We start from the raw sequence: 72089 nt of genomic DNA on the forward strand, positions 1-72089 counted from the left end.
TCTACTTTAAGGCTTGTCAGTGCTATTTAGAAGAGTTATTAGGAAACCTCCACTTCAGCTTTTCAGTAATGGAAGGCTTGCCCCTCAACCTCTGCTTTTCCATCTTTCCATCTCACCACTCTACTACAGGAACATCCTGCATAGAGCTAAATTTAAGTATAAAAGTAGTGCTTTGAATCAGAGCTTCTGCAGTATCTCTGCAATAGAAACATATTCTCACTCCTGAATCTAACAGATCTTTGGACCCAAAGAAGGATATTTCCCCTCTGACTTTTAGTGTTCAATTGAAGATGCTGAAATAGAATGAAGTCTCCTGAGATCTTGGAAAGACCCTGGGTTATCAACACATTGTAGGACATACTTACTGTTTATGTTTCTCATGGCCACAACGGTATTAATTTTTATTTACCCCAAGACAAGGGAAAGAAGGTCTTTCCAAACTTACCTTCAGTGGGATGCAATGGTACAGATTCAGTAAAGTTAAGAAACTAGCTCTGAAAAGAATTTGTTGGAGTCAAGAAACCTCACCTTTAGTTACTGGAGGGGTAATGGATTTATCATGTCTTTAGAGCCATTCTGCACTACAAGCCTCCCAGATGAGCTGGTCAAGACAAAAATTAAGCTCAAGACGTAGTGGTCAAGGGTCAATAGCTTGATTAGTAGTATTTAGCAGTAGAGTAACTGGATGACTTTGTTTACCAGGAAATATCTGCAACCTCTACTGCTAGTAGTGTTTGTGGTAAGGAAACTGACTTTGTTTCAATCTGGTGCTCCTCAGAATACTTAAAGTGAGTTGTAAAACCACACCATTAAACATCACAGCCAGATTTAAGGACAACAAAAGTTTTGTGGAAGTCTACTGCTGCAGTCAATGGAGAAAAATGGAGACTTCTAGGTAGCATTACGTTTTATCTCAAGCTAGTAGAAATCTAAATGATCATTTGGAGATGTCCACCTATTTCCATCTTCACTTCAGATACAGAGGCGTGACAGTTACAACCTTCTTTGTAAATGCAAAATTTAGATGAATTGGGTCCCAAGCTTTGTTCTCTCCCTGACTTAATATTCCTTACTCATCTTTCAGGTGACTTATCACTGAATTTTGTTATTGAGATGTCTGGAGCCATAATAATGCTTCCTATAGTAAGTGACAAACTATGAAAGCAATACTTTCTCTGACTCCATCCATGTTTCCTTTTATCACTCGATACATTTTGTTCTGTAATATCATGTAGTACTAGGGGTTATGACACTGAACCCCCCTGCCAGGTAATAAGCTGTGGATGGTTTTTGCTATGAATGGTTGTTTTTTCCTATTCAAGTCTACACTAGGATGAAATTGAGACAATTAGAAATGTGTTTTGACAAGACAGAGTAGGCCAGCAGAAGAGTAATGTGTAGGTTGAATATTAAAACCATTACCTGAGGGAAAGCCTCAAGTTCATTGTTTATTATGATTTACAAATGGAACATTTCAATGAGAAAAGACAGAAAATTAATGCTGATAACTTAGCTGTAAGGACAATTCTTTTCCAGGATGTAGAGAACACCAGTTCATATTCTTATTCTGAATCATGGATGTGCCATTCCTTTTCTTAAGCAAATACTTTAATCCCAAGGTTATTTGCTTTCTGTGACACATCTCATGTTTCAATGACAAATTCCTTCTAAGGTCAAGTTGGGAAAAAACATTTTCCTACAGAAACTCCAGCACATCAAGACATTCCTAACCAATTCCAGCTCTGATGACATTTCTTGACCTTTTATATCAATTGACTGGCTCCATTGTGACTCTGTAAAAGGTCTCTAGGATTCAACTAGGTCAACCAGCTCAAATGCCCTCTGTGAAGGGGAAACTTAGAATAGTACAAAGGCATTCCTGCAAAATTAGTCACCAATCCCTTTGCATATATTCCCAAAGTAACTAGTTTTAATACTGATTTTGGTGGGAAGGACACTTGTCCAATTTTCTCCAGAGTTAGCTCATTTCACAAAGAGCAATGAATAACAGTAGTTGAGGCTCACCTCTGCACTAGAGAAAGGAATCTGATCTTTTCACCAAGTGGACAGGAATTCACAGTTAACATGATCACTTCTCTTATACTACCAGTCAGATTTGTGACTTAAGGCAGTTTGGATAACCTAATAACTTTTGCAGGATATAGAGTAAACTTAAAGCATAGCTGCTACTTTCACAGGCAAGTTGTCTCTTTTCATGATGGGGAACAGCATACACACAGACCAAGAGTTCTGCAAGTTGACATATTAATGTATCTTTTTTTAATGCAGCATCCTTATAAAAAATATTTGCCTACTTCTTGGGCAGAAGGTCAAGCTGCAATGCTGTTACTTATTTCCCAGGAAAAGGAAAAAAACAAAACAGAAAGAAAGGAAAATCTTCCACTTTGGAACTGTTTAAAAAGTTATGTGGAAACAATTCATGGTTCTTGTTGTTGGATTTGCTGGGTTTTTTGGTTTGTTTTTTTAAAGCAGTTTGTCAGTGTTGCTCACCATTTACCCCTCTGAGCCTGGATCGTTCAACACTAAATCTTTCTATCAAAGTGATTTCAAGAATCAGACTAGCCATCTGCTGCTCTTATTTTCAGAAAAAAGAATGCCTCCTCACCTATCTCCCGTTCCCAAAGTGCTTTGTTACAGTCAGTTTTACCTACCAAAATATTATAAATTACATACCCCCAAGACTGTCTGAGAAGAGGAATCACCATCATGGAGTGACCTTCACTGAGCTGCCTGAACATATGGATTTGCTTCAGCCCAAACATCTTGCTAGGGGCAAAAAAAGATAAGATCTTTACCAGACAAACCAGAGCAACTTCTAGCACTTCACGACAAGACACAAACTTAATAGCCATAAAATGAGAGACCATGGATTCACTTAATGAAATTCATGAGAGGGTCAGGATATTGTAAGTAGTTCATGTGATGACTTAATAGATTAAAAAAAAATCAGACAGAAACCAGTTTCTTTCACAAAAGGGACCACTTCGTGTCTTTATCTAACCCTGCTACAAAGACTTAACTTGGCTTGAACATCTCTTTGAAATAAGGACATTTGGTTTCTGTGTTCTACTGATGCCACCCCTGGGACTCATTGTCACTTTGCTTTGTGCAGCAACCAAAGTACAGGACTAGTTGAAAGTGTTGTACACCATCTTGGTCTAGAAACTGACAATCCACTCTCTCTACTTGTTCCAATTGTACTGGAGGGTTTATCTTCCTTATAATTTCCAAGCAGACAATGGATCTTCATGTTGTCTTTTCAAATCAGAAAAAGTAAGGAAAGTCAAACATAACCAGTAAAGTGACACGATTTCTAAAGAATAACCCATCTTCAGCCTCTCAGGTTGTCCATCAGCAGGTTACAGTGTGATCAAAGCAAGCTGAGAAAAGCCTGAGGTTTCACTAAGATTTTTGTTAGGTGAGCCCATGCTACAGAGCTAAGAGAAAATAATTATCCTTGAAGATCTACCAGGGCTGAGAGTGATTTAAGCTAGAAACAAGATGCTTAATTCTTTTCCCATGCATCCAAACAGCAGAGGCCCATACAGCCTGCAACAAGGGATGTACAATCTTGGACACAGGAGGAATAAAAGGGAGAATCAGGCTTTTTCAGATAACTGTATCCAGCAACAAAACCCTACATGAAGTCATGAAACAGGAGGCAAAAAAAAGGAATAGGAAACAGAGTCAAGAGATTAGAAACTATACCCACTTGGCAGCTGACCTATTTCTTGGTCATGGTCAAATTGTTTGATGTTTCTATAGCTAATTTCCCTTTATCTCTTTCTGGTTTTGACCTGTCCTGATGAAGAGTAAGAGCTGGAAGAGAGACTGATTTATATTCAATATGTCTGAAGAGTAATTAGCATGCTATAACCTTGTGATCAGGCACATAACAGTAATGAAGGGTCCAGCTTTATTCTGTGATGAACTTGACTAAAAAGTTATTTCATTTCATATACTCATTGCTTTGTCCTTCGCTGTAACAGTGTTGTACATAGACATAAGCCTTAAAAGAGTCTTTGGCTGTTTATTTCAACTGAACCTTAATTCCAAAGGGTGGTACCAGAAGCTGAGGTTAAAGCCCAGCTCTGCTGTTATTCCTAAGATCACCCATTCTTCATAAACGATTTGAAACAAAAGTGCGTTTATGTTCTTGTATTAAAGGCTGATGTATCAAAATATTTGAGTTTCCTTTTTTATAGATTTAGTAGTAAAAACTGGTCTAAAAATAACATGTCCTATGAGACATATTATTAGTATATTATCAGTAAAATGTACTGCTTGCATTGCTAAAATGATAGGAAAATAATGAAAAAAAATATCTCCGACAACTTGCCAAAGTTTTAATTACAAGATTATAGGGCTAGAATTCTTCACTTTATTTTTTCCTAAATTTGGCAAGTAAGTGGCTATTTATGCTTCCTTTCCCAAGCTCTGTTATGCTGTGTAACATACAGCAAACACACTATCCTATGATTTCTTCTTCTTTCTGAGCTTACATCAACAGTCAGGAATATATAGAAACCCAAAGCTATGGAAGGATTTGTGCTGACTTCAGAAAGGAAGTATATAAATGAATAACTCCAGATGCAAATGCCAACATTAAAAGATAGCAAGAAATCTAAATCTAGGCTTTTGCTAGGAAATACTGAAATGAAGATTGCCTCCAAGACATTGGTTAAGTCTCTGAGTGGCACTAAGCAGGATACATTATGTAGTACAATCTTCAAACACACAGTTTTAATTTCAAGTAACTAGTCACAAGCCAATTACTCTCTGCACCTATTTAAGAGTAGATACAGCCTACAAAGAAGCAACCATAGTCTTCTTGAGGTTGTAGCACTGGTATCCTTGTGATTCAAAGGACACAGGATTGGATCTTTTCAAGAACATCTGGTATTTCATTGAAAGTTCTGAGACAAAAATTCCACTAAATAACTAATTTCACAGTCTGTTAAGGAGCCCCTTCATAGCACTTACCTTTACTTGCTGAAATAGAGATAATTGTTGCTCAGACTCCTCATCCATAAGCAATTAGTTCCCAGGTATTCTCTACTGACCACTACATAGCATCTAAATGTGAGAGCTCAACCACAGAAAGATTAAGTCTACAAGCACTTTTATGCTGTTTTGAATTCTGTGCAGCTGGTTTCAGGGAGCAGGGAATTGATTTAGGATTAAATTCACCTGCAGGATTTGGGATGAAATTCACCTGTAGCAGAAACACAGTCTGTTCAATATATAACAATTCCTAAACAGCATTTTGACTGGATCCCCAAATTTGTTTGGACCAAAAGAAAGAGGAAGTAAAGATTGAAAGAAAACAAATAGTGGTTACATTCACAACAAGTTCAAAATAGAAAAATAATTGATTAATAGAGTCTGCTCAGCTGAGTTGTACAGTGATAGGAAAAATCTGCAGGAAGACACAGAGATTTTGTGGTAAAACGTCTGAGCCAAACCCTGCCTTTGGTTTCAGCTGTATGAAAGACCCACTGTTCTGTAATGCTAAAAATGTAGAATAGGAGTATGTTTTTCTCACTTCATCCCATGTGAACTCAACACAAAAGATCTGAAGAGGTTCAGTAGAGAGCTCTCTAACATTGTTAAGTCAAAAGAAAGCACTGTTTTACGTTTATTTTCAAAGCAGCTTGTCAATGTGTATTGGTATTTCAAAACTGTTGGTGAACACTGTCCTTCCAAGTCCAAGGTATCTGACTTCTTACAATTGAGTGGATTTTTCTGGAAATCATAGGAGACCACCATCAATTCATTAATGTCTTGGGAAGCCCACTAGTGTTCTACAAAACTTGCTGGGTGAGTAGCAATATTCAAGGAAACTACACTTGGTTACTCAAACATTATAACAAGAAACAGATTTTCCAAACAGAAACAATAACATGGAAGATTGTGAAAGGGTGCCATGCTGACCCCTCCACTGGATACCAGGTCAGTGCCTGTAACGAGAAACTGCTTCATCACAAAGTGATACTGGGTTGTACCATGACCTCTGATCATTTTCTTTAACAGATTTAGCCATGTCTGCTGGATGCTTCATAGTATTCTAGGTACAAGTTGGGGAAAAAGCTAATGCAGAAACATATGTGGGAAACAGCTCTGTTATGTTCTGTAAGCTCTGAATCTGTGAAAAGTTTCACATCTGTATCAAAAGTCCTTAGCCATCCTTAGGTTAGGTTGAGTCAAGCTTATCTCATTAATACTGAAATTCAAAAAGTTAAAAAAAATATTGAATAACCAAAGTATACGTTTTGTAGTTATCCTCCTTCTTGCAAAGGAAGTTGTTCAGACGGCCTTCTGAGGTGAAATAAATAGAAAGTAGATTTGGAACATACAGCTCTTCCTGTTAATTCTTTAAAGAAAATTGATTTTTTTTTTCCATACAGAAGTTGCTTACAATATAAAGGTCTTGTTTATAGATTGTAAAATATTCATGCAAACATAACAATCTCAGAGTTACATTTTCAAACTTTTGATTCATTTACAACATGGGAAAAAAGAATATATGAAAGGTTTTGATTGGTCTTAGAATCCTCTTAATTCTCAAACACAGAAAAACATTAGCCCTGTTTTTTTTTGTATTCACTCTGCATTAAATCCCAGGAGTAGTATATTTCTATTATTTCTTCATAAGACAAACTTCAGTCTTGATTTCTAAGCACCATTCTATTATTATGCATATATTACACTTTAACACTTCCATAATTTTAATTCAATGCTCTGTGATCTGTAAACGTCCTCTGAACCTGACACAAATCCCACTGAAGACAGTGCAAAAAAGGTCTACTTATTTCAGTGGTCTTTGGAACAGCATTCCCCAAATAAATTTAAACTTACATGCCACTGTGCATTAGACCTGCTTTATTCTGCATCTTCAGAAATGCAGCAATTGAGCCTGAAAGATCCTATAAATCATGTAATTAAGAAACAGATGCACATAAAAAGAATTATGGCAAAATCTTTTTTTTTATAATATCCTGAGGCAATGCCCAGGATGGACAGCATTCAGAACTCCCTAGGTCATCATTATGGATCAAGAAAGGTTTGGGAAAAATTATTCTACTAGAGACAGAAAACAAGTATTGAGTAGAGCCATTAAAGTGGTTTATGTTTCAACCACAATAGAAAGTCACTAAGGAGAAAGAAATCGCTACCTAAACTCATGACCAGAATTCAGAATTACGGATGGTTTCACTTCAGTACCACCAATATATGTCTGGAGACAATCCACTGACTTCATGAGAGTTGCCCAAAATAAAGTGGCTTCTTGAAGGACTGTTTGAAGTAGTAAGTGCTATTTAACTGTTCAGGTTTTGGACCAATTTTTTATTTCAGTGGAATTGCTGTGCATTCACCCCAGCAAATCTAACCCTTCAGTTGAAGCTATACAGTTTTTGATGACTGATTTTCACATTATTACTGTGGGTTGAGCCTTTTCCTTAGTCCATAATCAAAGATTTTTCTTTCGACTTGAACCCTGGTGTTTGATTTCAATACTAGTTGACAAGCATAAGATAAAAAGGATACAGGATTCTGTATGCCCACTTTGTTATGGAAATGCATCTCCTAGTGAATGGATTACAAGTGAATTAAACTTAGATTTTCTACAGTCTCCTTACATAATTGTAAAATTCTCCTGCTGTTGTTCTGGGTTTTGTCCTTACAGCAGAAAAAATGGTGCTGATGACATTTGTGCTGCTGTTTTGGACTGAACTGGCAAAAATGTGTAGGAACTAAATTATTTTGAGAACTCAGCTCCTCTGCTACACTGAGGGTTAAAAGGGTTCAAAAGTCATTAGGCGACATAAAGAGTAATGTCTGAGCCTTGCTTTTATAAGGAGCAAGACTAAAATCAAACTTAAACTTCACAGTTGGCATGAACTGGTGTCTCTGTGGTCACAAAAAAGGGAAAGGACTGAGTGAGCTGGCTGTATCTATCACTTGGTAAAGTGATATGAAGAAAATAGCAGAATTCATACAGTTCTTGTACCACAGTGGTCTCCCAGTGACAAATTGTTCTACAGCTTGGAAAACCTCCATACAACTTAATATCCAAAAAGGAGGAACCTGTGAATGAACTATGTGTGTGTGCCTTTCCTGAAGTTCTGGGTAACACTGACATGGTTTACTACTGATTGTTGGCATACTGAAGCCTAACCCAGTGGTGGCACTGTTTGTCTGCACTACTGTCACTGAAATACGGGGAGATTTCTCAAAGTCTGACAAAAACAGGAGCCCCCCCTCTCCTGGGGGACCAGTGTTATCAACCTAGCAGTGATGTAAAACACTTGTCTGACACAGCAGTGAGTTGAGCTGGTGCCCTGGACAATGGTCTCCTCTTCCAGCAGATTCTTTTCATTCATCAAAAAGAAAATTAAGGGTTAAAAGGTGCCTTTGATAACTTTTTAGCTTGTCTGTGGTGAATGCTGCACAATCTTATCTTCAGAGTGACAATACTGATCATGATGACACCATGTCCGTGTGTGCCGGTGCATGGCACTGCAGGTTATGAAGTCAACGGGAGCTGACCCTAGAGAGGCAAGAATACAAATCTCAGCCCTTCCCAACCCATTCTCCAAAATTAAACCAGTTGAAACAGTGCCCCTTCAGACAGCAAGCGCATCACCGTTCAGATTTCGTGGACTACAGACCAGAAATTACTCTTCTCAGAAGTGATAGAAGATTACTGGAGTTCAAAAGAACAAACACTTGGATGGGCTGCTGTATTATTAAGGTTCCATTTTGTCTAAATAATGCATGCAAAAAACTCCACTGAGAAAATCAAAGCAACCAAAACTTACACATGCTTCAGGTCCTTCTACTGCTATAGAAAGAACGTTAGTTTTCCTTGCTTCCAGCCACTCTGTTTTCTCTCTCATAACCCTCTGTGTCTCTGGAAACATCCCTTATTCTCTGGATTCTCTGCTCGTTTTAGCTGCTTTGTGTGTATTGCAGCAAATGGCTCATGCAATCATAAAAGCACAGTGGCAACCCATTTGCCTTTTTTGTTGTCCATGACTGAAACTTCTCCTGCTAATTATAGGCTGATAGGAATTAAGGAAATCACTGTTTTCTATAGAGAAAGAGTGAGAGAAGAAAACCCTACAACCAGGTTAAAAAAAACTTTCAACTTCCACCATGATGCTGGCATATACTGCCTGTACACTTCATTGGGAATCCGGATATTCCATCAATGAGAGATCAGATGCAACAGCATAGCACACTATAAAGACATATTCTGTATATAAATAAAAAATAAAAGTAATACTGTACAGACACAGGTCTGGACTAAGTGTTTCCCAAAATCTGGGATCATTCAGACCTGGCTCAGACATTGCCTGTGACAGTCACAAAGCTCAGATCCAGAACTCCCAGCTCTAACCTGTTTAGACTCCAGGTTTTTCTCTGTCACTATTGTAGAAGTGTATTTTGCTGCTCTGGTTTCCCTCCTGTGCTTTGTGTGGGTTTGTTTTTTTTGTGTGTTTTTTTTTTTTGTTTTTTTTTTTATAGTGTTTATGAAATGACTCCTGCTCATAGGAAAAGTGTGACTGGTTTTGTTTATCCTACTTATTATATGAGAACAATTTTCAAGCTGTCATTTCATTATTAAATTTGAGAACAAAGCAAACACCAGATCACTACAAGACTGGATGAAATGAAAATAAGCCCATTTCTGCCTTACATGTTCAAGCAAACCTTAGTATGACTGATGGTAAGTAAAGCTTGTATCACCAAATACCAAAACTATTAAATGGCTAATCTTTGTTGCCAACAAGATCTGCTTTCAAAGTTAAGTCTACCTTGTCTACCTTCCAAAAATTGCACGGAAATTTATGATTCAACAATGAACTCTTAATTGCTTCCTCTTTATGTTGATCTGTTTTCCTGGAAAAACAATTAATTCTCTATGCTGAGCCTTTAAGAATGAAACAAATTGTAGCTCTTGCTCACTTTGGCAATGCAATCACTTTTAATCAGTGCATAATTATGATTTAAACAGTATCAACCTGTCCCTGTTGCAAGAAGGTAACTGCGCTTAAACTTCAATTACTCCTAAATTTAAAAATCAATTGCAAATAAAATGTCCTGCTGCTGATGCTAAAGAGATTAGAAAGACCAGAATACATTCACGCGAGAAGCTAGTCTGTCAACACAATTGCAACAAGCAGCTGCCATAATGTAGGTAATTCTGTTGTAATGCAATATTAAGGCCTTATCTAATCAAAGGCTGTGGACTAAGGCTGTCAAAAAATACAAGATGCTTCAAAAGGCAGATTGCTATTGTTTTCTACATGGATTTATCCTGCACAGGATAAAAGAGCTATTTTGCGTCAAGAAATTATTTTTAGTGTGAATGCTTGAAAATCCAGGTTTTTTCCTCACAAGCTATCTACAGCAAGATGACAGAAGTGTTGAAAAGCAGCCATCATTTGTGATGACTTCAAAGTTTGAAATAACAAGCTCTTTTTTTATATGTTTATTACAATGTTTTCTGGAGGCATCGGGGACAGTGGCCTGCAGCATGCTAAGAATTGCATAAACACAAAGTGAGGTGGTGGTCTTGCAGGGAGGCATGGCAGACACCTGGGAGGACCTATGGGGAAACCTGGTATTAAATTCAAATTTCTGGGCCTCAGTTTTATATTCTCACCCTTGCTAAGTGTGCAGGAGGAAGGGCTTACAACTGCACAGTATGTGGCTGAAAAAGCAAAGCTATCAGTGATCAGTGGAGAGAAAGATGCTCCTCCAGGATATTGTTTGAGTAGGATTGCAGGAGCACAGAAATGTTCAGTAGCAGGTCTGGACTGAAAACCTGTACTGCCGTCTGCAAGGAGGGAAGGTCTTCCTGCCTTAGGCACCATAATACCTAAGAAAAACTTGAAAAGCTTATTCATATCCTTGGGTGGAAACTGTCAAAAAAGGAAATTTCACCATGACCGCTTGGAAACAGTCGCTTTTTAAAGAATTCCTCCAAAACATCTATCTGACGATGAGACTTTCATGTCACCATGAGAAGAATCAGTAGTGAATTAATGGCAGCAACACACAGCTAAACTGTAGAGTGCTGAAAGGAGTGTCCAGACTAAATGTGTGAGCAGGTACTGTTCTGTAGGCCTGGCTGTCATGCCCCTGCCTGATAAACTACATCAATACCTTCACAGTCTGGTTCCTATCAAAATCATTGCAGGGGAAAGAAAAAAAAAGAGATACCTGTGAAGTGCTAAGGCTTGGACAACTGGCCCAAGCCAGAGTTGACCTATAGATGAATCCTGTATATTTTGTAACTGAAATCCATTGTGCTAGTAGGTATTGTACTAAGTTATAACAGTGCACTTATGCTGATGTAAAAAGTGCTAAAGCATTGAAGTACTGAAGCCTGAACAACAGGCCCCAAGCCGAAGCTGTTTAGTGTGTAATCATTAACAAAGTATGTGAACTCGCTAGGGAAAGAGGCAGCTTAGACAAAATACAATCAGGAGTGAGGAGAGAATGTATCCAACTTCCCTTGTCTGGCCTTGTTCAAGGCTGAGAACCCAAGTATCTGGCCTTGTTAGAAACTCCCTTGGTTTCCCCCCCTGAGCCCTGGCCAGGCTTTGGGTGGAATCCAACAGGAGAATGAAACCAGAAATTTTCTGCTCAAAACAAAGGTGCCGGCTGTTCTGGCCTGTCCATCTCTGGTATACAGGGCTGGGCCCGTCTGCAGCGACTCTGGCAGCCTCACCCACGGGTGGAGGCACCGCGTAGGATTTCTCACTTGCCGGGACAGGCTCTCCAAACCCTCGCTGTAACCGGGGCTCCCCAGCCACTGCGCGTCTGGATGATGATAATACATGCAAGTGGTGATGTATTTTTCTTAATCTCCATCCTCTCTCTCGTGTAGTAATGATTTAATGCATTACTATGTTTTTACTGTTGCTGCTTTAAGTGCACTGTTCTGCTTTTTCTTACTGCATGTTTTCTGTATTACACGGTTATCACTAGTAAAATACGCCTGCTCTTTTCACTCTGGTGTCTGAGTTTAATTGGTATCCTTAATCAGCAGAACAACCTGGCAAGAAAGTGGTCACATATGCTGTTCTGATCATTCTTTTACATTTAGCATTCTGGAAATTAGTCAAAATAAACACTAATGGTAGGATATATTATAATAAAAAGCATGGCAAATACCACATGGAGAATAACCTGCCTCCTCCACTATTGAAGGTGGAGGAGAAAACTTCTTTTCCATCCAAGGCATGCCTTTGGTTTGTCTTCTTCTCAGAAATCTCTTCATTTTCTTCAGACGCTGAAGGAACAGGCACATGGCCACTCCACCAATAGCATTCAATAAAGCAATGCTAGTGGATGCCTCTGGTGGTGCAAGAAGAAACTTATTCATTTAGTACATCCCAGGATATTCCAGTGTTTCCCAAAGGAAAGGCAGGTCCTCTCTTCACCTTCATTTTTTCTTCTTTCCTCTTATTCATTGTTGAGTATGCCAACTGCTGTCTTCTTCAATTTCCCCCTTCTTTTTTGAAATAGATCACTATGATGCTCTGTCAGAGCTAATAAAGGTTGTGGCTGAGGGAAGGAAACTGCTGCAGGAAATCCTCAGAATACCTCTAACAGTCCCAGGTATAGGGCAAAATGATCTCATTGTTAGAAAGTATTTTAAGGCCTGGACATTGTACAGAGGTTGGTGCTGGTCTCTTCTCACAGGTGATTAGTGACAGAACAAGGAGGAACAGCTTTAAACTCCAACAGGGGAAGTTTAGACTGGACGTTAAGAAAAAATTTTTCACAGAAAGAGTGGTTAGACAGTGGAATAGGCTGCCCAGGGAGGTGGTGGAGTCACCCTCCCTGGACGTGTTTAAGGGTTGTTTAGATGAGATGCTGGGTGATAGGGTGTAGGGGAGAACTGTAGAGTAGGGCTGATAGTTGGACTCGATGATCCCAAGGGTCTTTTCCAACCTGAATGATTCTATGATTCTATATATGCAGGTGGAGGTACTGCTTCATATAACTTCTGGGTACTTCCTTTCTTGGTTCTCCTGCAAGTGGGATTTCACTGACAGCTTCTGGGGCTGAATCCTAGCAGAGGCTGCACAAAATGCATCTGGGAACAGAGGAAACTTCTCATCCCCTTCCTCATCTCTGCACACCCACAGCTGTAACCTGGGCTCTCTCTGACATACACCCTGGTGTCTGCAGTCAGTTTTTATTCATCCTTCACTGAGGCACATCTCCCACTGAGGCACCATTAGCTCTGCACTTGGTTCTCTCACTGAACGTCCTAAAAAGAAGCACAGCCTGACATCTACAGTGTGTGAAAGTGAAATAAAAATGTTGTTTCCTTTGCTCTCGTGTGACGCAAGTGTAAAAATCTTTATCCCTCCCTGTGCCTTGATCATTCTAACCTGGTCAAGTACCACTCAGTACCACATCATCTTAGACGATGTGTTAGAAGCTGCAGCCCATGTGGGGCAAAAAACTATGTAGAGAAGAGATGATCAATGACCTCATAATAATTAAGGTCAGGTTTTCCATTTCTCCTTCCCCAACCTTTGTGCAATTTCCTACCTCTTAAACACATCAAGGTCAAGAGATACAATTTTTCCCTAGAAACCAGTCAGTTAAGTCCATATCTACACAACATAGCCTCTGATGTCTGTGAAGATGTGTTAATTGTATCCGGGTCCTGTAGAGAAGAGGAATCTTGGTACATGTGCAGGGTCCTCTGGTTCCAAACCTAAGGGTTTGCAGAATGTGGTCACTGACACAGCAAGAACAGAATGCACCTGCAACTCTCTCCACCATAGGATGAGTGGAAGTGACTGTGGAAACAACAGATGAACAAATTCTTGAAGCTGGGTTGCAAGAAGCTGGTCTGGCTCAATACCTGTTTTTACTGAGTCATAAGGTTCGGTCATACCAAGAAAAAGGCATTGTTTTGGACTAGATGAGATAAAGCTGCAGGTGGGGGAGGAGCAATAGAGTTATTTGATCACCCACCAGGCTTGTAATAAAAGAGCATAATCATTTCTAGGTTACACACCTGATCAGGTACCATGCAGCTTGCTTGGCCTGGGAACAATGCCAGAATGGATGTCGTTTTTGTGAGGATTCCCATGCTCACATATACTCCGTCTCTGCAGCTGTACCACCATTCATTACTCATTTTGTTATAAGATAGTTTTCTGGCAAATATAATCAAATGACTTTTACATCTGCTATGCAATTTGACATGAACTCATTAAAAATAATAATAATGTAATCACTGAACTTCTACACACTATCTAATCAGACAGATCCTAGCTCTTATTGCTAAAGTTCTTCTGCAGGACTGAAAGTCCTTCTCTGTTGTTTATACATTATTCAGCATGATGGCCTGTGATCAAACTCAAGCTTAGTACTGCTGACATGGAGACAATGGCACTGCTAGGAAATGAGAAATGCTTTCTCCCAGAATCTCTGAAATCAGTTCTGCTGCAATAGGTGCCTTGGCATGCTGCCACCAGCCTCTCTACTGCCTGAGTGCCTTCCATGTTAAACCAATACCCAGCTATATAGAACTATATAGAATAGAATAGAATATAGACGAATAGAATAGAATAGAGTAGAATAGCATAACATAGCATAGCATAGCATAGCATAGCATAGCATAGCATAGCATAGAATAGAATAGAATAGAATAGAATAGAATAGAATAGAATAGAATAGAATAATTTTCAGTTGGAAGGGACCCACAATGATCATCTAGTCCAACTGCAACTAAGAATGGCAACATCTCTATACTTTTAACAGAGTCAAAAGTATGGAAAATCCTGTTGGTTTGTGGTTGTTTGTTTGGTTTTTTCTGTACTTTCCCAAAAGAGGAACAGAATGTAGTTTTTTTGGGGTTTTTTTGTTTTTTTTTTTTTTTTAACGTTGGCAATATTCAGAGAGTTCTGTTGTGACCCAGTTTTTTGGTAGATGTGGGGAACCATTAGAGAGCTCTTAATAATGCATTTGTAGAAAGCATGCAACTTTGCTTTTTCAGAATAAAACCCAAGCAATCCTAGATTATCTGAAGTACCAAAAATCACTAGCCATAAACGCACAGCAGTTTATCCCTAATTTTCTGTGACAGTAAGAAAATGGCTTTGCCATAAGAATATAGGCCATTTTTTTTAACCTTGTAGGATTATGAGCTTGACCAAATGAAGCTGATTTGTGAACAGTAATGGTCAAAGTTTTGGTCAAAGTTTTTATCAAAATTCAAGCACTCTACAAAAGCTATAGGTAAAGTAAACATTTTCCAACTATTCTGATTATTCAAGATAAAATAATTTTTCAACCAGTTCTTCCTGTAATGGCTTCTACTGATTTTGTAGACCAAAGAAATTTGAATACAAATGGAATAGACATCCATTGAGCAATGAGGACTGCTGCCTTACCCTTTTCCCTCAACCAAAGCTTGCCATTATCTTAACCTCCAACTTCCTACATAAACTTGATGTTTGATACCACATATTCTTCTCAAAACGATCATCTGTGGTACTGCTTCTCTTGGATACCAATGCTGCTGCACATTTAAGAATAAGTTAAAAACCTTGAGGGTGTGCTTTATTTGGGCATTCTGAGAGAATTTTGCTCACAAGGGAAGGTGAGAATAAAAGTGTTGTGATGCAATTTCCATTGAAGTCATTAGATAAACTTTCATTCTCTTTACCAGGCTTTGGGTAAGCTTTTGCCCAATTCCTTTTTTTTCTTTTTTTAAAAAAAAATAAAATTTCTGTGGCTCTGACATTCACAATCCAAGGCCATCACACTGAGAATGAGATGATTATTTATTTCACAATGATATTTCTTTATAGTTCAGCTGTTCTTACTGACTCCCATGTTCAGAACAGTTTGAATTTCCTGGTACATCTGGAAAAGTGATATTTCTCCTCTCGGTTTCTCAGAGTAGTTCTGGCTGTTTTCTCATTAGGCTCACAGCAAGAAATAAATGAAGCAGGTGACTGGCACTGAGATTTCCATTCTGATGGGATCTCTGCTACACAGTGAGCTATAGCTGTAACGTGAAGTATGTGCATTTAGGTGAGAAATAAAGATATAAAATGAGTATTAAAACTCAACTGACTTCATTGGGGAAAGGCATGATTCAGTTATGGCCCTATATAAAGCAAGAAAGTACATGTTTTAGTGAATTCCTCTTTTGTTCATAACATCCTTTAACAGGTTTGACTCGCATAGTTCTATGATGTTCTATCCCCGATCCTTTCCCCAGCATGCCATCATAATTTGTAATAACAAGAGCCTACATAATTAAAAGGCCAAATCTGATTCTGACGTAGTCAATATACATTTTGCTGTTATCTCTAGTGGAAGTAGAATGGCAAGTGAAATTGAATGGATGTCGTGTTCATGGAGAGATAAGAAGCTTCCTTACCCCTAAATATTTTTATCAGATTTAGAGCCTCTGTGTTTTGTGCACTGTGGAGAGATGCCCATTTCACTAGTGTTGCAAACATGTGCTAAGTATAGATAGGTTATTTCACAAAGATTATGCTTATAATTAAATTACAATTGTTGGCAGTGTTTTTAGTGGCCATTCTGGTTCTGATGCTACTTTGAGAAAACTATAAGGAAGCAAAGAGCCTCAGACAGTGGTGAGAACAAGAACCTTTGATAAAGCTGTCAAGATTTGAGGCCTTTGTTTTAGTCTACAGGGAGAACTATGGCATTGGATATTATTATTATGTGCCATTAAAATAAAAAATCAAAGTCATTCTTGTGCATATTAAGGATAAATGCTTTCTGATATAACAAGAGAGACTAAACTGAGCATATCTAATATAAGCAATAAAAAGGTGGGAATGCATACATAAACGTTCTATCAAAGTTCTGTAAGGAAGCTGTCAAATACTGAAAGACATCTTCATGTTGTGTCTTCACTAAGCGTCACTGGGACTATCTGAATCTGAGCTGTCTTAACATACATAACAACATGTTGAGGTACTTGCATTTCCACATTATTTATATTTGTATGCGTTTTTAAATTTTTTTTTTTTTTTTTTTTTGGTCTTGGCTCAGAAGATAACGCTTGTGGTGACTTTATTATTTATGACCTTGATACTTACTAATTTTATACTCTGTTCTGTTCAGGCACATTATTCATTAATATAGTTCATTTCTTCATTGTGAGATCTTCTGGTATTTGGAGGTGTTTTATGATTTGCATGAATTGCACAATTGAATTTTTCTCCACATCTGAAAACAAGGAGTTCCTCATCCCACTCTAATTTTATGTTTCAATCCCATCAGTAATGCACCTGAATCCATTGAATTGAGATGGAACACTGGGAGACAGCAAGATCTGATTCTTTATGTGTTTTCCCTATTTTTATGTCAATGAAATTTCCTCGACTTGAAAAGAGCTGCACCTTCTTTATTCTAATTTAAATCAGAATAGGCTCAGGCCTAATTGAGGGCCAATTCTGAACTTGTCATAAGATATTTCTGTTAAAAGAACCTGAAAGTCAACAGCAGATGTTCAGCATCATAGAGCTGAAGCTCACTCCTAGGAAACCCATCCATCTAAAGAACATTTCCTCCCTAGTTTTCCCATTCTTCCATACCGGGAATATTAGATTTCATAGATATAAAGCCTGGAAGAAATTATTCTGAGCATCGAGTTTGAACTATAACGTTACTCTCATGTTTGGAGAGAAATCAATAATTCAGGGTTCAGAAGAGAAATCCTAGCTCCTACCTCCAAGATTCCCATATTTGTGGGTTGTTTATTCAAGCTGAATTTTAAGCCAAAAGGAATTTGGACTCATCACTTTGTGGTTTTGCTTATATTTGACACTGACAAAAATTAGTTATTCTGAAATGAAGGTGACAACTTAAAACTATTTGTAATCTAAGTCCTTTCTTTTCCCTTCCACAGGAAAGGCTGAATGGGACTTGATACACTGCAAACTCTCTGTACTTACTGTTCTTTCTATTCTTTTCTCTCTCCAAAGAATCACCTGAATTTGGAACTTAATGGAGAAATAGTCTCAAACTAGAACACCATGTAACCCTCCACTGAGACACCATGCTGAACACTGTAGTCAGTGCCCAACTCTCTGAGCACTAGTAAATAAGTAGTGAAGATTCCTAGTGGCAGCCTGCAAACCATATAATGCAACTATACCTTTCATTACATTGATTAAATGCAATCAGGCTGCTACAGTTACAGGAGAAAGAAAAAAATCTATCCAGTTTGTTGAAATAAGTTATTTGTGTGGTATATTTAACATTAATTACATTGCATTCATTAAATTAATCACTTCTAATTAAGCTGACATACAAGGAATGTTTCTTTATGTTCAACTGTCATATAGGCTAGAAAATATATTAAGCAAACTGAAGCATTCACTTCCTTAACAAGCACAAACTGATACAGCCTTACTAAAATTCAACGGGACTTTGCAAATTTACCACAGGGGGAGACTTGCCATTGAAATGTAGATTTTATTATTTGAAATCTCATGCACAATGAATCTTTCACAAAGTTGTCTACAAGAGTGGAATTTACACAAGCCTTTCTTGCTGCCAACACAGGAATCTTGGGTGCTTGATTTATAAATATCATTAATGTGGGAAGTGCGAGCTGAGTTGCATGGGGACAGGCATTGTTCTTTGGAAGTATGATGGGCTCTGCCCAAGGGGTCTGGTTGTCAGCTGCTTTTCTCCTGGGTTTCTATCAGAGCTAGTCAACCTTTATCACCTGTCATTCAGAACTGAATGGTAAAAAAGGAGGCTCCGTAAATTTGTTACTACTAAGGACTACAGTAAAGTTTGTGTGTACTTGTCTCAGAGAACTGTCTCAGGAGCTATGCACTTTTGGTCCCTCTGAGGGTCATACAACAGCCCTGTGGAAAGCCAACGTGACACATTATTAACCAGCCTCCTGAGTATGTGCTAACACTACGTTAAAAGGGGTGGTGAGTGCGAGACCCATAGTGACTTTCTAGACCAGGAACTAGGTTCCCTGTGTGGGCAGAGAGGCAGTGAGGTCTTGTGTAGAGTCCCCGTAAATAATACCCTGCACAGAAATAAGGATTCTCCAAAGTCACTTTCTTGTAAAACCACCTTTCTTCAGACAGTTCTGATTTTTTTGCCATTGTTATAAATACTCTCCTTCAGTGGAGGCCTTTCTGCCAGCAGTGCCCCCAAATCTAGACTTTACAACACTTAAGACAAATAAAAGCCAGTGAATCAAGACTTTGTCCTCATACTTGCTATGACCTTGCTAGACACACATTTTCTATGTATTTCCAGTTGTCTTTACCCCTTGTCCCATTACTGTCTGACTATGTAGACTGAAAGTTTTCTGTGTTTTCTATACTAGTATTATCTCTCTCTGTCTTGACAGTGATTGGAATTTCAGGATGCTTCTTTAATATAAATAAATACTGGTGTCAGACTCTATATACCTTTGGGCTGAATTGTAGATTACTGAACAGAGTAGTGCACAGCATGAAATGGTATAAAAAGAGATGCTGTAATAATAAAAATAGTTTTTAACAGACATTTTATTTAACTGAAAATGTCAGCATTTTTCTTTTCCTCCATTTGCAATGAATCATCTGATCTGTACTGATAAGTAAATTAATCACACAGTACCTAGGCTAACATAATTTAGGCCTCTTCAAAGAGATTAACAGTGAATGCTACTGGAAGGAAGCTAATAAGTTATTAACGGCACCCTGATAGAGTCATGCATTAGTCACAAAACCAGAAAGGCACTGACTAGGCCAGAGTTCAAACCTAGACACTGTTTATGAGAAGAAATGCAAAATAATTTCAAATGCAAGAGAATTATAACAGAAATACTCTCAAAACCTTGTTCAAAGTAACAGAAAACAGCAACACTAGAGCCTGACTGGAGTCTGACAAAGGTGAAACACCCAGGTAGAGGCTACAAGATTTTATGAATGCTATAAGCTTGAGGTTTGCTAGCAATGAGCTGATACTATACAAGTTTAACAACTGTTATTCTGAGTGTGCTGCAAGGAATACAGCAGGAAAAATCATACTTTCAAATGTCAAGTCAGCCTGTGTACCTGTGTAAGGTGAAATACACAGAGATTATGTCACCCTCTGTGCAGACCACATTCCAATAGGTCTTTGGCTAATTGCATAAGTATCAGAAGTAAAAGGCTACCATAGAAAGCATGGACCCTCTCTCTGTGTAATCTCCAACATGTCATTACATGCCGAGGTGTGAAAATCAAGAAGAGCACTGCAAGTCCATCCTTTCACATGAACATAACAACTGGGAGAGCACATAACAGAGGAAAAGTCCAGCAAATTAACTATATGGTCAAAAATGGACTATCAGCTGCCAGATCTACAGAATTATTTGAATCTTCTGTCCCATCAGTTTAAACTCTAGAAATTCTTGTTTCTGTTTGCACAAGTCCCTAAAATGATGATGAAAAAATCTTTGTTCAACCATATGCCAAATGCCGTGTGGAATCTATTATCGAACAGAGTGTCTGCTGAAATAGTGAGCCTTTCCATGGTTGAAGCTACGTGTACCTTCCACACATGCATCATTACCAGAGCCTAGCATATCCCCTTCCTAAATCGATAGACCCTTCAAGTAACTTATAGTCTCTCTGTCTTGCTTCATGTTTTAAGACAGCACTTGTCAACTACATAAGCAAAACGTACTGGTTTATACTACATGTGATGGCAATCGATTATTTTCATCTTAGTATGATTGTGTTCTATTTTCCTCTTATTAATGAAGCTGACAAATATCTTTTTTTTAGAAATAATATACAAAAAATCTTATTATCACGGTTGTCCATCCATCTACACATCTTGCTAGTGATAAAAGCTTCAACTGTCAGGGAAAGACAATCTGACCTCTTATATTAATGCATTAAATCTCATATTTTAAATAATGAGTTTTCACCTTGGAAAACCTTAAGAAAGGAACTGCTGCAGTTGTCCATTTCACTCAGCTGAGGATGGTGAGAGACACTGTCTATTTCCACATAAACTGGGAAAAATGAATCTCATTATTTTTGATGATATAGCAAAGAAGTAATGACCCTATGGGATCTTATTACATGGCTGAAAAGTGAATTAACTTTGGCATAACCATATCGAGTGAATTACTCTAATGATATGTTTCCTAACTCTTATGGGTGATCTCATAACAATGCTCTCATAATCTGGGAGTATGCATGAGAGAATAAATGGATTTTGCTTTTCAAAATCCAAACTTCATTCTCAAAGCAAATCACTGCGACACTTTGTCATATACATTGCTGAGGGAAGTAATCACTGCTATAGGCAATGATGACACCCTCTGTGACAGTGACAAAATTGGTCCGAAGCAAAGTTATTCATCTATCACCATATAGATGCAAAATTGAAGGTGGCCCTCATATGAAAAAGCAGGAGGAGCTACTGCCTTCCTCTGACTGGTAACCTCTATTCACAGGACAGGCTGAGAGAACTGCAAAGATATTCTGCCCAAAAACTTGTAGTTTGAAAAGAAAACAAGCTGGAAGTCAAAAGGTGGAAACTTTTTGCTTTTACAAGAAAGGCTGGATTCTTCAGAAGAGAGATCCTCAGGATCTTCTGTAAACCATGTTTTCTCAGAGACTTGAACTTATGGACACACAGTCATTAGTCATTTATGGGTTAGAAGATTAAGGTCTGTGTCTTCCATTTCTGTTGGCTGACAGATAAATATTAATCAGATTTTGAAATAACACTATCATTCAGCAATGCTGATTTTTCATTCAGTAATGATCAGAGCAGGGTATAACACAGAATTAACTCCTTGTGCTCTGCTCTGAGGTAAATAAGTATCCATGCTGTATTTAAAGATGCCTGCAATGAGGCTGACTTGCCCAGGGTCAATGAGTTTCTGCATAGGGTTAAAACTCCTTGGAGGCTGGTCCTGTGTTTCATTCTGTTCGATGCTTCCATGTCCTGGACTCTCAGTGTTATCCACTAAAATTTGCATAACACTAATTAAGGATGTGATCAGACAAAGTAATCAACCGTACTTCCGCCATGCACTGTGATTATTTCAAGTTAAGATGTGGGTAAATACGAAATTTCAACATGGGGGTTTTAATTCTACAGCAGCAGGATTAATGAGTTTGCTTTAAATTGGTCACGACTGACATGCAAAGTGATGAAAAGCAGAGGCTGGCTGTGTAGCAGAGGTGAGCACTGAACACGTATCCAGGGCCATGCTCACCCTGTTGCTGGAGCTCTTCCCCTTTCAGGTCTTGTTGCTTTAAACAGTTGTTTATTAAAAAATCCTTGATGGAGATAAGGATCTTCTAGAGGTTAATTTTCTGGCACCTGTGAAAAGACCAGCTGTTGGGTGACAGCCTGTCAGACTTTTTAAAACAATCTAACACTAAAGGGCAAAAATACTGTGTCTGACAGCAGTAGCAACAGCAGTTTTTCCAGGCACATAGTACGGCAGGCGAGTTGTGAGGTACTACAGCACCATATGCTGTCTGCTACAAAAACTCTACGAGACGAAATCCAAAACCAGACTTAATAAAAATATGGATGAATTAGTGCCACAGTGTGTCCTTAGCTGCCCGTCCTGTGCACAGTCCTGGAAAGGGCAAAAGAGGTGTCGTTCAGCTGTAGTCAGCACACGCTTCACTTGTTAAGGAAAGAAGTAATTTTTATCCTTTTCTTATCAAGGAAGAATTGGAGCAGAGACCAAGAAAATGGCAAAGCCAAGAGGATCCTGTGGCTGAACTGCGTACAGAATCTTCTTGTGCCCCTGGGAGTCCCTCAGCTCTCACACTCACCAAGATGATATAAATTTACCAAGTATACTATTTGTGTTGAAATTTTAACAAAATGAAGCACAGGGAGAAATGGTGCCTCTGTGTGCTTGGCTTTGTGTGGTGCTGAACAATTTGTCGGGCAGTTTGGAGCACAGTCTTTGTGCCTTGGGACCTCCCAGCTGGGAGTAACGACTGGCACACCAGAGTGTGCCTCCTGAGAGCCAGGCAGTGCTGCTGTGAATTCCAACACTTCTGACATGCTTGTTAGCTCTCCTGAGGTTACGGCAGGCAGCGACTGACTGACTCCAGCACCTCTGAGCAGATGGCACAGTGAGTCAGTCCCAAGTGGCGTGGTAGCACAGGCTGCCTAGCACTGTTCCATGACTACACAACAATAAAACACACTGAGTACTTGAAGAGACTAAAAATTCACCCAGCTCAGGATATTGCCTGCCACAGAGGCCACAGGAAGATACCAAAGGAAGTGTATTATCACTGGGCAAACCTGCTAGTTATACTTCACCAAAATCTGGTGATTGCTGTTCTCAAGGTGCCCCTTTTTGCAACCTTGCTGTGAGATGCTGTGTAGAGAAACCCATGGGTCAGGCAAAGTAACGCCAATGAACAGTCCGGCAATGCATGCAAACACAACCCAAAGTGTTTGATTCCAATATGGTAACCTCATGTTTGTGCAATTCATTCATGATACAGATGGATTTATCAAAATGGAGGACTCTCATATCAATCCCTTGAACAGAGCTGTCAGGAATTGTCATGATAACAACAGCAGCAGCGTCAAACACAAGAAGGCAGCAAAGCCAGCATGGCCGTGGTTGCTGAACTGCTCACTACAGGCCTCCTGCTTTCAACAGGTGGGAAGAAGACCTTAGCCAGCTGGTTACAAAGACAGACAATAAGAAGACTCTGAAGCAGTAATGTGCATTCTCTGAGCAGTCGAGGTTTGAAATACTAGTATTTTTCACAGCACTGTGCTTACTTGCCTGGGAACAATAAAACTGGCAGCAGTCATTTGAAATAGCAAGGAGCAGCTGTTTGCACTGTTGCCTACATAAATCTCAAGCCATTTATAATAGTAGCAAACTCAACCTGATCTCTAGTGATAAAATCTGCTTTCCTTTTTGGTCAGTCTCCCTGCTCCTGAAACATTTCCAACAAGGTCTCCTTCTTGAGGAAAACAGTGAGACACAGTGTCATAAATACACTTGAAACAGCTTCTACTAAAGATGATGAAACATCATTTGGCACCTCAGGCACCACAAAGGATGGAAAAACACATGGCAGAGACTTTTGCCTGAACTGTGTGTTGGTCTTGCACAATAATGATACCTTTGTAAGTGCCATAAACTATGGTATTGTTCATGGCTGTCTCACTGCCCCACTGGGGAAGGCATCTGAGTTTCTTTCAGAGAAATCAGTCATCAAGACTAACATTTCAGAAGTCATCCACTACAGTCTCATGAAGTTGACTCAGGCTATGAAAAGTGGAAAATTCATCTTACTCTTTTCTTGTCCCCTAGGACTGAAAAGCTCTATCACTTTAACCCCTTCCTGAAGCCTCCCTTTAGTCTTTCTGGCCCTTAATTTAATCATTTTCCTCCTACTTTTACCCTAAATTTACTCATTCTTCTCTGTCATATGGGTGTCACTTTCTCTCCTTGTCCTGCCAACTGGGGTTGTAGAACAGAAGTACACTAGAGCAGAGACCTTGCTGTCTACTTTAGTGGTGCTTAAAACTGAGCAAACTGAGCTAAAACTTTTGAGTGCTGCCACACTATAAATTATACAAATGAAACCACTATATGACATTCAAGAGAGACATGGGAGCACAGATTAAACCACTGAGACACATGTTTTTTAAGGGCAGAAATTGTTTGACCTCCTCTCAATACAAACTATAGAATATCACCCAGTTGACTCCACATTCAGCCCAGCGTTGTTGCAGGAGAAACAGGACTTTTCCTCTAGAAAGCCAGCTAGGCGCCAGAATGCCTCTGGGGAAACAACTACCACAAAGTTATGTGAGGTGCGTTTTTCAGCGGACAGAAATGTATGGCTATATATGCAGATGCTGAATATTAAAAACACTGCTCTGGGTTACAGCCTTCCTATTTTCCCCTTAAGGTCTTTGCCCACCAGGATTTGAATGGGGAGGAGAGGTATTCAGTAACCTTCATGTCTAATTTCTCGAGTGAGAAATGACAGCATGATCCAAAGGCACAGGGACAGAGTATAGTGTGTTGGCCTAGTATTTGGGAACTTCTCAGTTTTGTTATGTCCTCAGAGTACAGCTGTGCTTTACATACGAATTGGCTAGATGACTGCAAGGAGAATCACTGATTTAGGACAATGTAAACATTTGTGACATTTCAACATTAGCCAGTAAAGGCGTGTAGTCCGTCTATTTGATAGAGAAGTGAATATTAATGAGAATTCACACATTAAAACCCTTCTGCGATAAAGAGAGGATGGAACATGTTTCTATGGTTTTACATTTTATCTGTGTAACAAATTAATTCCTTACTATGCTTCAGAGACTCTTTGATTAAATCCCCCCAGTGTTGCTCTGGCCATTCATTTTTTGCTGATGCCCAAGTGGCCACTGTGAAGACAACACTGATTAATACAACAGAATAGTCAGCATTGCAAATGAAAAAAATATCAGAGATGATGAACCTTGTGCCTTTCCAAACCCTAGCTGCCATCCAACTCAATTTATCTCCTTCCTCATCTCACTCCCTCTTCACCTGCAAGTTTCTTTGGCATGCTTTCACTCCAATTTATGTTTTTTCTTGCTCTGAGGGTAATGTGTCCTCCTTCTAAAGAAGCCTGGTAATATAACAGGATGGGTAGAAGCCTGTCTGGCTTTGCTCATACATAAAGAGAAGATCTACATTGCCAATGCACATTACAAGTGATAGAAAGCCATACTGACAATGAGGAACCTAAAGTACTCCCCACCCCAACTGTGTACAGGTGGCTTGTGCAGCTGTACCCACAGCATGCTGACACAGGCATACTCAGGGTGTGGGTTCCTGTGGGTCTCAGAGGCTCCTCTATAAATTTTGAGAGTTTTGTGGAGCTTGATTTTGGTGGTGACCCTTTCAGGCTGTGAGCAGGGCCGAGATTTCTGTCTTTTCGATACCTTTGTTTAGCTAGGATGAGATTTTTAGCAATGTACCTCTTCTGTACAGTACTTTGTATATTAGGGTAGTAATCTCAGTTCACACCCTCGCTGTCCCTGTAATACAGACAACAAAATTATCTAAACAGGAGGAACATTACAGAAGGAAGAAAAAAGATTTAAAAATATAACAGTCCTCACTTGACAGATCCAACTCCTGTAGCCCTGTGAGGTACAGCATGTATTTCTACTCCTTTTAACAGCTTAGATATGGTTGTAGAAAGGTCATGTAAATGGTCTCAAAAATGGAAATTCCATGCCAAATATCAAGCTATTGTTAATCACTGATACTGTAGTACCTTCTGTCATTTACTCCTATTGGAGGATCTTTCTCTAACAAATACTGCCTCTAACAGTGTTTTATTTCTTGTAATCCTGGCCCAATTCTACATTCATGTTTTTCCCATGTTTCTAATTCTCCAGTTTGCAGTCAGCTCCCCATGATAGGCCAAAGGAAACCCTCAGTCACGCACAGTTTGATGGATCCTCACTGAAGTTTAGATAGTCCGACCATGCTTCAGCCACTCCTCAATAAAACCTGTTCACAAAGACAATATATTCTGTGAAAGAATAACAACCAGCTAGACATTAGGCTTCACAAGCTTTGCTGGCCATCAAGGCTACTACATGAGACACTGAACACTGAGAAAACAGAACATTTCACAGAGGTGTCAAAATGCTTCAGGAGACTGGTGAGACTCGGCTTCCTGGAACATTTAGACCTTCTTTATATAGAGGAATCATCCAAGGATCTCTCAGTGCTTTATGAAGAGAGACAAACTCAATTTGTGTAAATTGGCAGAGCTCTAAAGAAGCAGAAGCACAGGGGAATCTAGAGAAAGGGCACCATACGGAGACCATGTGGGGTTTTTTTCCCCAAATCTTCCACTGCCTTGATGGGGCCTTTATAATGCTGTGTAGAAAACCTTTCTGCAAACTAGAGGGAATAATGTGAACAGCCTTTTCCACCAAGAAAATTGTCAAGTTAGATGTGAATTTGTTCTAAAATATCAAAACATTATTTTGGTTGTAGCTATGCAGCTTATTTAGCCTTTTAGTCTCTATTAATTATTCTTTGTCTAGGCTCATTATAAAATATCCAGGTGATGCTACTATTCTCAATAGCCTGAGGAGGTTAATTTCATGTCAAATATTGTACTGTCAGGAACATTTAAAGAGTTGGCCTGTATTTGTTTTTCTTCATTTTTATTTATTTTTTTCAAGATGTCTCCTGGTACACTTCACAAAACTCTTCCCCACCTTTCTTTGAGCTCATGGTCTTCAAATGTATAGATCTCTTTTAACTATTTTCTCTTACCTTTCCCTATAAGTGACTCACCTCATAATTTCAGCTGGCTCCTTGTTAATGCCCTCCAGTTTATTTGTGTCACATAGTCTGTCGCTTATCTAACCTGAACAGAATTTGTCTAAACTTAGTACTACTGCAATAGTGATACTATTTTTCTGCCTTTTCAGAGTGACCTGTGAAACAACCATTTGCTGATCCACTTCAACAGTAATCAGTCCTGCCTATCTTAATCACCCAGCATGCAGTATGTGCCTGAGGATTTGTTCCAAGTGATTAAGATGATTTCCCAAGGATGTCCCAAATGTCACTCATTTGATTTACATCTGTCTTCATTTGCACTATTGTTTTCAAAATTACAAAGGTCCAACAGAGGCTTTGTTGTTGTTTTTTTTTTAAAGAAAATTATGCTGAGAACTTCTCATTATCTTAATGCTTCTGATGCTCAAGGATATTGGCAATTTGCATGTATGCAGTTACAAAATTCTGACTCACTTGGAGTTTTGTCCTGTTATTTGCCCCATATAAATCATTAACAGTAGCAGAGCTACTAATACACTTCATAGTATTTCTGATACTTCACTGAATTGAAGATCAAATCTAACAAAGCAATTTTTCCTCTGGAGAGATGATGAGTAATCTTTCTGATGTGCTATCCATAACTCAGCTGGTCACAAGGCTTCTGTATGGCCATAAACCTGGAGCAGAAATATCTTCTGAGTTAGTCTGAAGGACTGTAGAATAACACGATATGAAAATGTCATGGCAGAGATAAAAGGATTGGATAGGTGCAGTTATAATAGCTGGGATAAAATTAAAAGTGTTATCAAATTTCGTGCTTCAGGATATGAAGTGAACACCAGCTGAGTTCAGGAATAAGTCCTTCCTCTGAACAACTTATACTATAAATAGTGACAGACCTTTTAATTTTATTCTGACTGGAATAATTGGTGACATGGTTGCAATTTTTCATCTTTGTCCTTTGCTGCAAATGGCATTGACCATTCTCAGGGATTAAATGAATCAGTGTTATCTCATGCTTTAGAAATTCCCTTGTTTTGATAGACTTGGCATTCCTGTGAGAAGACAGAACTGATTTCAGCTTGGTCCTGCTTAGACAAAAGCCTGCTGACAATTCTCAGCAGCAAGGACACTTCCATATCATTTTGCCACATAGAGTGGAACCCAAATTTCAGAATTCATCAGTACAGGGTCAAATATCTGATCAAATTCTGAGGGATTTAGATATGCAGGCATTTTAGAAGTAGCTTGATCTCTCATTTTCACCACTTTTCAAGTGTGCTCTTAGAAACATGAAGGATTTAGGAATCTTTAAGTTCCTCTAGAGTAAGCGGTTTTACAAAAGCAGGGTCACATATTTGGCAAACACAAACCTGCAGACATTCACCGAGCCTAATGTGATGAACACAGATGACTTTGTCTGAGCCACTCGATGCCACCTGAAGTTTTGACCCTGTACAGAATGAATGGACAAAGGTCCTTTACTTGCTTGTACCTCAAGTTCCATTTGTTTGCTGACTAGTGCAGAACACATCACAGAGGCACAAAAGCATCCAAAGTATCTTGCCAAAGTCCAGTAGTCTTTGCCCATTTTTCTAAATGAGTGGCACAATTCCAAGGCCTGATTTGGTAAAGAAATATTCTCCAAAAGTGTTCAGAGAAAGGTATCAAAATCTGAGAACAACCATCAACTTTTAAACAAGCAGCTATGCTAATTAGAGGGAACCACCAAAAGATAAGTAAGGAAGACACACACATTTGCTTTGGTGTTTCCTTAGCAAAGTAATGTGAGTCTGGAACTTCAGACCATGCGACTGAGTGGTTGATACCCGCCCTCTCCACACGATCATGACTGAATTGCCTTGTTACCTGTACAGACAGTCAGTTCTCTGCACTGAACTTAAATCCATTACAACTTAAACCTCCTAACTAGTCTGAAATCAAGGGTGGGCAACCTCCCCAGTTTAAGTTTACAAACTGTAAATGTCATGTCAAAAGGTATGAACCACATCCCTGTAAAAACTGAATACCAGCCAGAAGAGGAGAATGGCTCCTCCAGGATCCCACCCCTTCACTGCTGGGCAAGCACCTGAGCACCCTGTTGGCTTCCTCAGCCCTTGCCGGTTTACTTTGTTCATGGTTAGAGATCAGGTCTCTCAGCCACCACCATGCTGAAGGAACCTCTCTTCCATTTGTGTGATATAACCCTAAAAAGGAGTCACAGCCGACCAGGGTGATCTAAGCCTACAAGCCATTGTTTTGCCACTTAGGGTCTAAATAGAAAAGACATACCAAAAGATATGTAGAAAAATTATTATCCCATTATCCAAATAGGAAACGGGATAGAGAAATGTTCTAGTTCTTGGGAATGTCAAGATTGTATCCTTCTGTGCCTATTTTGAAGCTCATCAGTCTAGACAGAGACTAGGCTGAGCTGACACAGCCAACACTATCTCTGGACTCGTAATAGTATTTCAGCACATCACTTTATAGTGTAGATGAAGCCTCTGTCAGAAATTGAAAAAGAAACATCTCTAAGAGTAATGATTTGAGATTTCACCACAAATATGGTAGGATGTCATATACAGATCGAGTGTTCCTTATAAAAAATTGGGGGCTCAGTAACTTCTTCTGAGCTACTGGTTTTAGATGACATCTACTCTGAAAAGCAACATTGAAGTATCCAAGATAAATGTTAGAAAATAAATAAAATAAAATAAAATAATCTTGCTGTACATGTGAACTTCCCTCTTCTTATTGTCTATGTGTGGGAGCCATTCAGTCTGCTTTATGTACAGTTTCTGTACTGACATTTTTTTGTGACTAGTGAAGACAATTAAACCTGAAGGAGCCAAAGGAAACATTACAAAACAAATTTATTTCAGAGTAAAGGAAATAAAATGTAATATAGCCACCAAATCACATTTTTTCAACTTCCTTTATTTGTTTCTTATCTACCTCAAGTAATAATGAATAAATAAAAAAAAAATAGGCAGGAATCATGCCTTTTCTCAAAAAGAAGAATCAAAATTATCCGCTGTGCTGATGTAACAGAAACATAAAAATGATGTAAAGGAACATCAGCCACTATTTATTTTCTTCTAGAGAGATACTTTCTTGTGATAGAAGCCAATTAGTGTTGTTCTCTGAAGAAACATGAAAACATCAGAGATAACAATTTTTGCCTGAAAAGAAACAAACAGGGTGGAAATATTTTTGATCTAGAAAGACATATTAATGTGCTTTCAAGAAATGGAGAGAGACAGGGACAGAAGACATTGCTGTGGTTTTCCAGACAAACATAATGCAACTTTACTCTTGAAAATGTTGTTCTGATTTTTATCATTAATATAATCTGATTAATATGTTCTGTGTCAGACACTGTCTCACTTCGCCAAAATTTTCCAACTTAATTATTTCCTTAAAACAGTAAAAAACCTGATACTTCTAAAGGATATTTCAAAAATATTATTGCTGCCTGTTGAGATCGTGAGTTCATGTAGGAAGAAGTGTTTATTTTCCTCAAATGTTTTTCTAGTTCTTGCAGGAAGACTGTGGTTTCTTTTCATTTTGAAATGATTTCTTTCCTCTTCTGGGATGCACCTTCCTCTCTCCTCAAAAGACTATTCTTTGTATTAGAGTAGCCTTGACAACAAATGTGACACTGCTCTGGGAGAACCTTTAGATCTTGTTTTGGGAAATGGAAAAGCCACCATGACTCTATTGAGCTATGTGCCTGTCCCTGTGCAAACATCTATTATGGCCTGATACAGTCAGGCATTGCTGCTACAGTATCAGCCCTCAAGTGGCTCAATGAATGTTAGAATAATTAGGTAAAGAGCATATCTGTTCAAATAAGCATTTGAATTGATATTTGAACATGCAAAACACTGAAACCAGATTTTGCCAGCTAAGCCAGAAGGACCACCAGTAGTACAGTACCAGTGGTGTGGCTGCTCTGCAGAGCTCGGCAGCACTGCAGACACCAGCTGACAGGGGAGATGGAAAATGGAGACCGGTGACATGAAAGAAGGCACCACATTTTCACAATTTCCACAGACATCCAAAGGTCATTCTTAGTGTCCAGGGAAAAAAATCATTTTGGACAACTTGCCAGCAAAATGCTGTCATAAAGGAAGAAATGCTAAGGAAACAATGTAAACAAGCTTGTCCTGCCAGCTGACCTGGCAGCTTTCTGAGAGAGTCCTAACTGTCATGAAGTATCACAATTTGGTACAGCAGGTAACAGTCAGAAAAGAATACAGAAGGCACTAAATCCTCTGGGTGTGTAGCTGTAGAAGAGGACGGGCAGAAACCTCCAGAAGGCTTCAAGTGATGAAACTGGCATGTCTTAGGGAATTAACACCTGGCATCTGGAAATTATAAGCACACTACTGAAACGCAGGAGCTGCTCTGTGTGTATTCCTTCTGCTATCCTGATACAACAGAATAAAAAGGTGAATTAATCTTGTTGTTCCTGGTAGATTTTGATGATTTTTTTGTTGTTGTTGTTAAATATGATTTTGTTTTCTTATCTAGATATTTGAATAGTATTAACCACCCTCATTTTTTGACAATGGGAAAGTTGTCCTGATTTATTTACACATATATCTAGTTTGTTGATGAAGTCCTTTATTTTGTAAAGACTTAATCTTAAAAAGCAGATTGTGTCAGTACGAGAAATCTTGTATTTTTGGTTTTTCTTTAACCACATGGGTCTGTCCAATTTAACACTAAAGTACTGACATGATCTTTTAGAGCTTCTCTCTCTCTTAAAAGTCTTTGGCTTTTTAAAAATGGTATCAATACATGCTAAGATACTTGCAGCATAAAAGGAGTCAGTCAGACCTGTGGCAGTACTTCCAGATCAATGAGCCTGAATAAAATCAGCATAAAGGTAGCTAAAGACAAACAAGACCCATGGCTTCCTTACAGCTACACAGAAATCTTAACATCTGTGACACTGGTAATTTTATTCCAGAAACCATTGGTTCTCATAGTTCCCCTTTCTAAAGGGGAGATCTAAAGTCCTCTGTAGGCAAGGATGCCTTTACAAGGAATTTCTTGGCTTTTGATCATTTTTTAAAATATATTTATCAATACACTAATATTTTAGTTCCATTTTTTTGATGATAACTATGCAAATGCAGTTAATCTAAAGAGAACATATAGTGAGTCCCCTACACGAAAAGTCTTCACATCTAATCTGATTTTGATAATACTGTATTTGTATTTTAGGGTTTCCTGTTTGCTTGGCCAACATGGACTATTATTCTGCAGCCTCTCATCTGTAGTTGTGGTCCCTTTTCTGGCTTGATTTGGTAACAATATTTTAGAAATGTCAAGGTCTTTCCAATGCCTTAAGGTCATGGGAAAAAATTTTATGCCTGAGTGTAGTCACAGCAAAGTGTAGACCAGGCCAGAGATAACATCTTTGAATGATAAAGGAAGCAGATTAAACACATGGGACTGTCCAGAGATATTTACACATAGGGCAGGCCATTAATGGGCAATGAATTAATGATGCATCTCCAGAAAATTATTTCTCTGTGCCCAGAACCACTAACAAGATATGAAAGAGATACACAGCCACATTTTAGACACTCACCTTGGGTGACTAGTGTACCAAGATATCAAATTTAGTTGATACAACAGGACAAGCTTCTCCAGACAGCAAGTCAGAGCAGGTGCTGTAGAAATGGCAGTGAGTATTTCTCATCATGTTAGGGGAGGATTGGATCATAGCAGTTTAATATGTTACACCAGACTATAAATCTCTGTATCTGCTTGGTGCAATCCGGGAATGAAATTCTGTATCTGTGCTACGAGATGCTGAACATATTAAGGCACCCAGGCAGTTACCTCTGGTACTAAACAAAATGTCAACACAATAAATCCAAACGAAAAGAGAAAAAGAAACAGTAAGGCAAGAGAAAACAAGCCAAGATGCCACAAATGTAAACACTTCCCAGTCCTTCTGCGATATTCTTCAGCTGCGTTGTTCTGTTCATTAAAACCACATGGAGTTTACAAAGAGCTTAAACAAGTTCAGCAGAAACATCCCATGATTATTTTAAGCTGTGGTATAGAGCACATTGCAGTGCAGAGTTAAGGATGGCTTGTGCAGTGCATGTTAACAGCAGTAAAAGCCCATACAACTTACAGCACGGTGTTCTAGTCAACAGAAAATATACCAGAGATGGACATTCAAGATCTATGCCTGATTTCCCTTCAAGTCACTACACTTCTGTAAAGGAATCTGCAAGGATACAGTTCTAAACTGTCGTGTGAATTGTTTTAACCTCTATGTGGTTTCATCCTGATGGAGCTTTCCTCCTCATTTTGTATTCTTTATTTATTTCTGGGCTTCAGCCAGAATCAGAATGAGACAGTATAACTCTGAAGGTATTTCTGTCTGGGAACACAGACATGGAAAATCTTATGAGAAAGCATGTTGTGAAACTGCTCGATGGGTTTTGGGAACTTGAAAGATGAGGGTAGCCTGGACAAAGCTTCACATTGTTACTTGTGCAAATTAGAAATAAACTATTAAATTGAATTGGTGTGAATAACGTTGGTGTCTATACTCACTCTAGTGGGAATGGATCTGTAGAGCAAAACAACTGGTACTGAGGACCTGACATCTTCACTGAGCTTATTTTGGGGGAGATTTACTTCAGACAGGCCCCCAAACAGTTTGTACCTTCTGAAATTGCTCTGCAAGGTGAACTAAAGTATGGTAAGTGGAATTTGCTTCAAAAGCACACCTCTTACCCAGGAAGAGATGGTGATGGACACAGGCCTGAAGATACTTGTCGGTGAAATCTCACATCTGTATAATGCTTTATATTCTGAGGGTGGTTTATAGACATTCATTATAGACAATTGAAAAACGGACTTTTACTAGGAAAAAAATTAAACCAAGGTCTCTTAAATTCCAAAATATTAATCTGAGGTTTCAATGAAAAAATAGTGGTGAAAAATTAAAACACTTTTTTTTCAAGCAAAACTTACCAAGCTATTTTTATTCTACATTTCTTGGCTCTTTGCATCATGCTCAGTTGATTCACCCAATCAGGTTCCCAAATCTTTACTCTTGCAGACTGTGCTTTGGAAAAACAAGATCTGTCTGGTAGATGCAGATACCACTACCACAAAAATGATTAACTTGCAGGATATTTTTTTAATTTTCATTCTGAATGTTGGGAAAAACTCAGAACTTCAGTCATGATAGAAAAAAAAGGTCTCCCCTTTCATGGAAGAAGTTAACTGTCCACTTGACAGGTAACACTAAGGTTCTCCAGAGCTTGTAGCCATTCTTTACAGCCAGTCTACGGAGGCAGGCTCAATAGTTAGGTTTTGCATAAGATTCATGACTTCAACTAATCAGAAGCCAGATAAGGACAAAGCACTGACTGTTACACTGTACAAGAAGTGAGGAAACAACCTGAGGGTTCCCTCATTACTAGTCCAAATCAGAATGGGCTTGCATTTAACAACGAATAAAAAATAAGTCAGGCATGTGGGCTTGGTAGTTGTGAAACTTGTAACTCCTGGTATGCTGCACAGCCCTCCCACGTACAAAGAACAGCCTGACCAAAAAGCAGTTCTTACCCGGAGAGTCACCATTACCATCATAAGCTGACACACATGTAAAAGATGTGTATTTCATACAGTAGAAATAGGGGGGACACATACAGTCGGCATAGCAGTATAATTCACTGTGTTCAAAATAACTGACAGCTTCCAGCTGAGCACCCAAAGATAACTACATCTGAATTCAGTAGTCTTTCAGTATCTGCAGCACCCCTGGGGACAGAGAGAAGTTTTGATTTCTCCAAGTCTGTATGCCTGTGTGATAAAGGGAGAGCATCGCTTTGCCAAAGAGTTTGCTGTACAAACGTGATGCACTTAATTAAGGCCATTTGCGTCAAAATTCTGCATCCTCAGACTCAGGTTAGAAACAGACACGTCTGTCATAACCTAACACGTTCAATGAAAGAAGAAATTCAGAGTTGAAATCTTTGCATGGTGGTTATTTTTAACTAGAGAATAAGTCAAAATACAAGAGAAAGAGACAAGAAACAAAAGCATGCAGGGACTGTCAAGAACATGTCAAAGCTGCAATGTCAATGATAAAAATATCAGCCCAAAGCTTTTTAGTTTTATATCCTTCACCTTCAAGCCTCAAGAGCTGTAATAATAATTCTTAAATATGTGATTTCTATGTTAGTTAAAGATTAATGAGCTTTATTTATAAAAAACTCAAGTAAAACTCACTGATAACTTCGCATGGATGGCAACAGTCCCTGGAATAAATTTTTAGTGATGGGAATTATTGGGAAGATTTAACAGATCTGGGCCTGTTGATATTGGCTTCAGATATCAGGGACCAGATGATGCCCTGTTGCAAATAATCTTTTAGACTCTGCTGGTGTTTTATTAGACTGGAAATAAAGAGGGCTTTTGGCTAATGGTATCATATAGCTCTGCTGTATGACCATTTAGCTCTTAAAATTTCTTTGGCTTGAGGGTAATTTTAGTTAAACAGCAGTTACCCCGGCTGTTGAGGACATCCAGATGGCTGCTTTAGAGCTGTTGGAGACGCCATATTGGTACTACTTAAAAATAGTGGCAGTACTTGCAAGAGCAAATTTTCTCTTCTGAAGGTAATATTCTGCTTTATGGCTAGGGAATGTTCCAAACTGCAGGCATGCAGCTGAGACTACAAAACCAGTTTAAACAGGGTTAAGCCCCCAAATTCCCACTGTGATTTTTGCATTAATTTTAGTGAACAAAAATAACTGCAGAGGATCAAAAGATTTGGATCAAATATCTCATCCTTTAAGCAAGGTTGAACACTTTGGGTTGAAAACTTGGTCAGATTAGTTCCATGGCAAGTGATTTTTTTAATAGTCTTCTATTTAAAGCAACAGACAAAGCATCTCTGGCAAACTAACAATACCCCGGATAGTTAAAACATTTAAAACTAAAAGTAATAAGGAAAGCTTTCATTTTAACACTAACCGTTCTTCCATTTCTCTTTGCATATAGAAAAATTTTTGTGATGCTTCACCTTCTTTGACTATCCTTTCTATTGGTAATGAAGGCAGCATTAATTGTCCTCTTTCAAGACAACGTTAGCCAAAAGGAGCTGCTGAAGCTGCTGCTGTTGATCTCCATTATGAGTATGTTTTCTTAGGACAAAATAAGAAAAATACCCGGAGAGTGAGGAAGAAAGAATATGAAAGATAAATGTGCTGCTTCTCTTTCTGCAGACTGTTGTATGAAGTGTCTATGTAAGCGAGAAAGGGGTTCAGTACACATCCTTATCAGCTGCCTAGAGCTGGGTAAACATACATCACTGATAGGCTTTTTAAGACACAGCTGCCTTCCTGGTCACAGGCTGTGAGCAGCACAGCCAAAGACAGTCTTTTTTGCTCAAACTAGATTCTTTGATTTAGAAAGAGGAAGAAAAGTAAGAAAGAAAACAAACTCAAGGACAGAAGGAGCACACATTCAGAGGTGTGCAGCAGTGGGAAGATAAGTAATGCTCCGGACAAGAAATACTAATTTTTTTTTAGCACACTTTGGTCAGGGTTTTTCTGACAGTCAGAGAAATAAAGGCTCAGTGACACTGGTGGATGCTGTGGTCTCAAAAGTTTTCAGGGAGGGCAGAAAGTGTGGAGAAGGTTATTTACTTCTACGCATTTGTACTGTTGGTTTCAGCAACAAATTAAAATATCTTGGAAGAAATGTTTATCCCATCCTCCACTCAGCTCACATTTGTTTCTGATGTTTTTGTTTAGTTCAGGGATGCCATTGATTTATCAGCAGAACGTAAGCTGAGTGATAAGAATGCATGATTATGTCTATCTTTCCACCTTTAATTTTAATCTAACTTCATAAATAATTTCCATGTATACTTTTTAAAATCTTGGTCAACATAATGTGTTATATCTGTGCTCAACATCCAAACCTGAAAACAGACATTTCCTTTTGAAACTTTTACAGGAAGCTTTTAGTGTTTACTTTGTTTCTTTATATTCTCATTATGTTACAAAATAAAGCCTAAGTGACGCAATGCATTTAATCTGCACAACTACAGTTATTGATTTAACATCCAAAAATAATTAATCATCAGATTTATATTCTTTCCTCCATTAATTTAACTACTCTTCCACAACCATACTCTCTAGAGACAAGCCTACGTGAAGAAATTTGTTCTCTATTAACTCCATGTAGAAAAATCAATGTAATGTCCCAGAACTTAAAGTTCATGTTACTCAAATTTTATGTTTCAGTCTCCAATGACATGAAGAGAACAGAAACTCAGTGGTACCTGAACCAGGCAGACATTAAATACTCTCTCAGCAGCCACAGTGGTTCTGTTCTTACCATCCTCTGCCATCCTTTCTGACTTACTAAGGGAGGTCTGTGGGACATTGGTCTATGGCTGAAGTACCTCCTCCCATGCATCAGGAGCACTACAGCATAAAGTTCAGAAATGCACATTTCATACATCATAACAATAACTGGACATGTCAGTGGAGATAAAACCACAAATGACCTTAGATTATATCGGAATTCATGGAAACCATGGTTGAACATAATGCAGTTGAGGTTTTTTATAGTAGTGCTGATGTTACATTAAAGGATACTGCATGAGTTTATTCCAAAGTCTAACCAGGAAAGATAATTTTCTTTATTTAAATTAAGCAACCAGTTTTCTACAGTCATATTTCAGACATTTGAGATATCCAGAGATTTATTTTCTATTTCTCATGTCAGCTTTCTGAAGTAGTAAGGCAGATTTCCCTGCAGTCCAACACCCAGATTTTTCTGCCATGACTTCCAGTAGGTTCAAAAGTGTGAATAGGGTGGGATTGCAGATCCCCATACTTAGATCAGTTTAAAGCCATCACAAAACCGCAGTCTGAGAAGTCTAGTGATGGCACTACTCAAGTATTTTGTTAAGTTATTTGGTCTCATTAGACTTATTTTCTTCAGGCCTATCCCTCTTCCTGCCCTTTCTGCTTCTTTCCCAAAAGTCCTTAAGTACGGTGTCAAAAGAATTAATACTTAAGTGGGAAACAGACATTTGATTGTATGATGTTAAAGAGAGTTTCAGGTGAAGCTGAATTATCCCAAAATGTCCCAGAATGCATCTCAATTCACCTAGGTAAAAATCTTACATGAAAATGAAATAGCAACTGAAGTCTACAGAGAACTGCTAAATAACTTCCGTGCTTGCACCCCATATTACTGTCTTTAGAAAAGCTCCACAAAGGCCTTCAGACAAGTATGAAAAAAGTAAGCTGAGATATAAACATTAGGTTATTTGTGCAGGCAGTCAAGGTCATACTAAAGTGTTTTCCTATTTTACTGTTTTTCATGCTCTGTGAAAAATCAATATTCCTCTCAGACATGTTATATTATACACTGAGTTGTATAGCAGTAGCTTTGCACTGCATGTACCTGACACTCTTTGAAGTTGTTGCAGGCTTGGATAGAATTCAAAATAATGACAGATTCTGCTAAAAAGACTGAATTAGAAACTTCAAACCAGATCTGCTTTCTTCATCTGAAGGCAGTGGACTTATTCCCTTCATTTTCTTTTCAGGGCTAGGGTCAGCTCTTTAGGAGGACAACAAATTGGACCAATTAAGGCTTCATGTTCTGACCACGCAATAACAAGTGAACTGATTGCTGCAGTGGAGTTGGAGAACATTTGAGAGATCGGACTGACCTTGTGAGGACCAAGTAACACACATTGTTGGAAAAGAGTGGTTCTTATGGAGACCAAGAGTAGTCTTGTTGTTTGCATGAGAGCAAAACAACAAGACAGAAAAGAAAATAATTGTTTGCACATGCAAATTGCCAGCAGACTGTACTGCCCTTGAACATGCAGAATTTGTGACCAAGCTGACATTTCTATTGTTTGTTTAACAGATGCAAAATAATCAAGTCCTACTGAAACCTAGAGAAAAGGGATGTAGTTTTCACACATTTTAAGTCAAAACAATCTGGAAAATGTCACTTTTCCTTCCTAATCATTTGTTCTGCCTCCCTTGCTCACCATGTAATTCATGACCAGAACAAAAAATTAAAGAGAAAGCATCTTCTCACCTAAATAAAACTCATCAGATTATTCCTTCCCTATAAGGACACAAAAGAAAAGACGTGACAATTTTCACAAACTGAAAATCTCCCAAAACCTAGATCAAACTTTACCTAATTTCATACTTTGTTTTCCCTTTTACTAGAAATGAAGCTATTTCTACAAATGAAAAAAAAAATAATAAAATTAAAACAAACAGCAAAGCAAAAATCACCTCCAGAGTGTAAGAAAATCTTTAGTTGTTTAATGTGTCAAAATCAAGCCTTGATCATTTCCACATCAGCTTATTTAAAGAACTGGCATGTGAAATTGAAGACATCATGCCTCAAGATTGGCTATAATTTTGTCATAAACTGGGCCTTTTCACCTGAAAGCCACAGTGAAGTGAATCTATCCTGACAGACAGGTCAATTGGAGAATGACTATGAATGCTGATGTGATGCCACTGTGAAAAAGGCAGATGCAAACCTACCAGACTGTTCTGCAGCCCAATGTGTTTGATGATGCACAGAGATGCTCTCTAGTCTTCTGAGCTGGAAAAGGACTCCATGACATAAGTAGATCTAATTCCAGAGTTACACAGCAAAATTTATCATGTTAGTTTTCAAATGGAATATGTGTCGATCTCAGCTCTTTCCTGAAGCTGGTTAAATTTCAACAAAGACAGTATATTCCAATATACAAACATCCTCAAATATCTACTCAACTCTCATATAAACCCATCAGATACTACTGTCCTTTGAACCTATAGTTATTTGTTTAGTTAGGCATTGTGTCATGTCTTCATCAATTGAGTCTCAGTTGATTCATCTTTCTCATTACACGGGAAAGTGAACCCGAAGAACAAGAAAGAGATCTAAAAGAGGATAGATCTAAAACAGGGTAGTACCTATTAATTAAAAAGGGACATCAAGAGATAGAAGGCAAAAGAATTTTATTGCAGACCCTGCAGTAGTGAAATATAAATGACTAAAGCACGTGTTACCATGAAATTTTAGCTCTGATGTTCTGCTGTAGCATCCAACCTATGATTTAACTCTTGGCAGTTGTGTGCTACCCTGACTTGTGTAATACCCTGACTGAGGACACAGGGATAAGTGTCCTCTAATAGCTTGGTACACAGTTACACCTACTACAAGCACAGCTGACAACACTGAAACTGAATTTGCTGTGGAAACCCATTCTCCATTATCAATTATTCAGAATTCTGGCAACCATTTGGAGATGAAGTTTTACACATTTTGTCTTCTTGCCTGCCAAGACTGACAGACTGTGGGTAATTTCAACCAAAATGATTCTTTTGTTATTGCTGAAATCATGGTGAAGGGAATATACATTACAGTGGTTTAATTGTGAAGAGTCCTCGTCTTCATTTCTCTGAACACTGACTTTTCCCTCACCCTCTGGAGATGTCATTTACATTTGAGAACAGAATAAACTTTTGTCAGTGTCTTTGCTGTTCCTGTGAAAAAACCTGTCCAACTTTGATTAAGCTATAAGGTCCTTAGAAACTCCACATTCCACAACTCTAACCTCCAAAGATTTCATCCAGAGCATAATGCCCTGGTCCAGTCTCAGAGCTCTGCTCAGCATGTCAGGGCATGCTGAGATCTAATGTACCAACAATTCTGTGCCATTTGTTTCTAAAAAAGAAGTTATGAAAGCCAGTGCACAATAACACAGGTTTTGTATGAACTACAAATTGGCAGGAATTAATTTAGTAAGGGAAGCAGTTTATAAAATGTAAGTATTCCTGATGAAACTGGGGTTTGCAGCTTTGGAAATGAACAAGAAAAGACTGTCAAGAAAAAACAGGTAAGGGTGGGCTGAAATAATCCATTGTAACAACAAGTGAAACTGAGCATGTATTACAGAAGGAGTCCTGAAGAATGGTAACAGGTCTTGTGACCCATTGTCCTTGGTCTGGAACCTCTACACAGCAAAATTAAGGTACTTTATTGGGAAATGTTAAGACGAGCACTAATAAATAGGGGAACCAGCAGCATTAACAGACATAAACTGATACATTAAGGATTCCACCTTCGTTTGTCCTCTGCTTTGGGTCTGGCAAAATGACACAACTGCAGTGTCTGAATATATCTGTTTGCTTGGCTTATCTGATAAGAGTGTTCAAGCAAGGCTATAGACGTAATACTTGCATGGTGTCACAGAATCATCTAGGTTGGAAAAGACCTCGTAGATCATGTAGTCCAAACATTAACCTAATACTGACCGTTCTCAACTGCACCATATCCCTCAGCGCTATGTCAACCTGACTCAAACATCTCCAGTATTCACTGAATCATCTAGGTTGGAAAAGACCTTGAAGATCATCCAGTCCCACCATTAACCTAACACTGACAGTTCCCAACTACACCAGATCCATAAGCACTATGTCGACCCTACTCTTAAACACTCCCAGGGATGGGGACTCCACCACCTCCCTGGGCAGCCCATTCCAATGCCCAACAACCCCTTCTGGAAAGAAATGCTTCCTGACATCTAGTCTAAACCTTCCCTGGCACGATTTGAGAGCATTCTCTCTTGTCCTGTCACTTGCTACTTCATTAAAGAGGCTCATCCCCAGGTCTCTGCAACCTCCTTTCAGGGAGCTGTAGAGGGCGATGAGGTCTCCCCTCAGCCTCCTCTTCTCCACACTAAACCCCCCCCAGTTCCCTCAGCCGCTCCCCGTACGACCTGTGCTCCAGACCCTGCACCAGCTCCGTTGCCCTTCTCTGGACACGCTCGAGTCATTCCATGTCCTTTTTGTAGTGAGGGGCCCAAAACTGAACACAGGAATCGAGGGGCGGCCTCACCAGTGCCGAGTACAGGGGTGAGATCCCTTCCCTGTCCCTGCTGGCCACGCTATTGCTGACACAAGCCAGGATGCCATTGGCCTTCTTGGCCACCTGGGCACACTGCTGGCTCCTGCCCAGCTGGCTGTCAATCAACCCCCCCAGGTCCCCCTCTGACTGGCAGCTCTCCAGCCACTCCTCCCCAAGCCTGTAGCGCTGCTGGGGGTTGTTGTGGCCCAAGGGCAGCCCCCGGCATTTGCCCTTATTGAAACTCCCCCAGTTGGGCTCAGCCCATGGCTCCAGCCTGTCCAGGTCTCTCTGCAGAGCCTCCCCACCCTCGAGAAGATCAACACTCCCACCCAACTGGGTGTCACCTGCAAACTGACTGAGGGTGCCCTCGATCCCCTCGTCTAGATCATCAGTAAAGATGTTAAACAGGAGCGGCCCCAAAACCGAGCCCTGGGGGACACCACTCGTGACCGGCCACCGTATCTTTTGCTTTGGAAACAGATCTTAAATAAATTGCCCTGATTAAATTGAATTCAAGTAAATTCCTTCAACAGCTATGACTGCTAACCAGATATGTTTACATATTGTTTTAGGCAAACAGCAAAGACACGTGGAGAAGACAAAAGATCAGGGGCCAATTTAAAGGGAACAAAATGAAGAGCATGCATACAATGGAGAATATATCTCCCCAAACCCCTAAAAGGTATCCAAGATTTCCACATCTCTGTTCATTTTATGAAAGAAATCAGCTGGGAAAGAGCCAAGGGAGGGAAAGGTTTGCTGGCTGACTTCTACGGAAAACTTAATAAGAACTCAACAACAAACCATTTCATTCCACAGGAAGACGAGTTTTCTGTAGAGTCCTGTTTGCCTAAGTAAGGAGCTTCTTAACAAGGTACTGAAATGAAATGCAAAAAGCGAACACTCAAGAAGTGGAGAAAAAAACATAAGCAAGGGCAATATGAAAGTACTGTTTTGGCAGAACTGAAAAGAACTCCAAAGCCCAGCTGGAGGAAAATCTAGCAAAAGAGATCCAGAACAATAAGAAGGGATTCAACAGATATCACAGTTTAAAAAAATCTGGGAAAAGTTGGGTCTGTTGCTGAATGGGGAGATGGCATAGTGATGGATGACAAGGGAAAGGCTGAGGTGTTCCCTGCCTTTCTTGCCTTGATATCCACAGGAAAAGCTTGCTCCTGTACTTAAATGTATACGAGCACAGCCTAGAAAGAGGGAGACAGCCATCAGTGGCTGAGGAACTAGTGCTGTCACACTGAGCTGCACTGAGTAATCACGATGTGGATTGCTGAGTCTGGTTACCCCACGTCAGTGGATTTTTTTGTGTGTGTAGTCATTACTTGTCTAGGCAATTTTACTTGCAGGAACAGGAAAAGTGGAAAAAGGAAAGGATGAAGCAACCCACAAGCATTAAGCTATACTGAGCTTTTCATGTCTTATTTCTGTATGTACCACACTACATATGGGGATAGTGCATTTGCATGCCCATGGGGCATTTGTGTCCCCATCCTGAGGGGCTGGGATAGCACAGCTGCAGCTCTGCATGCATGAAGAAATGCTTGTCTCTTCCTTTTCCCCTTGTCCCTCCTGCTCACAACTCTCTCCTTCCCAAAATTAACATTTGAATTTAAAGTTCAAAAGGTGTCAGTGCTAACAGGGGTTACTCATGCAAATCAAAGGCCAAAGAAACACCTCGCAATCTGCCAAAAGTGATAATGTCTGCATTAATAAAAAAGCCAGTCAAAACCCAATGATTAAGTCATTAGTTATGAAAGCTCTTCATGTTCTGTCGACTTCTTTTCAATGTGTTACTCTGAATCACAATGATGTAAAAAATCCATTCTGAAAACCACAGTTTCTTTTTAATGTGACATCTGCAATGACTAAGCCAGCAGTGCATTTCCTAAAGATACAACACAGCAGTTCTGCTCTTTCACCTTAAAAAACTCACTATTGAAACATGTCGTGTACCCATTCAAACTCCAGATGTTAATGGGCTCTAGAGTTATTTTCTTGGGAAGTTGGTAGGAACACTGTATCAGAGATATTTTCTCTAGAGGAGAGAGGGAGGGAAGTTTCTTTCCTCAGAAGTGAAAGCTCTGCAAGAAGATGAGAATGATGTTTTGTTGTTTGGCAGCTGATCACAGGAAAAGTTTTAGATAGAAGCAAGAAGACTTTCTGACATACAGTTTTCTTCTTTCACAAGAGCACTTTCACTACAAGAGGAGACCGAGTTTAAGTTCCAGCCTACCTTAATGTAAGCTTAATTGTAAAGACAACATTTTTCTCAGCAGACTTCCCTGAGCCACAAATGTGTTCAGTTTTACCATACTGTTGGCTTCGTGTCCTTCCTGCTGTTTGGTTCAATAATTGTCACCTTTACATAGACAGTTTTACCACAGCCATCACTGTGGGCTAGATGCTCAGCTGGTGCAATTCCATGTAGTTCCAGGGCCGTCAACACAAGGAGACTGATTAAGCCTACGTCTATCCCTGGACAACTTCATTCTTTAGGATCCAAAAGTTCTACCCTTTCTGTGCTCAGTGTTTCAGGAGAGCAAGTTTTGTCCTAAATAGTTAGCTTGAAGAAATCTGGTGTATGTTGGTGCTTATGCTTCACGTTCTTGGATGTTAAAAGTCTGGAGATAACTCTTATAAGATGTAGAGATACATGGTTATAAGATGCTACCTAAAAGATACTTCAGAAGACAAGGCATAGGGCAAGTTAACCAAAAGAAGTCTTTATACCAGGCAGAGGGATCAGGGATGGAGAGACTTGATAAGCAAACTTTATTCCTGCAGTTGACATCAGCTGGCTCACAGCTAAGAGGATACTGCTACTTAACACGACACACTGCTCATCGCTCAGAGTCTTACCCAGGCAGCATCCAGCCCTGAAAGTGATGCACTTCACTGCAGACAGCAGTAAAATGTAGATATAGCCAAGCAATTATTTTAACTTGTGTAGCAGAGGTAGTCTAACCAGGGTTGCAGAGACCTCACCGTGAGATGCTCAGCAGAGTGAACAATGATGGTTTTCTAACTGAACTTACCATCTGCCCTTCAAAATGGACCTGTAACCACAGCAAGTGGGACTGTGGCTCATTTGATAAGTGCAAGTGGATTTTTCCATAATCATGGCAAGAAAGACAGCAGGAGAATTTCTAGCTCCATGTGATCAAGGAGAATGCATGAACTCCTTGCTGATGACTTTCCATCTCATATCCTATCATCCAGGGGCAAGTGCATTACATTCAAGATCGTGGGAATTTTACAAATAAGGCACCTGCAGTGATTTTTGAGCCACTGCATTTTATACCAGGTGATTACTTTGTTAAGAATCCTATTTGTAAACCTAACCAATCCATTTAAAATTAATAAAGAGATGAATAGAAAAATTATTCTGAAAGAGACCTGTATTCTAGACAAGCATTTCACAACCTACCATGAAGACTTCAGGTGATCTTTAAATAATGACTTGATAAAAATACAAATTGATATTCATGTTATCCCCCAAGGTAGAGAAATTACATTAATACTAAGAATATTTTATTTTATTTTTTTATAAAGTGGAAGGTGTCTGTGTATCTACACTTTAAGCAAAGACAAGTGTATAAACAGTCAGCTGCCAGCTTGCTAACAAGTTGTATTTGCAATGATAGAAACTACTTACATTGAATCATTTTCCCTGGCATCCAACTACCCACTTTATAACATGCAAACAGAGCCATGGCAAAGAATTATATTCTAATTATCTTGGCCAGGTGTACTCACACACTCAAGTGAAATTCTTGAGTGAATTTAGACTTTGCAGAAAAGGAAGACTCACTGAAATGTACTTTAGACAGCACCTCAATAAGGCTCATTATTTCCTCTCCTCAGAAGCAACCTCATCATGCTGGAGGGCAGCAAAAGTAACAGACTTTGAAATGATGGTGAGAGGTGTGTAGTTTGGTCTGTGCTGGAGAAAGATGCCCCTAATTTTGGCTGGGCACACAATAATAATCCCATCCAGACTGCACTCAGAGAGTTCAGACAGTCTAAATTTGGAAAATCGCTGTCCCTAAGATGGAGGATGACTCCAAATTCCAGCGAAAAACGGAACCAGAATCTGAGACTAGAAGATCATATGCAGGGGACAGGCAATATAGGCACAGACAGATCATCCAAGGGAGGTTAAAAACATTTCTGTCAGAGACACTCCAGATCACTGCTAAACTCTTATGTAGCCAATACCTTTCCCAAACACAGCTGCACTTGTGTCCAGTGAGTTGAAGAATGGTCAAAATTCATTGCAATCACAATTGATTCACAAGAGCAAAAATCCCTTAGTTAAGATATGATTTTTTTCCTTAGAGCTGAGCTATGCTGAAGAGAAACTAACTCAAATTTCAGTTACTCATTATTTACTGGTAGACTATGAGCTGAGTTTGAAAAAAAAAAAAATTGTTGTCATACATAATTGGCCAAACCAGTTGTAAATATCTCTGAAATGAGGTCTCTAGTTTCTGAGCACGTCTGAGAAGTCCATGATAACATCTTTGTGGAATTTTTATTTGAAGTCAGTGAGAACATTTAATTATTTTTTCTTTCTTAAATCTGCAGTGCTTGGAACCAGCTGACTAAGTGAAAATAATTTAGCCCTCTGATGAAAATGAATTCCACTTTCCAGGGCTGTGAAGGTTAAATATTTTTTAAAATCAAAAAGATACAGGAGATAACTCAAGAGATAAATACAAAATAATATAATATTTAAAAAAATAACAGCAACAACAAAACCCAAATAATCTTGTGATTTTTAAATTCATGATTATTCAGTACTTATATTTAGTAACACTACTTAAAAAACTTCATTTATTAAATTATCTGTTAAATGAACTAGTCATCCTTTTTACAGCCTTGTTCTGAGGTTGGGCTTTTTTTGAAAGTGAAAGAAAGTCTAAGGGTTCAAACAGAGAAAACACTTGCATGTACCTAAGTGGCGTGCTTTAGTTAAATCTAATACAAACCAGTCAGCTTTCTCTATGCAGCACCTGAAACTTATTGAATTTAACTTTGAAATACTTTGTTCAAGGAAGCATATGCATATATTTTTTAAATTGTTGTTGATAGTTTGATCTATGAATTTAATATCAAACATATTTCAACTTTTCCATCTCAGGTCAAATAGCTAGGTATTTGCATTTAAATGGATTACCAGCATATATTTCTTGTTCTTGTTATTCTATGTACTTCTCATGTAGCTGTTTGATATGAACACGTCTACTGATCCAGACAGGATTTTAGTAATCAGGGCAGGAGACAGGTTAATATACTAAAAATTAGACTTAATGCTGTTCCAATATATATTATCACACTGATGTCAAATCTTTATATGGAGCATCTTTTCCCAGCCCATTCGTCTCCTATTTCACAGGAAGGAGACCTGAAGGAGAGGCTGATGTAGCAGCTTGGTATAACAGAAATACATCTAATAAAGACAGATCCTGGAATATTGTATTCCCCTGCAGTTAACTCTAAGCCCACAGCACTCCTGCCTTTGAAACTGGACAAATCACCATCTTGTGCCTCTGTGCAGCCAGTGCTGCCCGAATGACATACAACTGCTTGGCAGAGATGCAGAGGATTCCCAGTTGAGTGTTACATGTCTTAATGGGGTTGTTACGGGAGCTCGACAGCAAAGGTTGAGATGGGCCTTGTGGAAGCTGATTCTGAACTGCCCAATTTTTATCCAGCCTGCTGGAAGCATCACACACTATCCTTGGCACAAATATGCACAACAATCTATGAATCCAATGGTTTTAATTCAGAGGAGATTTATGTTAGATGTTATCAGGGAAAAAAAAACAAAACCAAAACACCAACAAACTACCTTGCTTTTACTTATGGGTATGTTCTGTAATAAATCACCTGGAAAGACTTGGGGATACTCCATAGTTAGAGCTCCACAGAAACAGGGCAGAGAAATATCTGAAAGAGGGATGATGGTGAGGAAAGTTCACAAAGAGGTTGTGCTGAGCAGAATGAACTCAAACCTAGGGGACTTCTGAGAGGTCTGTCCAGCCTTATTTTCTAACCTTTAATGAAATCTATTTGAAAATTCATGAACATTTTTGCTGGTTGCTTGTTACAAATACATGAGGGTCAATCACACATGGCTTTAAATGAGAACATGGACCAGTGGAGGAGATTACATCTGGAGGAGCTCGGTGAGACTACAGCCATTTCCTCATCCTGAGCCATGACCATCACCTTGGCTCCCCAACTGGCAAAAAAATGTTCTTTGGCTGTTCTTTGCTCTTGCTGGGGCTCATGACAGCAAACAAACAGCCAGCAATTCAGCAAGTCCTGCCCAGGATCTGATTGTATTTGACCCACTGGTACAAACATAGGAAAAATAGATACATAAACACAAAATCAACAAAAAAAACCAGAGTGCGAGTTATCTCAGAGACATATTCATATCTCCAGCTGAGAGAAACTCAGTGGGAAATCTCTTGGCTGACACACTGAAATCTGCAAGTTTACTTTGAAACAACGAAGTTGTCCAAGTATTTATGCTATCCACATTTTAAAAATCACCACCTGAAGGATTTATAGCAGGGTGCATGGGCAATTACATTGCTCTGTTTGTTACTGTGGAAACACATTTTGTGACTGGTGAAAGCTATGAAAAAGATATTGAATGAACTTCTGAGAAACAATATTTTAAAATTAAAGCCAAACACTGGATTTAGCCACACCAGGAAGCTTTAGCCTCAAGGCAGTCATGAAACACCAGGGAATCAGAGGAAAGTGCCACCAAGTCTTGCTGGGATTGATTTTGTAGGACTAGCTCTGTGTCATAGGATGGGAAAATAAAAGTAGAGTCAACTAATCAAACTAGTGCTCTCACAGCTGGAGAGCTTTGCTCAGAAATGGGTGCAGTGAGGAGTCAGAACACAATGATAATAACTCTTGCTCTCTTTGAGTGTGAATATTTTCCAATCAATCCAGCCCTATGACATCAAACTGTAAAGACTTTGGTCCTTTAAGCATGTGTTTTAAAATTTAAGCTTTCCATTAGCCCTTAGTCACACAGAACTACTGAGCTTTCCAGATATTTTCTAGAACATATAGGGACAGATCTATATATGCAGGATGGGGTTTCTTCACATACCTAGAATCAAGAAAAAAGTCATGCACTTTAGCATGTGCCAACAGGGGACAGCTTCCAACCTTTCACAGATAAAACTGAAGGAAAAGGAGAAATCTGGTTAATGCCTCCAAATGATGAGGTTTTATTTTTTATGTTGAAGGTGGTTTGGAAATAGAAATTCTACTAAAGTTAAGAAATCTAAAAGCACTGAAATCATGTGAGGTTGCCAAGACAGACGGGAAAATCAAACCCTCCGTTACTCAGGAAAATCCATCCTTCATTTCTAGAGTGAGTTCACAGTAAATAAAAAAAATACGAAGAAAAAAGAATTAAAAGAAAATGTGTTTGTTAAATAAGAAGGGAAACATCTCTTTGTGGGATTCTTCTGGACTCTGGGGGAACACTGATTCCTTTTGTACTGACAAGGCACCAGGCTTTAGGACTTAGATTATGTAAATAAAAATATATTTTTTGGAAATTATCCAGTCCTTTCAACAATTTTATAGGAGTGTATTTTAACCTTCAGTAGAGTTATTCTTGATTTACCCTTGTACCTGTGGGAGGAGGACTGGAGCTTGCAGAAAGCCAAGGTATTAGATTCCAGATGGGATCTATGCAAAAGCAACAGTGAGAAAAGCTGAGATGTGTGCATAAAAATGACAGGTACTGTGAGTTTATTGCTTACCAAATCAGATATTCACTGTCAAAAGTTCAAAAACTGATAATAAACTTAACTGTTGCATCTTTAAACTTATTTATAACATACAGAGGGAGTCTAGAGTCTTGGTTTTGTCTCTCCTATAAAGTTTACAGCTGGCAGGAGATAATAAAATCTAGACTGAGCTCATTTTGCCGAGAGAAAAATCAAGATCTGTATGTGTTGGTGGCTGTCAGGTGAGATATTTTATACCTCATTAGTGTCAGAGCAGTTATTGCTTTTCCTTCCTTTATGAATAGATCATGTGATAGCATGCCTCTCTCTCACACTTCTGACCAATTTGTCACAGCAAACCTAGCTGTAACAGAAATAAGGTATTTCTTGCCATAACCCTTTTCCTTTCAACACTTGCTTCTGATGAGCCATGCTACCCAAACAAGTCTAGATGTCTATCATTCTGTTTCACAAATAACTTTTTCCCCGATATCTGGGTTTTGGAAACTGCTCTGGTATTCCTATCCCCTTGAGCATCCTCACTGGTGCAGAGATGTTTCGTTCACAGCAGCCTGTGCATCACTGGTACATGCCCTCCATCACCAGTATGGTGTGGGAGGGCTCCAGCTGACCTTTCCTAGCAGGCTCCCAAAGTGCCTGGGAAGAGCCATAGCTCTGTGTGTCATCTGTGGGAAGGGTTATGGTTCTCAGAACAGACAAAGCACTACTGAGCAGTATTTGCATTTAACAACTGAGGATTATTCAGGGTTGGTATCTCCCCAGAAGAAAATGCTCTCCTGGTGGAAGCTGGCCACATGTGTTCTTCCTTCAGATCTGAGCTGGAATGTTTTTTTTTTTTTACTTAGATTTTAGCCAGATGGAAGTTGCATCATTGGGGTTTTTTTGTGCTGAGATAGTTCACACCATCTCCAATCTGCATGGAAGATGCCCCAGTGTTCTCATATAGTTCAGGGTGGAGATGCAAGGAAAAGTAACATAGATTAATTTGGCCAACAGACAAAGCAAAATAGAGAGGATTCTACAGCCCAATAGTTGAAAAGAAAATCACATACATCTAGTCTCCGTTCCCAGAACTGTTGATATGCTTCACAATAAATACTCATTATTTTAAATCCATACTGAGCACTCCTGAGGCAAATGGAGACCGCTAGAGTTATTTTTGGGAAATCGACTATTCATTTCACTCGCCGTTACTACTTGCAGGAAAATCTAATCAGTTAAAGAACCACAGCTAAATATTGTTTTCTTTTTTTAAAAAGCACACAGTAATTATTACACTGGGTTTTGAGTGGAGGGCATGACGTTGTGGAAGCTTTAATTAATCCACTGAACCATCAGCTTATTCTCCACTGCAAATACTGCCATCTGCTACCACTCCATGCATTGATAATTAATGTCTGTTACAAGTTTGCTTCCCCGACATTATCTGATTGGGTAATTAGCCTATGGAACAATACAGGACATAATGCATTATTGTTATATTAAGTGTGATTTGTTTGAAAGCACTAAAGAATACACTAATACTGTTTCATTTCTGTGACTCACACCTCAACCAACACCCATCCAGAGGATGACAAAACAATTTAGAAAAGAATAAGGAGGGGAACAACCCCAAAACCACATGAAAATCTTGTCAATAGACCTATGCACAAGTACTGTTCATTTCAGAATAGCTTGTGAACAAGTATAAATGTGAGCAAGAAAATCCACAAGCACTACTCTCCAGAGAAGGCATGGATCAACATCAGCAATGATCTACAGGTGATAAATGCTCCTTCAGAGAAGTATGATGACAAATAGTTTGTCATCAAAACTCGGGGGTTTAATAAATCAATGCAAGGTGGAATTGGGAAGAGGGAGAACAAGGCAGCATGTCATCTTTAGTCACTAGTGGCTGTTTCCAAGATTACCTCTGAATTAAGCTGGGGAGGCAAGCAATTGATGAAGATGCAGTGGAGGAGAACTGAAGTAAAGCCAGCATTTCAGCACTGTCAGATCCTGTGGCTATAGTGCAGTCTCTCAATATTTGGCGAAGTTGATTTTTACCTTATCCATCTCTTGGCCTCAGATAATTATAAAAGGAACTCTGATTTTATTTTGCATGAAATTCCTAGCCTAACCTGGGACAGAGGAAAGGTTAGCAACATCAGCCCTAAGTGTGTAGAAACCACAAGCGTATAAAAAGTCTAAGCTTAGGAGCCTGGAGACCTCACACAGCATCACTGCTATTTCAAAACATTGAGGTCAGGATTCATTGGACCAAATTTACATGCCAACACAGTAAGTATCTACATCTGAGCTGCTTCTCTCCACTCCTTTTATAGTAGAGAGAATCCTGTCCCTCATGGTGGCAATACTAATGTTTTCCATCACATTTATCTAGAAACAGTTGCAAAATCACTGTCAGTTCAATGGCACAGACTGAAGATGATGTATCTACAAGTTAAGATTCAGTTCTGGATCAGTCTTTCTTAATTTCAGGCGTTCTTCCCTTCCAACAGTCTCTGTCTCACAGTTGCCACCAATGACAGTTTTAAACCAGAAGCCTTACTGTTTGTAGGCTCCTCAGTCCACAGTAGCCTTCAGCAGGAGCTGGGCACTGAGCACGCTTAGGAAACCCATGCAGGGGGCCCAGAGAACTGCTCTGACCTGTGCCACGACAGTGCTGTGGCTTGTGCTGCTGCATCCTCACTCTGTCTCAGGCAACGCTGCGTATTGCAAAGGCTTTATTCTGACTCTTACCACTGGTGTATTTTGCTGCCCTGTTTCAGAAGTGATCCTTCACTGGGGATGCTGCAGAGCAATTAACCATTAGACATTTACAGGTGAGGCCACTGAAGCACAGAGAGGTGAGTGGCCTTACCCAGGGTCATTTAGCAAACTGGTGAGAGAGTTGGGGATATGGATGAAAACCTCAAAGCAGAATTGCTGTCCTTCCTGACAAGGAACACTCTACACAGACCATGAAAAAAAAAATATTGCTCTTGCTGCATTTGAATTCTTTGGTAATTGAAGGGAAGAGGCAGGGGAAATATTTTTCTGTTTTTACCTGTTAAATATCTGTTCAGCAGTTCTCAGTCATGTGCATAACTTCCTAAGTGATGCTGCATTTGGTATTTAACAATTTTCCCTTCTACCAGTCTTCAAACCCCAATTCTCTTTAGGAATCACTCTACTTTTCTTTGTTCCAGTGCAAATAATAAATGAGTTATTCCTTATTTGTCAGGCTTGTTTGTTTATTTCTTTAACCATAGAAACATACAACATTTGCCAGTGTCCAGGAGATGTCTCTGGGAGCTAGCTGTAGCTAAAAACACTCGGGTGTTGTCTGAAATAATTGCAACTTCAGTTGTTTTCAATTGGACATGACCTAATATTGGAATTAAATCTACAGGGTAACCTACATGCATATACTGTCCTCTTCTCTGACTCTGCTTTCACTATTTCTGTTCTTACTTCTTTGCCTATCCTTTTTTCTTACTCTGGAAATCTGGAGCTTATCATCTATCTATCCATCTATCTATCCATCTCTCTCTCTCTCTCTCTCTCTCTCTCTCACTTCTACTAATTGCTGATGGTGCATCTCCTTGCTACATTCACAAGCTCTGACCTGTCCAAACAGGCACATGCAGTACCTTTGCTGAATTGCAACACTCTCAGACCTCCTTGACTGTCTCAATCTCTCTAAAATAAGTCATGATGTGAAAACAGTGGATCATTAAGTTAACTGGATTGAATAACAACCCTTGACCTATTGGGCGGAATTTCTTCCTCCCTCCACATTAAAAGGGTAAGAATAACCCTACAGAATCTGACCAAACCCCCATGGTCCTAACTGCAAAACTGGGCAACAGCAAATGCCTGTGGAAGAATACATAAATGGGGCAAGTGTGAAACTGTACTTCCATTGAAGTGGAAGTACAGTTCCCAGCAATTTGAGTTCAGGTTTTCCCCTGCCAGAGAAATTTCCCAGAATTTATGTCACTTCATGTCTAAAACTTATAATAGATATATTTTCTTCTGGAAAGTCTCACCCCCTTGATCGATTCCATTGTTCTTAGTCAGGATGAAATCCTACGTGATTTCTCCAGAAAGATAACTCCAGGATGTAGGAAAAAATACAGCTTCAGAAACCAGATATGGGTCTCACCTCTGAATTTGGGGCTTTCATTTCAACTTCTGATTTATTATGAAGCTTTTACATTCCTATTTTGCTCCTGTTTTTACATCAATAACTGTCAGCACAAACACTCTCCCTGACATCACACAGCAGGATAGCATACATATTGAAACAGTCTACCTTACTTTTACGATCATTAATGATAGCTGCTATTTAGTATCAACCACAACATCTTCTAACAAATCAAGGCATCTCCCCTTGCTGTGATGAAATTGCTTCACACTTAGATCAAAATATCTCCTTCTTAGCTGAACTCTGGGGAGTACTCACACCACCTCACTTCAGCAGTCTAAGTAAAGATTTAGGGTGAAATCTCCAGATAATCTATGAAGAGTTACAGACACCTCAGAGGTTTGAAAAAACTCTCTTGGCTCTTTCAAGCAAAAAGTGAGATTTCATACTCTAACATTATAAAATACAGGATACTTGATGCGGGACAGCAGATTTTAGTCATCAGCAAGTGTTCTTGTTAATTTGAAATAGAAAATAATATATCAGCTCCTTTCTACCCCTGCATTATGATTTCAGTATTAGAATACAACCTTTCGACAGCCGCTTTAAAAAAAAAAAAATCATGACAGTGTATCAATCTATGAACACTTTTACCAATGACTATGAAAAAACAGGGGTTTTTTTGAAACACCTTTGTCTAATGAAAAAAGGAAGGGGTTTTGATAGAAAGTTTGTGACCAGCTCTGCTAAAATTATAGTTTTTATATGCAGGTTATACTTCTTTCTTTCTTTCTCTCTCTCTTTCATTTTTATATCTGAGACAGCAATGTGCTTTTTAAACAGAAAAAACATTGCTTTATGCTGATCCTTTGCAGAATTTGTGATTACTCACTAAATTTGAAATTTCTACAAATATTAAAATTTCTCTAGAGTCTGGGGGAGGGATAAATCTACCTTTTACCCCATGATTATAATTTGTCAATTTTTATTTATGCTTTGAATATTTTTTTGTCTTGCAGCAGCAATGACTAAACTAAAAAAACCCAAACAACTTACAATTCCATGTCTATTCTTAATGTTTAGTTTCTCTGTTACCATTTCACTTGGACCTTTCGGTTCGCTTCTACAGATGAGGAGCTCTCTCCTTTCACTAAACATAGGAACTCATGTAGAATTTAGGCTGCCTGAATACAGCCCATATGGAGATAGTAGGTATATTATCATTATTACATTATCTTTGTTACCAAGGCTCTACCTGGACCAAGGTCCTCCTCATGCTAGGCATTGAATAAAAAGCAAGAAGAAATCTCTGAAAGCTTGCAATTTAAAGTAGGACAGAGTTCCTATGTAAATAAGGCCTGGGATTAACTTGGTGATATCACTACTGGTATTTTACTCTGAGACTACAAGCACTTTTCAGTGAGAAAGGTCGCAAAGAAAGGCAAGATGACTACAAACAGAGCAGCACTCTCTGTACCTACTCACTTGTAATTAAGATGTTGAGTTGGGGGGAGGGAAAAACATAACACTAGGGAGTATTTTATTAATTATTTTTCAGCTTGAGTGCACAAGGTTAAATGTAGCTTCAGGCAGCTTTCACTGATGTGACTCACATCTCCACGATGTCAGAGCTTTTAGTGACACTAACGGACTCATATTTTGCAAAAAATAAACCGTCCCCTGGTGTATTAATTAAGCCCAAGCACATCCTGCAGAGAAGCAATGCAAAACCATAAGAAGTTTTGCACGGTGAGTTTAATGCCTATAAAACACATGGCTTGACAACTGCTGAGCATGAAATCTCTTATTAATCCACAGAACGCGGACAGCATGGATAAGAGCTGTGTGTTTCCCCACTGTAACCATGTCTTCAGTGGGCATGGTCCTGATGGTAAGTCAGCACTGGCCTCTTCCCCATGAAGACAGCCACCAAATAAACTGCTTATTTCCAATTACAGCACTATTTTCTATTAATTTTCATATGAATCCAAGTGGGAGTTTAAGACATGGGTAAACATTCCAATGAAGATGTTTACAGAAACAAAGAATTACTGCTACACATTTTTTGTGAACTGCTTTATTTTACCATGTTTGCTAACCACATAAATGTTATTTTCTTTGAACAGCTCCTCTCAAACAAACAACCTCACAAAATCTCCACAAAACTCAAAACAATGCAGATACCTCAGCTGCTGCATGATCTCAGGCCATGTTCATGGGCTCTCATGGATCCTTCTTTGTGCCCTCATAGAAGGCAGAACGTATGGTGTCATGGGGGATTCAGTTCACCCAGGCAAACTGCATAAAAGAAAACAAACCCTTTCCAGTTGCTAAAAATCAACAACAACGAAGAAAATTCGTGTCAGTTTCCCACTGACAGTATTCCATAAGCTGATCATTCTAAAATTCAAAATACCACAGTAAATAGACAGGTCTAGAAATTGTGTATTCAAAAAAATTTATTGCTTCAAAATTAAATTTGCTAAAAAAATAAATTCCTTGCAGAAGAAATATTGTTTTGAAAATTTTTAAAGAGAATCCCAGAAAGAATACATAACAGAAGTTTTGTTTCCTCTGTAATCCTTTCCTTCAGAGTTCTGAAAATCACACCATTTCTGATACTGTATAAAAATTGGAATTTAGACTTCTTCTATATTCCATATTTTTTTATCACTAAATTATAAAGTTTCCTTATGCTTCTACCCAGTTCAAAATTTAACACTGTTAGAGAAGTTTGGAAATCAGACTGTCAATTACAGGACTCCATTTTCATGGTTTTTTTGTTGACTTACATTTCAAAACTTTGAAAAGTTGCAGAGAGAGGAAAATTGAAAAGCAAGCTAGGAAAGCTAAACCCAAATCAAAAGTTTTATGGCTTGTACAAATATTTATTAAACAACATTTCTCCAGACAGCTTGAAATTCTTAAATATTAGTATTGTGAAGGAAAAGGACAACATAGCCTGATACTCCAGAAAGACCTCTCTGATATCTCAGGTGGTTAGCTTCTCAGGTGGTGGCTTAAAGACTTCAGTTTAATCTGACAAAACCAAACAAGGTATGGGACCAACAACACAGATCACTATAGGCATGGACAGTTAAATGCAGTTTCACCAAGCTTCTGTGAGCACTTTCAGTGTTTATCCAAGGTGCCGTGCTTCCACCTTCAACCACCCATTGTAACTGAACAAACGAGAAGAACATTTTTCCATCTACATTCCCAAACACAAATTGCCTAGAACAACAAGAACCTCTTCCTCACACACTCATCTTGCACCTAATTCACTGATCACCTGAGCCCTTGTCATGAACTCAGGTGAGAAGGGTGTAATATGATCTCAGCCCAACATTTTGTTCAGACCTCTGGGTTATTCTGGTGCATTTTCAGTCTTACACCACATAATGACTGGAATGTATTTATGTGCTTGTGCTCAGTGCCTAATAGCACATACAGGTTTGCCTCAGGACTGGAACCCTCCACTACCCTGTAATTATTTTCAAGGTTTGGTGATTTAAATGATCTATAATATTTGCCATTACATTCAACACCACTTCTGGAGTACACAGTCATCATTCTGATTTGTAAGCAGACTACACTGAACTAGATTTGGGCTCTGTTGAATGGCTTCACGTTTAAATTGTATGGGGAGATTACATTTTTCAAGTTGGATAGCACACCTAGACAGTCAACGATATTCCTTTCCCATATACTATTCCAAATCTTTCATTTTTGTGACCAATGTTAGCCCTTTGGTCTGATTTGCTTAGATATTTGAAACAGATATTTATTTAATTTCAGATTAAAAAAAACAGGTATCAGTAAGAAGCATGCAGGTTTTGTAGAATATGTGATGTAATTTAGAGCCATACAGAGATAAAAAGTGTAACATTCGAAAAAATCTGGATATATATAGAATAGTTTAAATAGTATAAACATCTGTGAAAACTCACAGGATCCTACAGGGAATCTCTTTACATCTCCCACACCTCTACAGAGAAAGTCAGAATCATTCCAGCTCTTTCACATACTTCATAGCAGCTCCCTCAAGTGGCCACAGATCAGAGTATTTTACTGCAATCCATAGCAAACCCATCCACAAGTACTAATGCGGGTCTCATTACTCTTAGATCTGCTTTTCATCACCTTTAGGTGGTTAGGACCACTGCAAACACATTTTGAGATGTTTCAGGTGCAAAGTCAGTGTGAGGTAGGCAATTGCAGAAGAAAAGCAGAGAAAAAGAAGGAATGGGAAGAACAGACAGAAGATTATGTATCAGAAAAAGATGAATGGGTCGACTTTCGATAGTTAAGATGATTGCTAAAGTCTATAGACCAAGGGTTGGGTGTTTTTTTTTTTGTTTGGTTGGTTGGTTTTTTTTGGGTGTTTTTTTTTTTTTTTTTTTTTTTTTTTCCCCTGAAGTGCAGGCTTTTTGGAGTGAATTAGTTTGGCATATTTGCTAGCCTTCACAGTAAAGCCTGTCTTCCATAACTAAAGGAATGTTTCCTTAAAATGCTAGGATAATTACGTGCCAGGTTCCAAATAAACAAGGTAGGTGCTGTGTCTCTGAGATACACACAGAGCCACTGCCCAGAGTGGTTCTTCTTAGGGTGAAATTTCTAATGTCCCCCTGTGAGGTGCAGCAGGTATCTGGCAGTTCAGATCTCTTGTGGTCTGGGGAAAGACAACCTTTTCTATTTCCTTGCATGTCTCAGGTTCTGATTCACAGGGAACATGAGAATTTGCTTCTAACCCCACCTCTTACATAGACCTTTTTTTGGAGGTTGGGGAAAGTTACTTCACTCCTCCATAAACTCCTACTTTTTGTCCTGTTTTGATATTTGCTGTGTACTTGCTCTGCCAGCCTTGGCTCCTGAAAGGATCCAATAAATAATAATTAATCTGTAGTTCAAACAAAAGTTTTTTTACAGATTAATTTAGGGAGGGAAAAGATTGAAAATTCAGAGCCCTGAGAAATGTGAGCATCGTTCTGAAAATAAAAGAAGGACAATGCTCGGCATGTGGTAATTATCACTGTTTCACTAAAGCCAAAGCAACTATGACAATTTTTATACATTGAAGATGTTGTTTCTCTGCCACTAGTAAGCACAAATTCCCCTTTAGTTTTGCCTTTGTTTTTTTAGTATCTTAAGTAGAAGTCTCTCCCTGGACTATTTTCAAATACCCTGGTTCTCACAATGATTTTTTTTTTCTGACAAGACACTTGACAAAGCAAAACTCTATGTGATCACAGGTAGATTACCTCTGGTTCCCAAGCTAACTTTGATTGGCTTTGGACCAGTGGTTTTCAGTATTTCCTGACTTGTAAAGTCCTAAAATTTTCCAACAGAGATGCACCCCCAATCCCTTAGAGCAAGTGTACTCTGTTAACACTAGACTTTTCTCAGCTGTGTTACACATATTCCTTTGCCCACAGGTTGAAACCAGCTGCTGTGTGCTATCTGGCAGTCTGCAGCATGAACGGGTCTCCATTCTGAGAAAAACAGCTCCCAGTTTTGGGCTTTGGATCTACCTACTGAAATATGAGTTAATTGCATTTTCAAGACTTGGAGCCTGATTATGGCAACCTGTTACATCAACAGAGCCAACAGATGTGCGCAGGTGTGAAACCAGATACAAATTAATCCCTTTGTTCCTACAGCCTTCCTGTCAAATCTATTATCAGTGCAATCAGAAGTTGGGCTACATTAGCAACTTCAGACCATAAGATTGTTCTACACGCACTGATCAAATAATGCACCTATTTGGCAATTTTTTTCTGTAATGTGAAACACAAACACAGAGTTGAATTTTCTCAACAATTACACATTTAGACCTCATTTACTCTTTAGTGTTGGGGTTTTTTTTAATATAGTATATTACTTTCTCAATTTCTGTTCTTGCAACAGTACATGCATATATATATTTGTAAATAGATGCCATTTTCTCATCTGCTACAGGACTAAGATATTCACTTTTGGAAAGCATTGCCTCTATTATGTATGGTTCTCACCAAAGGGAGAAACAGAACACCATTTTTTTGCTCTCTCACTTGTGGCCCACATCCAACAAAGCACTTAGCCATATGTTCTCTTTTCCCCCTGGACTGAGGCTTTGGCTATTGGATAGCACAAATCTATGCACCAGGAAAGGTATGTTATCCATCACTACTGTGAGACAATCAAAGACAGATGCTTAAATAGCTGATTTAGACAACTGGAGGTGACAATTATTTGTCCTATAGAAATTCAGAGACTAATGGGCTCAGGGATTCTGTTCATAATGGAGGTACGTAACAGGCAGTGGGATCGCCTCAAAGCACAAGACGTAACAGAAAATTGCTTCACGTACGGCACTCCTTATGTTCCCTGATTACCACATTTTAGAAATTGAAGCATTTGATGAAAAACACTGGACTATAAATTGGTGCCTTCAACGTCTAGCTTCTTACATTCACAGAACGACCTGCTCATTATACCCCATTAAAAGGGTAAACATGACAAGATAATGCATTCATTTTGGCAGTGGCTATACACTTTGATTTTTTATTATTTCTACTTTGCTAACTCACACTGAGAAATCCAAGGGCTCAATTCAGTTGCTAATCTATGAATGCAAGACCCTCATGTTCTGGGATTAATATTAAAAAATGACAGAGAAATTGCTCACTAGACAAGCAAGCACTGGTCATAGAGTTTTGGGGTTTTTTTTTCAAAGTTTATCTTTGCTCTCTAAATATCCTTTTCTACTTTTCAAATTATCTCAATCTGGACCATTAACTTTGAACACCCGTGAAGCTGGTGGTCTGAATTTATACTGAAAACCAGACCTAATCCTTGTCAGTAGCCCAGATCCATTTTCTAGGTGAACTAAAAGCACCGTTCTTCTACGCAATTTAAATGCATCACTGAGTAATCATACTTCTAGTCTACTTGCACAGATTTATGTTTACTGCTTATGTTCATATGTCTAATGTATGAAATATGGAGCCAGCAAAATGCTGAGGATCTACCTGGTAGTTTTCTGGCCCCTGAAATGAAAGGCTATTTTTCAGGTATAACCTCTCCTCAGCACTCTGTCAAAGGAAATAAAAGAAAGAAGCAGGGAAAGGAGAAAGCACCTTTTAAGGCTCCTGAAGCTTTTAATTGGATCAGTGATTCAGGAAATCATATTCTTCCTTCTGCTTGCTCTGAAATGAAGGAGAGACAATGAGCAGATTTCTGTCAGTTAAACAGATGCTCTGTGCACGCACACATTTTTGTGTTTAATGATAGCTTTGACGTTACTATGAGCTTTGTGTGATCTGCTGTTAGGGGTATCAGTACAGGATTCTTTAAATGCCTTTCCTGTAAAAAATTTGAAGACATTCTTTTAAGTAAGAGAGACCCACATAAAATTAGGCTTGTAATTATAGTTCACTTACCACAGCATTGCACTGGTTGTAAGGTCTTAATTGCTCAGGTAACAGTATCTCTAAGATGTCAAAATTATTTGCATCAATTGCCAGTGGAGACAGAGCAATAAAGCTTTTGTACTAGCACACTGTGTACCCAGTTGTGATTAATGGTATGGTTAAACTTCATATGTCTTCCTGTAATATGATTAAGAGAAATAGGCTATTACATAAAGTTCAGAACTAAGATAAATGCACCTTTTCAGTGAAACTTCAAGTCTTAGCCTAAGTATTTACTTAAATGGAATGAAAAAAACATATTCAGACCAGTTCTTCAGATGATGCATATTTCTCTAACTCCATATTTAGGCTGATTTACATCATATCAGAATATGGCTTCATTTTTCTTACAGTAGAAGCCAGCACTAACCCTCTTTTCTTTAACAACTATGTAAAAAGATGCAGCTCCATCAATGCAAAGAGATTAACACTTCTGTGCTTCACAGTACACAGCCTCTATGTCTTTCCATAGTGAAGCTGAACAATAAATTCTGCTAAAAATTTTTTGCCTGTATTTTTTTTTCCATGTAGTAGTACTACTTTTCGTCTTCATGTAGTAGTATAACATTATCACTGAGTTTATATAGCACCAGCTAATTAAGCAGAGGATGTCTTGCATGTACACAACGCAAGATGGGAATACCTTAGCTAATGAATATGGAAATTTTACTCTTCTGGTCACTGATGCATTTAAGGTATTATTTGGAAGAGGAGATAGAGAAGATGGTTTGTATTTTGTTGTGTGTTTTTTTTTTTTTTTCCTACCAGTAATATGTAGGCAGACAGTTGAGCTTGCTGGAAAACAGCTTCAACTGATAGAACTCTGAAAACATCCCTGCTCTCAGACATGGCACCTGTTGTACATCTCTGACCAGGCCTGATTTTCAGCAGAGGGGATATTCAGTAGAGGGGAATTTTGTTTACAGCTCCTTTTTGGCAAACCAGGCTCTCCTCTTCAGACTTGGTTTGAAATCCTTAGGCTGGTCCAGCTGGGAAAGCTTGCAAAAAGCTTTTAGACTAAAATCCCTCTGGCAGTTCAACCTGACAACAAGGGTGAATGTACCTTAGAACAACAGTAGGACACTGACAAAGCTCAAAAATTAGCACTGTTTAATGTAAGGAGTACCTGGCTATGAGATGTTAGTGAATATACTTAGGCTGGAAAGGAGAAATAAATGGGATTTCCAAATGTGTTTTAACAACAACCAGCAAGACTATTCTGGCACAGTGACCTTTTTCACCTGTGACATGCTGACACTAAAGTAGGAAGGATAGCATGAATGTGAAGGCATTGCCCTACATTTTACATATGAGCTTGTAGTGTGCTGCAGGAGAACTACTGCTCATCTGGACTTTTTCAGACACCTTTGACACATTCCTTATTTCTGCTAGAAGTTTTATGCATTTGGATTTTAAACATTTACCTAAATGGTTCTGTGAATGAAAATGTCTGGTTTCTCTCTCAAAACCCCAGCTCCCCTTTGCCTATTCTTAGCTGTCCTTTATCTTATCTTTTTATTTTAGGAAATTGACTGTTATTTACTATGAAGATGTTCAGAGTGCCTTCCAGTAGCTATTTTCTCCATATCAGCTGGAAACCACACAAACTATGATATAAATAAAACAAAAGTCATATAACATTGCCTGTTATCATTAAAGAGGCACCATGACGCGTTTTGTCCCATGCATTTAACATGCCAGGAGATAGCGAAATTAGTAAATTCAAAATCACAGCGTTCAGGTGGTTTTTCTTCTGTTGCTGTTTAGAAAATATTTTTGTTAATATAGCCACAAATTAAATTTTGAAAACTGCAGGAAGTTACTAATAGCAATAGTAAACTCATAATCTTTAGATATGTTTTCCAAACTGTTACACTGCAGTACACATAGTGTATCGTGACCTGAAAAAAATGGATTCTTTATGTTGCTTTTTCATAACTACCAAACCTATTTGTCATTTGAGAGTTAATAGAGAAGTATCTTCTGCTCTGCTGGTGATGAATGCAAAGTAGCTGGAAAAGTTTTGGTATTTTGACTCTACCTGCTTATTTTTCTAGTTTTAGATGCACATATCTAAAAACTCTTTTGCATTATATTTAAAAGGCAGTATCTTTGAAAGACTTCATTTTTTTAAAAAAGTAGAGCCCAAATAGTGGGAACATAAGCAGAGAATTTTTCATCAGCTCATAGGAGTCACCACTGTAACAGGTGCTTCTGAAGAAGCTGCAAGAAACTCACCTATATGGCATGACCTCCCCATCACATCAGGGAAAGGAATGAGCTGGAGTGATCAAGAGATTAGCTCAAGTCCTGAACTAAAATGTTTAATGTTTAAAATGTAATTTTGTTGTCTCATTTGAGAGATATAAGAGAGAATAGAAAAATACACTGTTTACAGCCTTCTTGCACGCTCTCTCTATATACATAATTATGAATTAAAAGAGTTTGTGATCTGCATCCTTCTTACTCCTCTAATTTCCTTTTGGTGTTTTGGGGATGGGATGTTTACACAACATAAACCAATGGTGAATCCACACCATAATTTAGGAAAGCCAGAATTATATTTTCTACATTTTCTCCAGCTCTGCACGCACTGTGTGATAACCGATGTGCCACAGTCCCTACCAAAAGATTCTGAAGGTGTTGAAAGTTATCTGAGTTTAAGGAGATACTGTATTAACTAATACAAAAGAAATGCATTGAGGGTTACGACATTCACAGAAATAATTTCCAGGTCCCAAAATCCCTGATCTGGAAATTGCAGAGGAGATTGTTAAGGGTAACTATTACATGTGCTTGCCTTGTATTTACCCCATCCTAGGTACCCACGTACAGCCCACGTAAGAGTCTGGATGTGAGTAGGTAGATCACTGGTTCCACTTGTTCTTAGGTTCTAAACTTGTTTCGTCATGGCATCATATGAACTAAAATTAAAGCTCAGAAATGGATCTGAGTTTCAGATGATCAGATCTTCGGCTGTTATTAAATCAACACAGCTTCAGTTCCTAGACTGCATCCTGTTTTTTACATGAACTGGAGATATGAATTGAACAGAGTGGAGAGCAATAATGATTAGTAGCTTTGAATCCTGGATGACTGATCTATAGCTGTTGAATAGAAGTACTGATGCAAACATTATGAACATTATGCAGTCTGGGGATTTTTTTTTTTTTTTAATTTTCATAAATATTACTTGCTGACTGCTCACATGTGTTTACTAACAAAATAATTTGGCTAAAACCCAAGTATGTTGTAACCAAGATAATAAAGAGCAGAATCTGACCCACAGTTGAAGAAAAGGTGTTTTCACGTTATGAAAATGTGCTATTCAACACTTGAAAGATTTCTTATTCACAATAAAAGTTCAAACTGAGTTAAGAGCTGTTATGTTTCCAGAAACTACAAAACTAGGATACAGTCCATGATCAAAACCAAAGTGTCATCGTGTTCAATAATGCCAGTGTGATGATAATGATCAGAAGTTGATTAAAACTACACATGTCTCTCTAATGCTTTCAAGATTTTAATACACATATTCCTGTTAGGGGACTAAATGTTAATAAAGAACTCCACATAGTACATTCAAATACCAATTAGCAATTCAATATTTCTAAATGACCAGAACTGACCCCACATAAGTATAGAAAATAAAGGACAAAATACATTTAGGCTAGTGCATTTTCAAAGGAAAAAAAAAAAAAAAAAAAGAGGATGAAATTAAAGTTGATATTAAACTTTAGCTCACAGACAGCAACAGCTGTTAGAACAGGCAGGTAGTATAGTAAAGGTGATAAGGTTAAGGAGCTTCATGAATATGAAAAGCTTTTAATTACTGCTTATATCAACCCATTGTGTGACAAGGGACTGGACCCTACAAAGCACACCAGAAGGACAGGACAACCTCATAGATCCTTTGCTAATTTCAGTGGCGCTGTGCACAACATGCAGCGTCAGAAACTCAGCTGCTACTGAGAGTGTGGGGACTGACAGGGGAATCAGACCCAGAAACAAGTACCCACTCTACCACAATATTTTTGAGTTTGCAAAATCTGTTACATCGTGTGATGAACCATGATAACAGAAGCATTTGTCAGTATTTGTCAACCTTAGTGCTCAGCTTAGAGTTTGAAGACAAAAGAGGCTGGTGGACAAAGCCAACCAAAGACCAGGAAAATCTGTTCACTCCATCTGTCTACATGGATGTGCTACCTCAGGTACACCTGACTAGCTTCATAGCACAGGCCATAAAGTTAATTCAGTTGTATCAAGACTTGAGTTGTGACAATGGCACATGTTCTGGTAAGGTGCTTAGACTTGTGAAAACATCAAGAGTCTGACAAATCTATTTTCTCCGTACATTATTTCAGTGGTTAGCCTCTTATTGTTACAAATGTGAACTTTATTTCTAATCTGCATTTATTATCTTTTACTTTATCTCTTCCAACTAGGCATCTTTGTTACAAACTACTTCACTAATTTAAACTGTTTTTGTTCTCTCCATTAACAGTACTGTAAGCATTGTTTCTTTCCCACCTCTCACAGTAAGCACAGAGGAAAGCCTGGTATATCTCAACATGAGGAAATTGTAGGGCGTAATCCCCTCAGGGTTACTGAAGAGAGAAAGGGGTTTTTCTTCCCCAAGAAAGGCACTGCATCCAACTCTTCTGCCCTTCCAGGTGCTCCACAGAGCCAACATTCCTGACCGCACCCGCAAAGCCTACAAGAATCAATGGGGGCAAATAAATTTTATCCATTAGAAAACAGAAAAAAACTGTTCACTGAAATCAACTAATCTTCTTAAAGACATTTCTTTTAATCTGTCTGCATAACCTAGAAGTCTTTAGTCCCAGTTTCAAATTTTCTTCTGTAGCAGCTAGAGACTACAGGTTATTTTATAATAAGCACTAGCTTTTTCCTTTATCTTCTTTCACTATGAAACACAGCCAACAAAAGAGGAAATTTAAGTAAAAAACCTGGCAGAAACAGAAAAATAAGTACTTTTCCTTTTTGGAAAAAATCCACAAAACCATCACCAGCAATAAAATTCAAATGTCATCTCAAGATAGACACATAGGATTGAGCTATCAATCACAAAAAAGTTTCCGCTTACATCTGCATCGTGGAAAAATACCTTTCATCACTTTAGAACCACAAACAAACCCACAATTCCCCCAGCCATTTTTCTCCATGCCCTTTACTGGATTTAGTACTATGAAACCAAAGGATATTTTGAGTAAAGCATATTTTTCTAAGTTTATTCTAGGACATCTAAATAGGATGTGTGAAATAATTCTTCTACTCTATTTACTGTAAAGAGCTGCAGCCCAAGAAGACTGTTCAGTTTAGGAGATAGTGTCTTAAAGACACAGCACTACTAGAGATACCAGGAAAGTAACAGAATTATTGTAGGTCTAGAAAGCACAACCTCTGGAGAAAGACTTAAAAGAAAATATGTTTAGCATGAAGGAGGACATGGTAAATCTTGAGGTACATAAAAGGTACTTATAAACAGAACAGAGTCCTCTTCTTTGTAAGATGTAACAGTTCTAAGTGCAGCCAAAAAGATTGAGGTGAAATAGGAAAATCTGATCAAGAATATTAAAGCATTGAAGATTTCTAAGAACAGATTAGGCAGACATTTGTCAGGATTGGTTAGATAAAGTTGATCTGGATCTGGGGTAAAAGGAATGAAGAAACTGATCTCTTAAAATACTGCCGTCTTATTTTCCTTTTTTTGGATCTCTTTCCTATTGGATCAATAACATTTTATCAGTATGCCTACTGTGATAACACTGTTAAAAGGGTTAAATTCTTTGACTGCGCATTTCTAAACATTAACTAACTTGAATCTCTTTTCACTGTATGTGAAGGTTATACTCTGAAGACACTTTATCATTACTGTGTTATGTGAACGCTTGATAGGTGTCTAATTTTGAAAATAAAGGGTTTTGAATAATAATAAAGATGTAACATAATAAATAAGTACAAGAGACTGACTATTACTAAGGTATTAGAATCAAAGAAGGAAAGATTTTTGGTTTATGAGAGAAGGCTGGAAAAGCAATCAAAAATGAGAAAAAAATAATTTTATGATATGTGAGGAACATTAAAAGGAAATGTGGATGGAGCTTGCAAATGAGAGAGGGTACCATCTGATTCATATAAATTCTACAGCATATTTCCACTTAATCCTTTATTAACTACTTAGAATATGTGTGAAGTTAAGTGTGAGTGCGAATATTTGTTGATTGGTGGAAAAATACAAACCACAGGCAGTAAATGAAAGGAGACTTGGTGGCAATGGAACTAACTGAAAGGGCTGGACCACTTCAAAGAATTTCATGGCAAATATCTAATGGCTAAGATTCTAATGATGTCACAGTTATGAAAGGAAAAAAGTAACCATACAACAGATCAACCATAACAATACATTTTAGCTCATGAAAATAGACATGGTGTACTAACCAGTACCTTTGTAACTCAATTCTATGCATGATGCTAATAGGAAACAAAACAGGTGTTGCAGCAATAACAGGTGAAAAATAAGCTTGCAACCGAGCAAAGCAGTCACCACTGAGATAAAGCTGCAAGACCGTGTTCTCAAAATGATCCAATGACTTGGTTACTCAACCTTGGGGATGTTCAGTTCAGAGACATTAAATGGAATTAACTGTAAGGGTGATTGCTGAGCCTTTCAGTTTTCTTAGTTAATAGTTGTGCTGCAGCCCACAATATCTGAATTATTCTCATTGAGTCTACTTACACAAATGTAGAAAAATCACAGCTCATATTACAAAATGCAAGCTAGATAGATTTATTAAAAGCAAAGCATTCCAGTGCTGTCTAGAAAATAATGGAGATCTCCTTCCAGTTTTAATTCTCCAATTTCATTGCCTCTTTTAAAAATCCATCTATACTTCCTGTAGCCAGCTTTGTAAGGAAACAAATGTAAATGCTTGAAAGCTTTTCTGCCACATTTTACAGTTCGATAATGTTTCTGTATCTTATAAACAATCCTTTTATGTTGCTAAGAAAACAAAACTTTGACTAAATACCTACACAATACTCAGAAGAATTGTATAGTTACAGCATATTAGGCAATATGCTACAGCATAATACTACTGAGACGCTGACCCAAGAAAAATATCCATTTTATTCACATTGTATTCCATACTATGCTATTGAAGTAAATAAGCATTTTCTCATTTGCAATATCAGATGTGATTCACTAATCTAGAAAATTAGATTTCTGAAAGAACACAGATTACATTTGCCAAGTACCAAAAATCAGAATCACGCCATTCTTTTTAATAAACTTTCTCTGTGCAAAAATGATATAGAAGGAATCAATATAATTTTGAAAAGAATATCCCTATTATCATTCATTTATTCAAACAGAGACCTTAGACTTAATTAAAACAGAGCTGCAGAGACCCGAGGGAAGCACATATGTATAATTTCTACAATTACTTATTTATTATTTTAATTATTTATTTATTATTAAGAGTGGGGTTTTTTTTAAAGCTTGCAGGAGTTTAATTAAAGTTACAGTAGGCTCCAAGAATGAAAAGTGTACATACATAACACTTTCGTATATCAAACTGAAGTCAGAATCGTTTCAGTGCATGTTAGTGTATAAGCAATTCTATTTCTGTAGAAGTGCAAATAAACAGTTACACACATTCAAAGAGGGTGAGAAATCATGGAGAAAAAGGAAGTCTACATAGCCAAGGTAATGGAGATAAGAAACAGCTCTCCAGCCTGATGGTACACTTCCTAAATAAGAGCAGCAAGAGTTATTTGTTCCTAGACCAAAAACCTAGCTGCACGCATGACTGCAATGTCAGTTTGGTTAAGTAGTCAGGTACTTCCATTGGGTAAAGGTCTGCAGTACTGATGACAGCCTGACCCTCATCAATCTCTTCACACAAGAACAATGTACAGAGATGGAGAGCAGAGTTGTGGATCTCTCATGATCACCATGCACTGTCAGGGAGAAGAGATTCAGGTTTGTGAGCCTTCAAATACCAAAAGCAGATGTTAAATGTTGGCTATGAACGTGTGATGAGGGACCAGCTTCCTCTACCGACCTCCTGGCTCAAGTGGGCACACACATCACTAAGCCCATTTGGACTGAAAGGTCTTGCTTGGCACATTCTATTATCAAGGGACACTTCAGAGCAGATTACTTGGTTCAGAGATTAAGTTGCTGCAACAGTTTGAGTGTCATTTGGGAGCTGGTGCAAATCTGGCCTCAGATGATATTAAACCCCATTCTGTCACAGTCTACATTAACTGAGTCTGGTTTAGGCTGGTTTTAGATTAACCTTCCAACAAGATGTTCACACTATGTCGTGGTCAAACCATGCTAGCAGTACAGCTCAGGAAATTTTATTATGCTAACAGATTAGCCCAGAAATATAAATAAATATACATTAATTGCAATTAGAAGTGAACCCAGCTGTTGTCCTTAGATATGAAGAGACGTGACAATTGACCGCACTGTAAACTGTGTACTGATGTAAAGGCACATCATCCAGCTAAAATCTTTTAAAAGCAGCTCTTTTGGGGTTAGACTGTTACCAGACCAAGTAAGCAGCTGTGTTTTGCTGAGATGTTCAGTGAAGAGAAAGGGAAAGTGAAATACATGTCTCCGTGAACTGTGTGCAGTTGTTTCTTTTTTGGTTTAACATTCAGTACAACCACACTGGGAAAGTTGCTCAAAACCTTCATCTTTTTGTGTTCACTACTTAAAACATACACTATCAATACCACAGCCTTCTGCAGAACTTTCTATTTCAATCTTGCCTCAAATTCACAAGGCCAAAGGTAAAAACCTTTACTCAGGATCTGCACAGAAAAATCTCTCCCTGAAAACTTTGCCACAATATCTACAGCAGAGGTAACTCAAAGGTAAATCTCACAGCTTTGCTACACCAGATACTAGAGGAAGCTTTTTTTCTCCTTTTCTTTACAGTGCTTGAATACTAAAGGAAAAAAAATACAGTGACCTATTTATGTTACATCTTCTTTATCCCTAGAAGTCTTTGTAATAACTAATGCTATGAAATTGTGTCTGAATATTCATATATGCAAAGATACAAATGTTTTTTCCATGTTAAGGCAAGTGACATAACGGTAAAGCATAACCCAAGTTTGCTTAAAGTAAGTTAGCACCAAAATTGTAGCATTTTATTGTGTTAGGTGTCAAGACATACCAAGAAGACAGGAGAAAATGGATGAGCCTGGTGGTGGCCAGCAAAGGACATGCTCTGTACCAGGGCCCAGTTAGTACAGAAAACACTTTTATCTTACTGACGTTACTGAAATGTTTGAAGAAAACAAGATAAGAAATCTGCCCAATCTGGTTTGCAAGATTTTGATGAACATATGGAACATCCTGCTGGTGAGCAAGTGAGGTTTACAGCCATATGCTCAGCCAGTCTCTGATATGAATATTATAAGTCTACAACATGCCAAGAATTGATCATGTAAATTTATATTTCTGATTATGCTGTATAATGATCATAGTGACCTAGTTCACCTTGATCAACCTGGTCTCCCAAGGAAAAGAGGTAGGGAAAGGAATATTTTCTTGTTTTTGTCATTGTTGCTGTTGAGTTGTTTGGTGTGGGGAGTTGGAGGGTTTTTAGGTTTTGTTTAATTGCCATTCCATATATGCCTGATGTTAAATAGGATCTGCGAAGACCAGTCTGAACACTATGCCAAGTACATGTTACACAAACCTCATCTGCATTAAATGCAGAATATCTTGCAATCCAGTGATGCCCTACCTGCCCTGAGAACAAGGAAAGGTGGCACCCAGGAAAAAGAAATAGACAAGGATAGAGGAAATTCTTTGGGGACACAGATGGCCAACACCAAGCATTTCTTGGTTAAGGCTGGGAGATGAGCAGTGTGGCTTGCTTTCTAAGGTCTAAGAAGACTAGATCTAGAAAGAACCACAGAAGTGTTACTGATAGATTTGCTCATGTCCACGATACAAGGCAGAATGGAAAAGGTAAAATTATCATAGGTAAAATATCAAGGGAATATAGTCACTGATTTCAAAGTTATACGTGAACCTATTCAAATCAAACTGTGAGGATGGACATTGCACGTGTACATGTCAGTAAACCAAGCTTATTTTTAGATGTACAACCTAGGTAAACTAATCTACAGTATTTGTGTGGGAGAAGAGTTTTCTTAAAAGTCAACTGACAGAATCAAGTATTAGTATATTGAAGAATACTGAAGAAACTTATAAAGAATTAGCATAGATGGTAAAAAAATTGTACTGGCTCAAGAGAGTCAAAATGAGATAATGGCACTGGACATTTTCCAGTTCTGTCTCCTGTGGTTCTGTGTAACAGTTTTTCTCA

The sequence above is a fragment of the Athene noctua genome, chromosome 5 (genome assembly GCF_965140245.1).
Source record: "Athene noctua chromosome 5, bAthNoc1.hap1.1, whole genome shotgun sequence".
Lineage (NCBI taxonomy): Eukaryota > Metazoa > Chordata > Aves > Strigiformes > Strigidae > Athene > Athene noctua.